Here is a 61,175-nt window from a genome sequence, read left to right on the forward strand (position 1 = left end):
AAACATTCCAGCCAGTCTCGATACACCTACACAGTAGGTTGAATGGATTGACGCCTATCATAAAACAACTACTCCCTTGGCTAATAACTTGAAGGGCGTTGGATTATATCCGACAAGCGTCAGTGCAGGAATCTTCACAGAAAATTTCTTGCATATGCAATTGGCAATACAACTGAAAAAGTCGACCTTCAATTTTGAAACGAACACACTTGCAAACCGGTTTCGGGCTCATTAGCCACTTGTCAGTGCAAGATAGTGACCATCATCAACCTAAAGTCAATGATATTCCATAATTGAAAATCGGAATTCTTTCAGAGTATTTCATTCCTCTTCCGAAGTTGGAGCGAACATCAAAAAATGTCACTCCATCTTGTGGACGAGGTACTAACCAACTGCATATCCGTAATTTTCCCGAACTTTAAAAAGGTCTTCAACGAAGTGGTAACCTTATTGCATCTAATGTCATTGTTGTGTGAAGTAATTTCATTTTTCAATTTCATGATATCTTATTTGTCTTTCAAACTAGGAAGTTTCTTGATAGTCTTCATATTTCTGAAAGATAATTTCACATGCTCAAATTCACTGAATTTTTATGAGTTGATGGAGAATCTCATGAAGAGTTATGTATGAACGAAAGATGTAGTATAGCCCTTTTAAAAAGATAATTCTGCAAGTTTTTCTTGAATTTTGTACATGAAGATTACTATGAGTGGTGCACATCATTAGATCAGGTTTATTTTTTGTTTTTTTTTAATGGAAGGAATCTTAATGTATCCACCAAATGATCCTAGTGATCTATACCACATAGTTATTGAAGAATTACCCTTTCGTCTCTAAAAAGGGAATTCTTCTGTGAGATTCATCTTCTTCAATATTGAAGTGTATCACTTCATCGTGATTGTTGAAAACTTGCAGAATTTAATCAATTTCATTATGTGGAATACTAAGAATAATGTCATCTACATATTTTTGTAAAAAGGGAATTCAAAAAGGTAATTTATCGATGCAAGCTCCTACCAGATCATCTCTACATTCTGTGCTGTTACGGGCGGAATTAGGCTGCCCATAGGCATGCCTTAGATTTGTTTTTATTTTTTTTGGAAAAGGAAAATACCGTCGAGTCATCTAAGAACTCTACAGCTTGAGTGTAAGAGTTGATTTTCAACACTGGGAAATATAATTCCAATGTTTAGTTATACCATTGATGGAAGTGGTGCAAGAAATGTTTTTGAAGAGAGCTCTCGCATCAAGACTGATAATTATATAGTTTGGAAGTAACTGAAATTCATAAATTAGATTACAAAATTGAAAAGAATGCTACGGATGAAATATCTGTAATCAAAGTGATGAGGTAGGTTCATGGATTTTTGGGTGTACTTACATAAAATTTGTTAGATATTCCATTATTATTTTTATAGGCTACATCTTCATTAAAAGTCAATTTGTTATTATTTCATTATTTACTCAATTGGAAATGAATTTGTTGGGTTTTTGCTGAATTGTATTCAAGAAGTTACTTTTGAGTTACTACTTCAAATAATCACTATCATTGAGAATATCGTTCGCCGAAGAATTATATTGAGTAGTTGTCATCATTGTAGTGACATTCATTGATGACAACTGGAATAATTTTTTCTGCTAATGAGTCTATGCGATCATCCAGATCTCACATCTCTGATTCGATTCTGATTGTTTTGTGGATACATTTTTCCCAAGCTTTTTGGTCGACTGTTTTAGAGCACTGTATAGGTATTTCATCACTCCATGCAGCTTGAAGGACTTATTATTCCTTGCAATGAATCCTTTAACTTGAGCCCAAACCAACTCTATTGGATTCAATTCGCAGTGATAAGGCGGCAACCGAAGAACCGATATTCCTTCAGTCTTCGCCATCTCATCGGTGTCATACCTGACGAATTTTGACTTATGACGTTTAGCCAAGTTGAGGAGCTTTTAACATAGTCTATTCAAAAGGAATAGCTTTCATTTGTAACCACTCAGTAATATCTGCTTTCTTTTAACACGACGTCGGCAGCTTCTCGACTCGTCTACTGTGCTAACTTGCGTTATCCATTACTATTACGGACCCCTCCGGAAGTTTTACAAGTATGTTTAAAACCATTCTTCGAATACTATGGCATCCATTTCTTGACGATAATCCTCATTTTTCTTCGATTCAAACACCATGAATCCATATTTCACGAATCCTTCACTGCTGCCTATGTGAGTGATGATGAGACGACGACCTTTTCCAACTGGAATATTCAAACTAGTGGACCAACCTTCCATAAAGGCTCGTCTTCCACTTTTGATATTCTGACCTTGCCAAACCTTCGAGACGGTATGACCCTCATTGACCCATATTTTATCCAAATAAAAAATAGATAAATAGATTTTTCTCCATTCTACAATCTCTGATTTTTTATTAACATGCTCTTTCTATCTTGCTTTCCAAAAGTGAAATTCAGCTCATGTAATATCTTCCATAATCGAGTTCTCCTGATATCAGAAAAAAACTGTCTTCACGAGTATCTGACAAAACTTTACTTAATGTGGATATTTCCTTTTTTATATAAAAAGAGTGTACTGTTCTCCTAATAGAATTCTTGACTTCTTCATCTATAACCAAACACTTTCTACTTTCGGTTCTAAAAAGTTGTTGTTTTCCTTGAGTTCCTTGAGAATTCAGAAAATTGTCGATCTATTGGCACCGGTTATACTCGCGCATTTTTGCACTACTTTCTCCTTACTTTTTATTTCGGACGGATATTGTATTCTTGAAGAATTATATACATTCATAATTATTTTTTCATTTATACTTGACAATTGATGAATTCGACGCTTCACGATTTCCGAACAACTAGCTTCCATGTTGTATAGCTGTTTATTGAACGCGCTCTCGAAGTAAACTGGAGAATCTCACGAATAACCCCGCTGAAAAGCCAAGTCGGTCTTATTGATGGGTGCGATGTGTCTGTTGACAGTATAATGTGTTGAAGAATGTCTTGGTTACTACTGGACATATTTTCACATTTGTCATAGTAGATTTGTTATTTTTTTTGTAATGAATGATATTTTTCAAGAATAAATATTGTATTTTCGTCATAGAAATTCATTTTTTCAGTTCGTTGAGAGTAAATAATTTGAATGCAGTACGCCTATGGCACTATGAAATATATATATATATATATATATATATATATATATATATATATATATATATATATATATATATATATATATATATATATATATATTTCAATATTAAATCCTACAAAAAGGATTTGAAGCTTTATATCTTCTATTCATTATCTGCGAGCGCTTTCGACAGTTGGTAGTACTGTCATCATCTGGCACTCATCAAACTGAACTGGTCATCTTGTTGTCTGTCTCTTTATACGGTCAGAGCGTCTCAACTCAGGTATTTCATGTACTTTAGGTAAATTTGCCTGTATCTGTTCTCCATCCGGTACTCTTCTTCGTGTTAGATCTTCTCTAGGAATGTGTATGGTTTTGTTTAATATATTGAATGTGAGATCTTGTTGTGTTTTGATTTGTACTTGTTTCTCGATAAGTGATTTATGACTGTTGAATTTATGGATGTTCAAGTTTTCCCAAATGTCCATGCGGTTTCCCTTGTTGATTTGTTTTATTAGTTTTATGTTCTTTGGTGGGGGGAAATTATGTTTGTTTTGTATGGCGTGTGTTGCAAGGTTTCATTTATATACTGTTGGATTTATGTATGCCTTTTTGTGCTCATTGTACCTTTGGATCAGTTTTTTTCTTTGTTTGGCCAATATAGAATTTGTTGCAGTCCGAGCATTGTATACTGTATATCCCGTTTTGGTCTTTGTCTTCTTCTTTTTCATAGTTGTTAATTTTTTGTGTTATCTTCGTGTTCGGCTTGTATGTGATGTTGATGTTCAGTGGTTTGAAGATGTTTATTAGTTTTTTGGTTTGGTGTTGTACGTACGTAAATGCTGTCCATCGTTGTGTTGTTTTGTCTGTTGGGGTAGCTTGATCCTTGTTCTGTATTTTTCGTTTGATTCTGTTTTCTAGTTTATCTTTTGTCTTTTGGGTGTATCCGTTTTCATTCGCTATTTGGTATATGATTTTCCGTTCTTCATATACCAAATAGCGAACGAAAACTGATACACCCAAAAGACAATAGATTCAATAGGATTAATGTATTTTGAATTGCATCGTTCATTCATTCCTTGTTCTAACATTTTTGTTATCTCATGTTGTACCTGATTTCTGTATTTATAAGGAATAGGGTATGTTTTAGATTTGAAATTTTATATTCCTTTAACCTCTATTTTATGAATATATTTATCTGTTACCCTATTTTCACTGTTAATTAAATTTGGATGTTCATTCAATAATGTCAATACTTTATCTTTCATTGATTCCGCACATTCAATATCTAACATAGGTTGAATTGAAGGGGTTATATTTTTAGGTTATATTTCCAAGTATTGCATCGTAAAGTAAATTGCCTATTATCAAAAATTGTCTAGCAAATTCTTTGTTATTGTTTCGTTCTTTCAGTCACTCCATGTAACTTTTTACTATTTGCACCTACCAATACAGTTTTTGGCATACTGTAACATAAATGTTCCAAATTTAATTCCCTAATAATTTTTGAATTCAATAATGAAATTTCAGATCCTGTAGGTATCTATTAATAATTCAATATCTTTATTATGAAAATTTTCTATTATTTTTATAAGTCCCCTAACATTTTCTGATTTAAAAGTTTTTCAATTTCTATAAATTCCCTAGGATGTTGATAAATTCCAGCATAGTGTATTTTGTTGAAATTTGCTGTTGGTATGTTGCTTACTGAAAACTTTGTGAAATGTCATTTGAGTTTTCTACCTCATTCTGTATTTGTGGTGTCTCTATTCTGTTATCTGTTTGTCGTATACTATTTATATGTCGAATTTCCTCTGTACCTCGATTTCTCCTATCCTGTTTATACCTACTGTCTTATCTATTTGTATTTTGAGGCCTATAGTCTCTGTCATTATTTCTGTCATTACTTCTACTTCGTCGTCCAAATGTATTATTGTTATTATAGTATCTGTTATTATTGTGAAAAAAAGTTTTTTGCTTTCTACTACTCCATCTGTTATAATTATTATTGTACCTATTTTGTCCATATCTGTTACAATTATTGTTATTTTCTCTGTTGTAATTATTTCTATTTTCATTATTATTATTATCATTATTATTATTCATATATTGTATCTATCATTATTTTGTGTTCAATTATTGTAATATCTGTCATTTATATAATTATTATTATCATTTTTGTTATTATTCTGTCTCCTATATGATTGGTTGTATTGATTCCGATTATTATAATTATTTATACTTTCTTTATTAGCATGTTCTTGTCTATTATTATTTTGATTAACCCTATTTTGAAAATTATTGTAATTGATTCTCCTTCTTTCCTGTATCATTAAAAATTGACATTGACTATCCATATCTTTAAAATTGTACAACATCATAATCTCCTCTAAATTATTATCAAAATGTCAATCTTTAACCCTCTATTGCATTATGTCCCCAAATGGGCACACATACTTTAAATTCTAAATACTGTTTCTTGTGTAAAATTTTGTAACTTGTATGCATGCTGTTCCCTTCTAGGAACATGTCTCAGACAATATGCCTGCATTTTTGTAAGTTTGGTTGCATACCCATCTGCCTGTTCATGAGAAATTGACAGACGCCGGGCAACAAATAAGTTATGTCGGTACACCGCACGTGCACTGTGTTGTTTTCGGCTTTTTAAAAGTAAAAAAAGGTGAGTTTAATTTTAAAAAATTGTAGTGTTTTGTTGTAGGCATTTAGAAATGAGAATACATAGTTGAAATATTTGATTCCAGTAAAATAAGGATAGTTTTGGCGTAATTGAAAAATGTTACCGCTTGAGAACACCATTCATACCCAGAACAAAATTTTTAGATAGTCCTTTTTTACAGGTAATGGATCCCAAAATATTTTATGGGTTCTCAAGGGCCGCTAATGTCAAATTGCGAGACATACCTTCTGATAGTGAGGACAGTGAACTTTCAGACGATGAATCTCCTAATGAAAAAATACTCTTGAACAAAGATCATTTATCTGAAAATGAACCTGATGCCATTGAAAATGATGAGTTCTCCGAAGAGGACAACATTCCCATTTAGACAACTCTTCCCTCAAAGAACTTCACAGAATAAAGAACAGAAAAAGAAAAATAAACTACTTCAAAAATGGAAAAATCTGCAACAGAAAGAAATGATGATAATGTAAAATTTGAAGGAAGTGAACTACTTCCAGATGAAATTTTGAAACTAAATTCTCCATACAAACTTTTTAAATACTTTTTCTCTGAAGATTTTCTTACAAAAATTGCAAAAGAAACTTGTATTTATAGCGTTCAAAAAAAAAAGCCAAGCAGGCCTCTATGTACAAGTGTAGAAGAAATTCAACATTTCTTTGGTGTAATATTCTGGATGTCACTTATCAAGCAGCCTTCAACTCGACGTTACTGGTCTCCCAACGCAAGTTGCAGATGTCATGACAGTGAACCGTTTTGAACTGCTCAAAAGTTTTTTGCACTTCAGTGACAACACTGAATCCACGAGCAGCTTGAATAAAATAATGCCTGTTATAGAACAAGTCCGAAATACCTGTTTATCTGTTCCTTTGGAAGAAAATCTCTCGTGTGATGAGCAAATAATTCCCTTCAAAGGCAGAATAAGTCTAAAAACTTACAACCCTAAGAAACCACACAAATGGGGCTATAAAATGTGGGTTATCTCTGGAGTGACTGGGTTTTCATATAATTTTGAGCTCTTCGCTAGAAAACGAGGTTTTACAGTGGATGATAATGATCCAGATTTTGGATCTGCCGGTAATGACCAAATTCAACGCCAGAACCACAGTGAACAATGACTGCATGAATATTATATATAATAGTGGTCTGCTAGGTTGAAATGTTCATCTATTTCGAACCTTCCAAAGAGTTTCTTGCTTCCGTTAGAGGTTGAGTCTTGTTTGAAAATCATCAGTGTTATTATCAGATTGACTGGAGCCTCAGCTATACTTGTTTCCTTATAACAGTCAGTTAGTTTGGCGCATGTTTGACAATACAGTCGATCATCACCTGTTAAAAATTCCATAATTGTCTCCAGAACAAAATGTACAACTCACAATTAACAAAATCCATTACTTAACTCACATCAACAGCATATAATATCATGAAATCTTCTGTTTGCGACCCTTCTGCTATACAAAAATAGGCTGGACCCGGTAAAGTATTTCAAACCAGCCTATATAGACTGTGCATTCATAATGAACATCATGAAACAGATTATATGTTTGTGGGACCTTTTGGTGGGTACTTGGTAAACGAAGCTGTTGCTCTGTAGCAAATCAACAGTTGAAACTGAAGAATTTATGGGTCGACCTGCATTCACTATTCCACTCTCGACTACGCCAATTAGGGTGTCACGAAACAAAACTGAATTTTGTTGCCGTGATGTTTCAGAAAATTAGATTCTACAATAGAAATAGTTTTCATTACAAAATCTTTGGAAAAATTATGTCATTACTACATAGTATGAAACAAAGTCGTTTGCTGCTGTCTGTCCCTATGTATGCTTAGATCTTTAAAACTATGCAACGGATTTTCATCCGGTTTTTTGAATAGATAGATGGTTTATCTGTATATGACATGCATGGCAAATATAAATTAGAGAAACACTGATAATTTAGAGGTTTCTAATGTGATATCGTAAATGCGTTACATTGCAAACGCTGGCTGAACCCTACAAGATAATAATGTAAGATAATATTGTACACCTCTGAAAGGTCTAGAAAAAAGTCCGCGATGGTATATGTCGCGGGTCGCTAGTTCATTGATATCGTTTAAATTCAGAAACAGATTTCTTCAAGTTGTTGCTGTCTTCTTATGATATGTAAATTGATAATCAGAAGTGTCTAGAAATCATTGATGTGCATTGAAAGTGCATTATGCGGATTCCATTCAGCTTTTTGTTTCTTTCGAAAGTGTAGTAAAACACTCAATGACGGAAACTGTAGGGAAAAAGGACGTCGGAAATTGAAGCGATCATTGGTCTGACGGAAGCTGTAATGAAGTTTTCCGGAAAGTTTGCAATAATTATAATCGAAAGTGTAGTGAAAGCCAACTTACCCTTTATTTCGGAAAAGTGTAGGGAATTTGGGAAATTCGATTGATATATTTCACATATATAATTATTTTCAATTTTGAGATTTGAAGATCTCTAGTCAATAGATACATGGGATTTCAAATTATTCTTGAAGTTTTCCAAAGACAGCATATTCAAAATTAATAATGTATTAATCATTTTAGGGCCGGATTAAGTGAGGCTTTTATGTCCTACAGTTTTATTCATACGCGGAACAGTGGAGTAGTTTTTACTCTTCGTCCAATCTATAGAAAGTTCTTGATGTTTGAAAATATAATTTGCGGTTATTTCACTAGGAAGCTTCTCGAACAAATTTCTGCGGAATCATTCTGAAGGATCGTTTCTGTAGATTTTCTAGTGGAAGAAGGTGAGTTTTCAGAACTCCACTCCATCCAATGTGTTACCGTAATGTAAGAGGAGGATTATCAAACTTTTGTAAATGGTAATTTAGTCTTTGTATTGAAGAAAGTTTCGGGTACGGTGAAAAAAGTGTATTGTTAATTCCTTTTTTTTTTTCAGAACTTAGCTGTGCATCCCATTTCAGGTGACTCTTGATGTATAGACCTATATATTGTACGGTTTAGGCTGATTCAAAGTAAATTACTCCATTCGCCCCCTTCATTTTGCTTAATTTTATATGGTATATAATCGGTTCTATATGAACTGAAAGGCATGAATAAGTTTTCTCAGAATTTAACGTGAGTAACTCAATACCGAACCACTTTGCTCTTTAAATAAATTCTTCGTTCACTTTCACAATCAAGAAATTCGTTCCACTGTAGCAAATAACTGTGTCGTAGAAATATGTTATTTAGATACGAAGTCCTACGATCCTTCCTTGCCATACAGCGTATTGTATATTTCTAGGTTTACTGAACATACAGTCATTGTTCACATATTGTGTGCGACTTTCTGAATAATTTTCATATAATTCAACTGAAAGACCTCAAACGCCAATGTCTTCCAACTTTCTGATGATAAATAGAAAGCTAACGGTGTCGAGAGCTTCCCTTAGTTCTAGGAATATTACTAGAGCCGGCTTTTGGTTATCCAAATTTTGATGAATGGTTTTGAACAAAACGGCCATCTGAACCTGAATTGATTCGTCTTTCTGGAAACCGTATTGCTTTTTTGAATGATGAGGTTTTTGTTGAGCTAGGTTGAAAGTCTCTTTTCAATAATTTTCTCAAATATTTTTAATCAGCCAGATGGGTCAAAAACAGTAGCTATTTTTAGATTCAGTAAGTCTTTTCTCATCTCAACTTTATATATGCAACAAAATAGAAATAATGCTGAATTAGTTTTCAGACCCTTAGAGATATTTATCTGTACTGATGTTTGCAGATAGTTTCAATGAACGTATTGTTGAATGATTTTATATATCTTACGCATCTATTATTTTTTTCCATACTGGTTTTTTATCAAAGATATTTTAGAAACATCTGCAGATTTTGGCTGTATCATATTTACTGCACAGCAGAGAGTTTTTTCAAAAAAAATTACGTTTTTTTCATTCTGATTTGAGATCGATTATATTGAATGAATTTGTAGCTCCTTCTTTATTATCGCAATCGTAGATAGATTGCCCATTTAATTCTCTCAGATTCACTTTCAATTGTTTTTAAATAACGTAGGATAAGTGTTTAGATTCATAGTTTGCATTAATGCACACAAATGACAATTTAGATCGCTGCAACATCAACAATCCATTATGCCAGCAGTAATAATTAGTGGAAAGGTAGTATCCAAATCAGTTTTCATGTTCAGAAAAATATCATCCAAACATAACTTTGCATTCCATTGCATAGGTGTATTATTATTGATCATGAACACAAAACAAGTTGGTTGACCAATTCAAGGCAAATTCGTAATTACCGAGATTGTCAAAATTCATATCTCTGACAAGAATCTAATAGTCGAATTATCTACCGATTTCTGTACTGAAATATAGAATGTTTTTTTGTGAATGTAGGGGAAGGTCAGGAAAGTTGACGATGTTAAAGAAAAAAATAAATTCAGCTCGATATTGATTTTTTTCAATTGTTTATTCTCATACAATAATAAACATCTATAGTACAATTCCTTGATAGTAGGCACTATATTCACAGACATATTTTTGCATTAAAACGAAGACATTGTTAACAAGGTTGTGATCCTATATATTTTATCACAATTTTTTACTCATATGTTTGGCATAATTTCCGTACACCAGTCCAAAAGACAGATTAAGGCGAAAACATCAGTCATTTCTGAGAAGTCAGTGCCTACTATTTTGGAATTATAACTCAATGTTCAATAAAAGGTAATGAAACGATCCTGCGGAGAGTATCTCACCCTTAGGGGCGGAACATGTCAAAAGGGCACTAAGTTGTATATTTGCTAATATTATTCGTCACGTGCAATACGCCTAATGGATGGAAAATGAATACAGAATGAATCGACAATTTGGACCTCGATTTGGCCCTCGATTGGTCTTCAAATTGATCATAGATTTGCTCATCGATTATCATTTACGGTCTCTCGACGCGCGTTTTGCTAAATTCCCTGCTTTGTCGTATGATGGTTCATTTTGTGAATTTTCGAAATTCCGAGCAGAACTTTTCGTGGAACACCCAACAAGAGGTAGATGAGTCTGTGAGAGTTATACGGTGCAATATATATGTGTATATGAGAGAGAAGGTGTTTCAACGCGTCACATTTTTACGTCAAGTTTTCACTTGGACTTGGAGAAAAAACAATGACCCCCTGTCATTTGTCATTTATTATCTATCGACGCACGTTTAGTCAGTTAGCGTTATCAGAGAATGAGTAAGATTGAAAAATCCCAGATGTGTGTAAACATAACAGAAAAAATTTTACGAGGTGTATTAAAACGAATCGTTTGAGAAAAAATAGATGAAAAATAGTGTAACGATGGAGTGGTTTAACGTTTCAACGCGCGATCTCAATTAGGAACGTATACCGAGTGTGTGAAATTCCAATTGGGAACGTATAGAGGATATCTCGAAATACATCGTTCAAGAAAAACATGATCGCGTGTGTTGTGTCATTGAGAAATATATATACATATACATACAGAGTGTATAAATTTATTTATCATCATGAGAAAAAACTTGAAGTTTGTCGGTTGTCATTTATTGGGTCATCATTTATCGTGGGTGACCAATATATGAATTAACGAAGTTTTGGGTCTATACAACTCATCGAAAAATAAACACTTGTGATTTATGAATATTGAGATAGAAGAAAAGTAATGATGAATTCTGTTTGCCCACATCGAGGAGAGTTCATAGACATTTCCAGTTATCACTTCCAGTCGTGCAATTTCGATTATTTTGACATTAATGGATTCTTGATAACAAGAGATACAATTGAGCATTTTCAAAAGTTTTCAAGACATAGTACACTAACTTTTTCGTTATTGAAGATGGAAGGGATGCGAGTACTCTAACCTTACAATTTCTATCGGAGAACATAAAAATGAAAGTCATAGGTGAGTAGCATGCATTTCCGTAATTTTCGTAGTATATTATAAAATCATATATACAAGTATCGTATTGAGAGTTTTATGTTTTTTGGAAAACGGGACGTGTCGTTGATATATACCAACTCACAAATATTACTGGAGGACACGAAAATAAAAATCTTAGGACTTTTTTGGAATGATGCATTCAGAACGGTATGTCTTTGTAAAATTATGGAACAGTCCACCATGAAACTTCAAAGTCTTCCAAATTCACAACTGTTGTGTATTCATTGATTAGGTGCAGGCTGTCATCCAGAAAGACTTTCTTCTGATGACCACACACATAAATAATGTTGACATCATATAGATTTTCTATCAGAATGGTGTCTAGTAGATGCTATTCCACAAAGCCTAAAAAAGATTTCGAACCATATTTTTTTTCCACATAGGCCACGCTTTTTCTATCGTCTCTGCTTAAGGAGGGGAATGGTTTCGGCGGCATAACCAGGAAATCATTACATAGTTTACCAATCTTCATGGCAATCAATTTGGGGTGGAACTGTTATTCAACAAGGAATCCTTGGCCATCATCGAATGCTAGTTCCATGATGTGCAACCGTCAACTGATAAAAAAAACTTTGACTTAGTTCCACTTTTCAATGAATTCGCTGAGTGGGAGGTGCTCAATGATAGTGTCGTGCACAATGATGCAATAGGCTGTAGTATTTTGTAGAAATCCTCCAGATGCTTCGATTTCAAGCTTCACATCAACACTGGAACTTTTGGTGTTTTCGACCCTTCTGGAACAATCGATAACAAAGAGACATTTTTCTGTGAAGTTGGTGAAATCGGGAAGGGTGTTATGCTGATTAGTGATTTTGTAGCTATGACCGAATTGTGAGTGGTTGAAATAGGCTTGCGATTGGTTTCGGTGTAATCATGATCTTTTTGGAAACAATCACATAGCTAGGGCTTTCGAGAAAGCCTCTGACAGTACTAGCAATTCCAATTTCACGAACCGCTTCCAATTCTTTACCACTCTGCTCATGGGTAGCAGATTGAAACATGAAAGCGACAGCATTGTTCACGAAAGTCACTTGACCATCTACTTTAGTCCTCTCCACTTTTTCGCTGATAAATACCAGGCTGTAGTACAAAGTAATGAATCGAAGAGGTTTTTGTATTAAAGTGTATAATTTTCAAAATTCTTGCAACACACTTTCGAATTTCGTCATCATCAGTGCTCACCTGAAAGGAAGTGATCTAGTTGAAAAGGGAATTTAGTGATAATTGAAGTTGCAAAATTTTTTTAAGGTTAAGAAATTTGGAAACAATTGTTTGAGATCACTTACTTGTCAGGTATCAAATTAAGTAAATTGCACATTTGTAATATTTGACTTATATAAAACAAAATAGGCTTATAGCCAAGAAAATACATTTTTGGCCATGTGGTTCAGTCAAAGTATCATATGAAGAAGGACAACTTGAGACAGAATGTGTCAAGTGTCATGTTAAAATAATGGTAGCAACTTGAGGAGTGATCCATTATGGATTTGATTGAATATGTAGAGGAAAAATATTGAATAAGTTATATTAAGAGAATGTGATTAATCAATAATTTATAATCCTCTTATGAAGGGGAAGGAAATCTCTGTTTAAGTTTACTTGAGTATTCAAACAATGATCATTGTTGGAAAGTTCTTTAGAAATCTCCAACTCTTCAAACAAGTCAAGTCTAAGGAAATTTTTATTATCTATTTTATGTAATATTTTGAAATTTCTATTGGGACTGAAGTTGTGATTGTGAAATTTTATGTGGTGGCCAAAAGCAGATTTGTCGGTTTTTTTCAAATGTTCATTAATACGAGTAAAAAGTTACCAGCTATGAAAACCAAGCAGTCATCAACATATCTCAGCCAACTGAGAATCTTATTAATTTTAATAATTATGAAGGAATTTTCTGAATTTTCCATGAAAATGTCAGCCAGGAAAGGTGAAAGAGGATTACCCATTGCTAGGCCTTCAGGTTGACTGTAAAATGTATTATTAAAGACAAAAAAATCTTGGGAAATGCAAAATTTAAGTGAAGTTAATATATCTATTTTGGTAGAGTCAAAAGTTAAGTGTTGAGAAAGCAAGTTAGAAACTGAAGGTAGGGTTTTAGATTTTGGAACAGAAGTGAACAAGTTGCTAACATCAAAGGATATCATGAGGGTGTTAGAATTAGGTTGAACGTTTTTGGTTTTATTAATTGAATCTGAAGTGTTACTTACTGAATTGGCAGGTTTGTAGTTGGTTACATTTTTTATCACTTTTAAGACAAATGTTGACAAGATAGAGACAGGAATATTGTAAAAGTTTACCACTGGTCTGATTGGAGTACCATCTTTGTGTATCTTCGGGAGACCGTATAATCTTGGAATTTGTGGATTGCTAGGGATTAAATTGTGAGTTTTATTGAATTCAAAGGAAAGGTTTTCACAAATTTTTATATAGCTTCGAGTTTTTGAAATAAATTTGTTAAGGAAATGAAATTGTTGGAGCTTAAAAAGTCTTCAACTTTTTTAACATAGTCGATTTTATCAAGAATTACAAGGCAATTGCCTTTGTCTGCATCTGTTGAAATGAGATTAAGTAATTTATGTAAAGAAATATTCAAATTCCTATGACTAGACTTATTCAAGTATGAAGGAGTTTCCTCGAGAGAAAGTTGATATTTTGTAATAGTAAGACATCTAATTCAATGGAAAAGGAAGTGAGTTCTTTCTCAGACCTGTCTGAATTCAAGGAGAATTTAAGACCTAAAGATAGAAGAGCTATTTCGTCATCATTGAAAGAAGCACTTGAAAGAGTCTTAATACGTTCGTGAAATTTAAATTCAGAAAACTTTTCAACTGAAAGTTGAGAGTTAAGTTGGTTCCTAGTGAGAATAAGGGAGTTGAGTTTCTTGCTTACTTTTTTAAATTTTAAATTACTTTGATAAGCCACTTGGTCTGCAATATCATTGAATAAATTTTGTAACAATGGAGAATTGTTAGAGATAAGATTGTCATAACAAATTTTCAAGTCCACATTAGTACGGTCTAGTTTGGCATAGTGTTTGCAAACAGCACTCCTGATGATTTTTCTCTCAGTGGAGTGTTTCAATTGAGATGCTATATTGATTGGCATTGTGGTTCTGGAAAACTTCGGAATGACATCTTCTCTCAAACAATTATTCAAAAATCATATGCCAATTTGTAATAGACTTCTTCGAATTGATAACTTCCTATAGATATCAGCTGGGACTACTATTTTGTAGATCAATAAAAAGATTTAGACGAAAGTCGAAAGCGCTTTCCAAGAATTTTAAAAGTTATACACTTCAATACAAAAACCTCTTCGACTCATTAATTCAAATAAGTGTATTCAGCTTTTCCAAATCTCAGAAGTTGAGAAACTTGTGCGAGCTAAGGACTAACGAGGTCTTACCTTTGAACGTGCGATTCCTAACACGGTGTATGGATTCATCGTTTTGTGATTTTCGAAAAACACTTGATTGGACAACATGATAACCCAGAGATTCCAAAAACAATGTATTCTCCGTTGACAGTAGTTGCCGCTGGTTGGTGAAGACTGACGGAGGGTATGTTGATGAGTTATTCTTGAAGATATCTAACACCATACTTCCGCTTCAATTCCGAATGAACTATTATGTCTTCGTTCCGAAATTCAATGAGCCTAGAATTTTGATCAAGCACCCGCAATGTTATGTTGTTTATTTCGTTTGTATGAAAAATGGGTGGATAAATAAGATAAATAAGACCGTACTTGGATACCCATCTTGAAGAAAACTTTGGATAGTGGCGAAATGACAACAAACTGATATCGGAGAGTACCTTGTATTACATCGAATGTTTCAGTTGTCAATCAACAACATTGACAAAATTTCATATTTCAAAACTTCTTTGACATCTGTCGAAGAAGTAAAGAAATAAGCTATCAAAAAAGGAATAAGTGCGTATATATTAGAATTTTTTATTTTTTATCCATTTCTGAAGACGGAGGCAGATTTTGGCCTCCGAAACGTAAAAGATAAGTGTTATTTCTTAATAATTTTTTTGATAGGCAAAATTGTTAAATATGTCAAGTAACTGATAAATAGAAGATTTTTCTTTGTGAAAAATACTTTGATTTTTACGCAGTAACTTATCGGAGTGAACTAAAAAGTTTGCCCTTCTACACTTGTATAAAGTTCTCCATTATAATTTTTATATTTTTTTCAAATTGTGGAAGGTAACAATTACCCAAGAAAGGTCGATAGAAAAACTAATTTTTCCTCCACAAAAAATGACTTTCGTTGAATATGATTTGGCGTTTCGTTAATTGCATAACCGGGATCAACATCAACAGTATATCGTATGAAACGGTGTGTCGAAGAAGAAGGCTCCAAACGTAATGTTGGCTTTATGTGTATAATGCGTACTTTAATGATATCCACAGGTAGATACGATGCATAATGTAAGTTTGGTTTGAGAAAAGCAGACGAAAACTCTAGAATGTGGAGTAAACTATTTGCATGTCGGTAGTATTCGAGTGTATCGAACAAAATATTTTGATTTTCAGCGTATTATGAATGAAACATGGTGAAAGGATCTGCGAAGCGAATCGATGATAATTGTCCTTTGGTAACATTTGCCACACATCCAATAATTCCCAGGGTCTTGCATGTCTCATCAAATAGTCGATTGTGAAAGTTTCCAGTTCAGCATCAGTGAAGTCTATCAGGAAGTCAGCTCGAAGTATTTTGTTTTCAGTCGCAGACATTATGGAGTAGAAACTTCAGGCAGAGATGTCCACAGTTCTAATTGGAATTTTGATACTGATCATTCTTATATATAATTGTTATACCTCTTCCAAAATATTGTACCAATTCCATTAGAGATTTGAGATTGCTGAAGCTGTCGAAATATTGAATTGTATTGTACAGCATCATAATTTTGATTATAAGCAACCTAATGAGTACCTGCATTCAACTGAGAAATCAAATTCAATACAGCACATTCTCGCAGCCAAGGACCACAAATTGGCAACGCGTCTCGCATAATGACCCCACAAAAGTGTAGTATTTCATTTCAAGTAGAGACATCGTCCTCTGCGTTGATGTTGTTTTGTCAGAAATACCCCAAATCTTCGAGGTGGTTTTCGCAGATACAGACCTAAACCCAAATACTCCATAGATTTATTATGTCTTTCATCTTCTTCAATTTTCTTTTTAGCATTTTTGTATTTATGAAAGTTTTTCCGATGGCACTCGCTCCACCTGTCAACGAACCTAAAGCTGCAACCATAGGTATGAGTTCCATACGTATACGTATTTTCTTACGTCCTCCAGCTTCATTGACGGTAATTTTTGCCACCTTCAGAGCTGCTGCCGTGGATTCCTTCACGTCATTCGTCGTGGGTTTCCAGTTCTGATTGTATTTTTCAAAATGCTGCGTTGAAATGATTTCACACTCATTCCTAATTTGCGTTTGAATTTCATCACTCCAGTAACGAATAAGGCGCTCGCTTTCTCTCCAAGTGTTGCATCTTTAGATTTTACTCTCTTCCTGGCCTTCTCTTCAAAAACTTTAGCAGCTTGATCTCTAGTTTCAAGAGACGTATTCTGTGAATATGCCAAGCCGTGCTGTTTACAAGCAAAGTCTAAGGAATCTATACCAGGATCACCCCGTGTAAGACGTTTTTTTAGTTTTGTACCAGGATCGCAATATTAATTCGAATAGTTGTTTGTTGATTAGCGTATTGACGACACCTTCAACATTAGGAATGATGTATGACATCAATGTAAACGCTATGCATATTAAAGTGATCAAAACATGGAGCTCGTTTCGCGAGACAACACATTACCCATAGACAACTTGGACTATTTGGATGATGGTATCAAGTATCGAAATAAACACGGAAAATTGCTACCCAATTCTTTTCGCGCCATCATATGTGGTCCATCATGGTGTGGAAACACCAACACAACATCATCGATATAATTTCATCCGAATTTAGCTAAATTTGAAAATGTCTACGTGTACTCAAAGTCGCCGTATCAACCTAAGTATCAGCTGCTTCGAGAGATATTGGAAAAAAAACAAAGGAGTCGGTTATTTCCCATTTCGAATCAACGAAGAAATTCTGAGTCCAGGGGTGACTAAACAAAATTCCATATTCATATTTGACGATGTATAGCCTACGATGGACAACAGAAAATTCGTGAATATTATTCCATGTGCCCACATAAAGACATTGATGCCATATATCTATGTCAGACACATTCAAAGATAATCAGATAACTGATACGCGACAATTACAACATTATTGTATTGTTCAAGCAAGACGAAATGATTTTGAAACATATATTCGATGAACATGTATCGCCAGATGTATAATTCGAAGTCATATATGTACAGAATTTTGGCGCGACAAGTATAGAACTTTCATCATTATCAAGGAATGTGATTTGAATGCGGAGTGATATCGAAAAGGTTTCAACAATTACGTAAATGTGTGTGAATAGAGATGGAAACATTATTTGTTAATATGAAACCTCTCAGTTGAGATGTCGATGTTGTGTTGTGTTGACGCAATTTCAATAAGTATAAGAAAAAAGTATCTAACTTCGAAATTAGGAAAGTCTGAAGAGGTTGAGTTCTTGCAAAATGTGTTTCAACCTATATCAAGACCACTGAAGCATATAGCCGAAATCCCAAAAAAATCAGTAGACCATCTGAAACGTGATGTCAAGAAGAAGGAAAAAAAGAAGAAGGAGGGAATATAGACGGTACCATTTGATCAATCTCGAGCATTTGAAAAAACATAATTTTCAACACTTGGATATGTTGAAATAGGCAAAGATGCTGATTATGATGAGATATTCCACGAGTCACCATCACCACCACCATCAATAGAAAATATTCCAGAGGAGAATATGATGAAGTATCTGGAACCCAGACGGTAATGCTGGTCCCACCCGTCATCGCTCGCTGAGTTACGATCTCAACGGCTTAAGTAGCGTGAAGTTGCTTTCGGGCTTGCTTTTTGTTGCTGTGCCAGTGTTTCTGGTTCCTAGGGAGGGAATATAAGAGAAAATGCAGGATGGCGCTCATAGGGCCATAATACTCCGGAGGTAAAAAGCTTGTCAATCGGATCTTTGGGTGGGAGCTGAATCAAGGGCATCATCCTGCTGAAGTTATTCGAAAACCATTATTTCTGATAGTCAGGAGGTTCTTCCTAACCTCAGTCCACAGGGAAATAGCACGGTAACTGCAGTTGCTAAGAGGCGCACTAGCAGCTTCAAAATCGTTTTCTGCAACATCAGGGGACTCAACTCAAATTCAAACTCAGTGCACCAACAACTGCAATCAAATACTCCTCATATTCTTGCACTCACAGAAACCAAAGTCGGTGTTTCAACAAACCCCGTCAATTTTCTATATCCCGACTGTGATTTCTACTCCCGATTCAGACGTAACTTTAGAATATCTCTTTTCATCAGAAGCGATCTCTCCTGTCAACGAGAGAAAATGCTAGAACCCCGAAACATTGATGTTATGTGGTTGAAAATAATATCACAGAAGATTACCAAATTCATATGTTGCGTTTATCGATCACCTAGCGATACATTATAAATGAACCAGGATTCCTGACCGTGATGGAGAACATGCTAGTCTTCTGGATTCATAACCAAAAACCAATAAAGATATTTACACAGTCACCGTAAGGTCTCCATTGGGATCTTCTGACCATGAACTCCTTCAGTGTTGAGTGAATTACAGATAAATGTTGGGAAAAAATCTGAGATGCTCAAAGTTTCGCGTTACAGATCAGCTGAATGGGAGGATCTTCAACACCATTTCCAAAATTTCCCCTGGCTAGATGTTTGTTTCACCCCTAAAGATACATCGACTTGTGCTTCTAACGTCACGAAAGTTTTTCTATCATCCATGTATGCATATATTCCTTCTTCAATGAAACGACTTTTTAACAGCAAACCTTGGTCCAACAAAAACTGCGAGCAAACTGTCGCCTCCAAGAATCCCTCCTACCGACAATAACGCAAAAATCCCAGTGCCAAAAACCGAACTAGGTTTGTTAATGCTCACAACAGCTGCAAACTTAGAATAAATAAAAGCAAAGAACTTCACACTCAGAGAATTAGGGATAAACTGCTTGCCAATCGCAACGGGTTTAGATCCCTCTGGTCTGTTAATCAGAACTTAACAAAATCCACAATTCCACCACTAACACAAACGAATGGTACAATTGCAACAACAGCCATAATGCCATAATGCCGGAAATTACTTTTCGGCAGCGTCTAGTCAGGCGAATTTTGAAACAACTCAATATCAACAAGGTGGCTGGTCCTGATGAAGTGCCCATCATCGTACTTAAAAAGTGCGCAAATAAACTCGCACCAAAACTTTGCAGACTTTTTAACCTGTTTTACAAGAAAGTGGTTTTTCCTTCTTGATGGAAAATTGCTTGCGTTCAGTCTATCTCCAAAAAAGGCAAGAAAACTCTTCCAAATGACTATAGATCAGTCGCTATGCTATCAGTGGTATCAAAAATCATGGAGAAAGCCGTGAATCACCGTACCCTCAAATATTCGGAAGGCTTCAACATCTTGAGCGATCATCAATACGGCTTTCGGAATCAAAGATTAACAAGCGACCTTCTATCGTACCTCACTCATATTTGATATATGGAATCGGGAAACATGGAGAGTCAAGAGCTGTTACGCTTGATATTTCTAAGGCCTTTGACCGCGTGTGGCATGAGAGTTTGCTGGTCAAACTTCGATGATATGGCTTATCGGATAATTTTTGTGTATTGTTTTTCAGCTTCCTGAAAGAAAAGAACGTTTACTGCAAGGATCTTCCTGTAGTGCTTATGTTTTGTCTCAGAAAAGAGTATCCACCCATATCACACAAATATGTCATGAAACACTGGGCTGAAGACAGTAGATGAACAAGGCGGGAACGAGCACACTTCAAGGTCGTGCGTCGCTGGTAAGTATTTCAGAGAGAAACTTTAGTGTGTGGAAGATAGAAACGTGTGACGTCATCGACGCAGGATGGAATGAGTATCGTAGCGATTCAATTGTGGAACTCGGCCTCATTTTTATTCAGAAGAGATTTATTGTAGATTGTTACAAAACTGTCAAGTTCAAATAGCTCCATATCTTTTAATTGATGTGTACTGGTATAGCAAATAATGTGGAACAATAACAAATTGAGAAATAAACAATATTCTAATTAGAACACTTAATACGTGCCAGGACAGCTCTTTTCGATGTATGCCGATCTTATGTTATTAAAACATTATGTAACATTGAGATAGGGAAGGATTACGACGAGGATCATGTAATTGAAACAAGGTAGATCACTTTGAGTTATTCTGAATAGAGGAAGTTTTTCTACGAAGTCGTTTCATTCCGTTCCTTATAAATGAACCTGAAGTGAGTTTATTACATGGCGATCCTGCCAGGATGATTCCAGGATTACCCCGTATGTTATTAACGGGTAGATACTGAGAAATAGAGACGAGTTGCATTTGACATCTTCCAACATGGGATCCACAGAGAGTAAAGAAGAAGTAATCATAAGCCAAGCCGGGAACAGTGGTGGAGTTTCAGCTAGCAATGGGTTCTCCGTTTCCGAAGTACTAGGCATAGTAGCTTTCGCCTGTTTCATTTTGGCACTCGGCGCATTTTTAATAAAGAGGTGCCAGAAATCATTAGAAAAGAAGATAAGAAGAGAGATAACGAGGAGTCAGGAGTTGGTATAGGCGTAAGGAGTGAGAAGAAAACGAATTTCATGGGTGGTTCACGCATTCCAAAGTGAAAACCAACAACAAGTAGAGTGGAAATTGGATGACACATGGAAAGACATTTTAAGGTCGTATTTATTTAGTATAAGTTTGTGTATCAATATATCGATTTATTTTCGTCTTTAGCGTAGCAAATGAGCATCATAGACTTATTTAGATACTCGTTTGAAGAACTCAAAGTTTTTAATAGGAATTTAAATAAAGATAGCAAAGAGAGGCGAGTCGATCTAAAAGCTATAAATCGCAAGTTTGAAGAATTAAATAGGATTGAATCAGAGTTAAATGAAGTGAAAAATAAATTCAATGCGGGCCCTAAAGATGCAGATATAATTCAAAAAGTTAAGTTATATGTTGAATCTTCAAACAAATTATTAGTCGATATTCGAAATACCTTAGAGACTAGATTAGCTAATATTACAGAAATTACTAGAAGTTTTACAATAATGGGTGAAAAATTTGATCTCAGAATAGCGTCAAGCTTATTGCCTATAACCGACAATTCGGAGGAATCTGTAAAACAGTTAATAGATGCCATTGAATTATACGATAGTCTTTTAGACGATAATGGAAAAATAACACTAACAAACTATGTCCTTAAAACTAGATTGTCACAAAGTGCAAAGATGAGATTAGAGTCGTCATATCCGTCTAATACTGATTTAATTAAAGACATCAAAACACACTTGTTGACAAAGCATTCTGCCGCAAGTTTATCAGTTGAATTACATAACGCAAAACAAAAACATAAATCAGTGAATGAATTTGGTAAATCAATCGAGGAATTACTGGTCGATTTGACAATAGCGCAAGCCGATGGAAATGTCGAGGCAATGAAAATTCTTAAAGTTGCGAACGAAAAACTGGCAATTCATGCTTTCGCGAACGGACTGCGAAGTCACGATCTGGGAACTGTCATAAAAGCTAGGAACTATAGCGCTTTGAAAGATGCTATAACGGGAGCTGTAGATGAGGAATGTACGGGAGGTGCAACCTCTTCTTCGCAGGTGTTTCACATGCGAGGGAACTCAAAACTTAATAATTTCAACCGTACGAGTCGAGGATTTCAGCAGAATAATAGGGGAAGACCAAATTTCAGTACCGGACAATTCAATAACTCACAATCGAATAAGATCAGAGGAAGTAGTTTGCATAGTAAAAATAATTTTAGGGGTCGAAACCAGGGACATTTTCGCGGAAATTTTAGAGGGCGTTGGAATAATCACAACAACCAAACTTTCAGTCCATCTCGAAGAGGGTTTTTTATGGAAAACGCTCAGGATGCTGAATTAAACAACCCTTCCCCGCAAGCTAATCAGTTTTTTCGGTCGAGTCAGTGAGAATGTAGGTGATTATAAGGTTTTAAGTATGAATGGTCTTAATTATGTATGTATGAAAAACGGAAAAAGTGAGTTGAAATTTTTATTGGATACGGGTGCTTCGGTAAGCGTAATTTTTACATCATGTATAAATAAAAATCAGTTTGTTGATACGACAAATAGAATCAAAATAAACGGCATAGCGGGTTTTGTCTTCACGCAAGGCTCGGCTAATATTACATTAGAACTATCTGACGTTAAGATAGGTCACGAATTTCATGTGGTGAATGACTTTGGTAGTGATATGAATGGTGTTATTGGGTCAGATTTCTTTGTCAAGCACTCTGCAATATTAAACTACGAATTATGCACATTCTCTATATATATAAACAATCGGAAACTGTCGATTCCACTGCAATCCAAGTATGAAAATTATATAACGATTCCACCAAGGTGCGAAATTATTAAATATTTGCAAGTACATAACTCAGATGATTGTATTATCATACCAGAAGAAATTTCAGAAGGTGTTTATACTGCGGGAATTATCGCAAAGCCTCACAACCACATTATACCTGTTAAAATTCTGAATATTACGGATAAAGAGGTACACTTGAAAAATTTTAGGCCCAAAACTGAAAATATTTCAGAATTTGATGTTCATACTTTTGGAAACACACACTTTTCAGTTGAGCGTATAGATAAGTTACTCAACTCCATAAATACCAAAGGTCTTAATAAGCAGGAAAAAATAGCTATTGATAAAATCTGTGCAAAATATGCGGACGTATTTCGCTTTGAAAATGACCCACTGACGGTGACAAATGTCTGTAAACAGACCATACATTTAAAAAAGGATGCCATTCCGGTATACGTAAAACCATACCGGTTACCGCATTCGCAGAAAGCGGAAATAAATAAACAAATTGACAACATGCTGTCAGAAGGAATTATAGAGGAAACAAGGTCCGAATGGTCGGCACCATTGTTAATAGTACCGAAAAAAGAGGATAGTAAGGGTAATAAACAATGGAGGATAGTTATCGATTACCGTCTGTTGAATAAACGCATTGAGGATGACAAATTTCCATTACCTTGCATAGATGAAATTTTAGACTCACTCTCCGGAGCGATGTACTTCTCACATCTTGACTTATCTCAGGGCTATTATCAGGTTGAATTGGATGCAACATCTAGAGCTTACACAAGTTTCACAACCGATAAAGGTCAGTATCAAATGACGAGATTACCGATGGGGTTGAAACTGAGTCCAAGTGCTTTCTCTCGAGCGATGACCATAGCAATGTCAGGGTTAAATTATGAGAGATGTTTCATTTATTTGGACGATTTGATAGTTTTCGGGAATAATTTGGAAGTTCATAATCGGAAATTGGTAAAAACTTTGCAGCGATTGAGACAGGTCAATTTAAAACTAAATCCTTACAAATGCGAATTCTTGAAAAAACAGATATTGTATCTGGGTCACGTGATTTCATCTGAAGGAATATCTCCAGATTTTGAAAAAATACGTGTTATACAGCAATTTCCGGTTCCAAAAGACTCGAATGAAACTAAACGGTTTGTAGCATTTGCGAACTATTATAGGAAGTTCATTCAGAATTTCGCGGATATCGCAGCACCGCTTAACAGATTGTCAAAAAAGGGTGTAGTATTCGCTTGGAGCGAAGAATGTCAAAAAGCATTCGAAACGCTAAAGCAGGCGCTGGTACAACCACCAATTCTCGCATATCCTGATTTTTCGGAATCAAACGTTTTTAAATTACGTACCGATGCCTCAAATTTGGCTATCGGAGCAGTTCTGTCAAATTCAGATGATAAGCCGGTGGCGTTCGCCAGCAGATCGCTGAATAAAGCTGAAGTCAACTATTGTGTGATAGAGAAAGAATTACTTGCTATTTGTTGGAGTGTGAAAAAATTTCGTCCTTATCTTTACGGGAAAAAGTTCATTATCCTTACAGACCATAAACCATTATTATATCTTTTCGGTATGACGAATCCTTCAAGTAGACTAACGAAATTTAGGTTAACACTAGAAGAATATGATTTTACAATAAGTTATGTTAAAGGAAAAGATAATGTAACGGCTGATGCATTAAGTCGTATAAAAATTGACTCCGACGAACTGAAAGAAATGTCAGTTAATTCCTGTCAAGTCATGAATGTCGTGACAAGGGCACAAACGAAGAAATTGGGCAACAATTCACGGGAAAAGTCCAATATCTCTTTCGATAACAGGCCTGATCATCCTGGTGTCGTAGAATTATTGAAACCACCTAAAGAATTTGTTCAGTTGTATCCTTTGTCGAAAGTTGAGTTTCAAAGAAAAAAACGTTCTGAGTGTAAAATAAAAGGGAATATATTATATGATGAAAAGGCAAATACTATTTATATGAATCAGGATGAATCTCGATCAGCGACTGCATTCGGTGCATCGTTGAGAGACCTGAAGGAAATTTGCCAAGAATATGGAATTCCAGAATTAGTTATAGTAAAAGAAGATAGATGCGCATCGTTATTAAAAAACATTTTGGAAATTCCCAATGAAATTCGAAAGGCAGGTATAAAAATAAATATAATAAAAGCTCAGCAACACATAACTAGGAAGGAAACCCAGCAATTAATTTTGAACGATTACCACATGTTACCAACGGGAGGGCATGCTGGAATTAATCGCATGTATAACAATATTAGAAAACTTTACTTTTGGTCTGGTCTCCGAAAGGATATCGAAAATTTTGTAAAACGTTGTGATGACTGTCAGAGATATAAGTACTCAAGACCGCATCGGCAACCAATGAAAATAACCACAACGGCTACCTCAGCGTTTCAGAAAGTTTTTCTTGACTTGGTGGGCCCTTTAGACCAAGACAGGGAAAATAACCGATACATTTTGACGTTGCAATGTGAGTTAACAAAATTCGTAGAAGGGTATCCATTAGAAAATAAAGAGGCAGTAACAGTCGCGAAATCATTCGTAGAAAATTTTATTTTACGATTTGGTATTCCAGAACAAGTTGTGACAGACAGAGGCACTGAATTTCTAGCGTCGACCTTCAAAGAGTCGTGCAAACTGCTAAAAATCGAACAGCTGAATTCAACGGCGTATCATCACGAAACCATTGGAGCATTGGAAAACACACATAAAAATCTAGGTGATTATTTACGCATACATGCATCAGAGCATCCAGACACCTGGAGCTCATGGATACCATATTGGTGTTTTGCATATAATAATACAGTGCATACGGAAACTCGGTATAGTCCATACGAATTGGTTTTCGGCAAAATGAGTCGAGTACCATCGAGCATTGCTACACAAGTCGACCCTGTATATAATTTCGATGATTACCCAATTCAGTTAAAATTTAGATTGCAAACAGCTTGGAATGACGCGAGAAATAATTTAATGGTATCAAAATCGTTACGAAAACAAAAACTAGATATTAAAATTAATCCTGTTAATGTTAGGATAGGTGATAAGATATTAGTAAGGAACACATCTTCAAATAAGTATGATCCTATCTTCAAAGGTCCTTATATTATAGTAGAAGATAAAGATCCAAATGTTGTAGTTAGAATAGATAATAAGCTGGTAGAAATACACAAAAATAGGACAAAATTGTTTATTGAATGAAAAAAAAATATTGTTTAAAATTTTTTTTTTTTCGTCATCGGGGGAGATGTACTGGTATAGCAAATAATGTGGAACAATAACAAATTGAGAAATAAACAATATTCTAATTAGAACACTTAATACGTGCCAGGACAGCTCTTTTCGATGTATGCCGATCTTATGTTATTAAAACATTATGTAACATTGAGATAGGGAAGGATTACGACGAGGATCATGTAATTGAAACAAGGTAGATCACTTTGAGTTATTCTGAATAGAGGAAGTTTTTCTACGAAGTCGTTTCATTCCGTTCCTTATAAATGAACCTGAAGTGAGTTTATTACAGATGAGTGAAAACTGTGCAATCAACCGACATAAATTGTAGTTATGAAAAGTATTTTGTGTGAATCACAAATTTGGTTGGTAATAGCAAGAATGTTAAAGTATAAAAAAGTAAAAATAGATGAAGAATTTTTTTGTTTGAATTTCACATTAAGAATGGGAAATAACATTAGTTTCATACTTCAATAACTATCTCGTATTTTTATTTGATCGAATCTTGACATCTGTTGCGATTGTGCCTCTATATAAAATTCATTTCCTTTCAATTTTGCTTCCTTGTTTCCACTTCTAGCAAGACTAGGATGGGGAACGAGAATATTCCTTCTTCCCAGTTCCTCTGGTTAGAGGTCTTCAGATATATTTGGTGTGGTTAGATGATACTTTTCATCTATTCAGTCGGGAATGAAATGCAATCAAAATTGGGCGATATTTTCTAGCGGGACACCTAGAATTTCCCTAATAGTTTTTTCTATTTCATTCCATTAAAAATTGAGATGGAATTTTGCATCAAAGGTATTTAATTTTTATGACATTACTTTATTTTTGACTTATATTTCTTTCTCTTCCTCTTTCAGTTCTCTAACTGAATTATTTCGAGTGCTGATCAAGGTTTTCAATTCATGACTGACACTGTCAAATTTTTCACAAAGTGTTAATTTTTTTCATAAAACTATACAAATATTCAACTATAATTGTTTGCTACGTCTCTTTGATACTATTTATGTGTTAGGAATCACCAGTTAAAAGGTATGACCTCGTTAATCCTTAGCTCGCACAAGCTTCTCAACTTCTGAGAGTTGTCGTTCGTATGGGGGCGACAGCTGATTAACGGAAAAACAGATTTCAAACAGATAAAAGAACCCGCAAGTGAATTTTTATCCGATATCTGGATACTTCGTATCGTTGATTATATTTTATGGGCTACAGTTTTTGTGATTTTATCAGCTCACAATATTCGATAAGAGATTCAATGTGATTATGTGAATTCAAAGAAAAAATAAACTCATTTCTCTTATACGGTTGGGTAGAGGATTCCTTCCTGATGGATTACAGGGCGGCCATCAAGCCTTTCACGCCCGGAGTGCAGCGAATACCTGCCAAATTACGATGTTTCCATCACATTTTGAGTTGAGGCGTGCTGCTGACCACCAAACAGAATAGCCTGGTTAGAATACATACGCTAGTGGCTGCTAAGAAGTCACTAGTGAGGGGAGCAAGAAGTATCATGGAAAACTTTAGGTTCCGCCAGAAAGCTTGTCGCTTATTCCAAAAGCCTTCACGTGTTGTGGATAATTTTTTGACCGCTGATTAAGTAGAATCTTTCTGAAAAAACATCTATGAATACCCGCAGCCACTCAACTTAGACACTGCATCCCTTGCGAACTTCGAAGCTTTCAGCAGAGAACTTCCACAGCCTGAGCCTCAATACAGTGCGCAAAAGACAGAACTGGGAAGTGATTTTCCATAAGAATCTCAGCACCCTCTTGGAGGTTGGCGACTTTGTCCGCCATTTTGAACTCACTGAGGTTGGCTTGATATACAGTGTCACCATTAAAGTGCGCACCATATGGGAAACCTTTTTTTCGAAAAGTTTCAATGAAGTTTAACTTCGGCACTTGTTTGTGCTTTAAATTTAACTTAAAATGATGCGGCCAACTGCGACCCACTGACGTTCAGTGTTTGTCAAATTCAACGTTTTTTTTGAAAAAAATTGAAAAAGTGCATTTCTAGATCGAATTTAACAAAAAGTTACTTGAAAAAGTTGTGTCTACGGCAATTTTATATCCATATGCCAAATTTTATGCAACTAGGATAAAGTTAACGTTTTGCTTATTTTTGACAGATATCCCCTTTTAAAAAACAAGTTCGGTCAATTGTCATCAATTCATGTATACATAACAAACTCATCATGGAGTTTAACTTTTCTGATAAATTTTTACTTATACGGTTATTTTTAGAGAGAAATTAAAAATTTACTATAAAAATTTCAACATGACTGGTGCAAAGTTTCAATCACTTGGCTATTTTTTCTTAAACAAACCTTTGATTTCGAAAAATCAGAGGCAACTAAAAAAAAAATGCAAATAATTTCGATAGAACTATTATTATTATTATTATAAATTTCAAACAACAATAATATTATAGAAAATACAAATGGATACAAAAAATTACTTATTGATCTGAATGAGGTTGTCAAACACTTATGGCCTAAATTTCAGTATGTCGTCCTTCACGTTCAATACAAATTATGGTCCTTCTACTGACATCTGTAACTGCATTTTTAATGAATCGGGGATTTATATTTGCACAGCACTCGCGAATGGTATTTTCCAGATGTATGTCTACTTCGGTACACTTTTTATTTCAGGTAACCCCACAAGAAAAAGTCTAAAGGCGTCAAGTCGGGTGATCTAGGTGGCCTTTAATACTCCCAGTTACGTCAATTAACTTTACCTCTGAACATTTTGGTGCGCCATCAAGCTGATACCATAGGTCGTATTGTAGCGTAACTTCCCTACCGCTCGTGATTTCATAAAGTAATATGTTTTCGTTTTTAGTTTGTCCTCGTTTGTCATTTATACTCACTGTATCATGTTTGTTTACTTCTTTTCGTTATCGACGTTAACCTATTTTTCATTTCATCCCGGTGTAAATGCTAGGGATTAGGGATCTGTATTGACAGAATTATCAACATAGTTTGGCTTGGCCTATTCGCGCGGAGATGGCGCTGTCAGTAGCTTTCTCGGTATAATTAGAACTCGTTTTTCTTACACATTTCTTTATTTGAAAAAGTATTGTGGTAAAAAGTTGAGGAACGTTGGATCCATCTGCAAGTGGACTCGTTCTAGTTGATTTCGTGTATTGGAACTGCAAATAAGTTTTTCTGGAACCTTAGCGGTATTTGGAAAGGGTGGGAAAAATAAGTTCGTACAACAAGCAGAATAATTCGGGTTAAAAAGGTTTTATTCCCAGTTGTATGACAGATTGCGTTGAAAATACGACTGGCGCTCAACGAAAGGCCAAGCAGTAAAGGGAAATGGGTTTGGATCATTCCCCATATAACTTGAGAAAACGTGACCACGGTATAACGGGCGAAAATCAAGCTCCTCAGATGACCACGAATAGAACTTCTGGGTCAGATGAAGTAACTGGAGATCTACTAAATCCCGATCAAGGTAGGACAAATCTTTTATTCAATTCAGCCCAGAATCTTCCTGCACCAGTCAATGCAAATGTCCCACATATAGAAACACCCAAGAGCAGTCTTCGGCCACACGAAGTGAGGGCGAACATGAGCTTTAACCTGCCTCCTCCCCCTGTGGGTTTGAGACCTATTAATCCTCCATCAGTGCCTCCCATGTTAGATGCAGATGATGTATCTCGAATAGCAGCAGAAGTCGTTCATTTGCAACCGATCAACTGGGAATAAAACCTTTTTAACCCGAATTATTCTGCTTGGTGTACGAACTTATTTTTCCCACCCCACTTCAGTATTTAATATTTAAAGGCATATTATCTAAAACTTCACTTACCTCATTATTTAAAAGGTTGAGATAACCGACTGATGATAAATTTTCCCTAAAGAAAAATGGCCCAATTATTTGGTCGTTAAGTATCCCATACCATACATTAGTTTTGAAGGAATACTGATCACCACATTCAACTGTGAAATTGGGATTTTCTTGGGCCCACCATCGACAATTTTGAGAACTTACCGTTCCATTTGAAGAGAACGTTGCCTCATCTGTACATAAAATTTTATACGGAAACTTTACATTTTCTCCTCTCTCTCCTTGAAACCAGAATGAAAACCCCAAACGGACATCAAAATCTCGTTCTTTCAATGTGGTAATACATTTTGGCTTGTAAGGCCAAAATTTATTCATTAATGAAATTTTTCTAACACTCTTGTAATAGGTATTTTTTATAATATCGGTTATGCTCGTTTGCCTGTGTTCAATAACTTCTGAACAATTATTAAGTTAGGCCTCCTCATGATATTTACTTGTAGTGTGCTTTTTCTTAAATTGATTTGCTACGGATCCTGTTTCTCTGAATTTCGACATTATCCTTGACACAGTAGTATGTTGAACATTTTTTCCTGGATGCCGTTCATTAAAAATGTTAGCTACTTGCCGGTATGGTGTATTCTCACCACATATTAAAACTATTTCTATTCTTTCTTGAAGAGACAATATTATTGCAACAATAACTGTTAAAAATTTGACAAGTGAATCAACAACTTGACACTACCATAGCATGCATTTTGTTTGTCAAGACCTACTTAAAAATTTTATTCAACGTGATTAAGCATCATTACCGCCCTAGTTAGTGTTTTAAAATAATCTGTAAATACTGAATATTAAAATTTTAATGTAATTTCAACTCTAGTAATTTTATTAATACTTATTGCAGTTTTTGAGTTGTGTCTGCTTTTCCAAAATTGAAGGTACTGAAGTTTGTTTAAGAAAATAGCCAAGTGATTGAAACTTTGCACCAGTCATGTTAAAATTTTTATAGCACATTTTTAATTTCTCTCTAAAAATGTCCGTATAAGTAAAAATTCATCAGAAAAGTTAAACTCCATGATGAGTTTGTTATCTGACCCTGACCTGTTAGGTCAGGGTTCTGCGCCTTCAGCCGACCCAACACCCCCTCCTTTTCACCGGATGTCGTCTTGTGGACATCCTCCGGGATCCAGAGCGAGGCTTTGGTAAGCTTTGGGAGCTTATCCACACTGATAACCGCAAGTGATGCCTCCTCCCACGGCTTAAAATTTATTGTGGCTTTATTCAGCCTCTCTAGCGTCACGTCGTCGTCGCAGACTACTCTGATGATTTCACCGGAGTGTGTCCACGACTTGAACGTGGGCGGTTTGTTGTTGCTGCTGGAGGCGAAGAAGATGATCTTGTCCAGCTCCTCCGACAGTTGTTTTTTCATGAGACTCTCTCGTTCTGCGGTAACCTTACCGTACAGGTTAGTCTCATCTATGATGGCAACCTTGGCCTCCATGAATGTTATGGAAGGTGAAGCGATATTACTGTCGCTGCGCGGCTTCTTCAACCTTCTTGGTGTTCCCTCCGTGTTCCCTCCCTTTCCTGCAGGGGCAGCCAGTTCCTTGCCTTTTTTTTTAAGGCTGAGCTCGTGGCGCCCGCCACAGGAGGTGCCCTTATTGTTGGAGATGGAGTGGAAGAGGAGGAGGGTGCACTTATAGTTGCTGCCATTCCTACCTCTTTTGCTCTCTTTCTCCTTTTTGGCCTCGGCGCTGCGAATGCGCTCACGCCTTGACCTTTGTGTTGCGTCACAAGGTGATCTGATATGTCCAGCCCCATTCTGAGTGGTAGATTGGGGTGGACATTTCTGTTCATCCCCAGCCACCACCATAAATTGAGGTGAGCATTTATGTCCAGCCTCGGAATTGGTTGTTTTTTTTATTTATTGTATTCACATGTGTTCCCACGAGTAGCAAGGGAAGAGTTGGTCACCTCCCCGGATATACTGACAACAAGTGCATTAGTGTCTCAGGCGCCTTGCGGCAGTCTCTGTACCTTGTGTAGACTAATATGTTGCCAGGATTATGTTTTCAATATATTAGTCTACCGTAGTCGCTTGATGGGTATAGAGGTTCCAGACACAAGGTACAGAGCCTACCGCAAGGCGCATGAGAAACTAATGCACTTGCCGTCAGCATATCCAGCATAAGCAGTCTCAGTTCTTCTTCAAATACTACAATTTTAATAGTTATTTTCCCGATACTATTCAGTAACTTACTCTTCGACGAATCAATGACACTTTTCAATTATGTGTTTTGTCACGAAGAAATGATGGAAGATGATTGAATGTTTTAATATTGGGTAGATTTTGATTTTCGTTAACATGTGATGTATACAATTTATTGAATATGTTGTCTTATACCTTCAAATAATTTCGATATAAATTGATGAATGTAGCCGTTTCTACGTGGTGAGAGATCATCATGAAAAATGAGAAAGGAAACTTCTTAAATTTCTAAACCACTTGTATTTTAAACTGACGTTACTGCAGTCTCGTCCTATGAGGACATTTTCAAATCAATACAATATTGTATGAATTTGGAAAGTTGACTACACTTATTGTAATGAATGAATGGAAGAATTTTTTATAGAAGTGTATAACTGTAAAGTTTTATCGCAAAGCGCTTTCGACTTCCGTCATCATCAATGCTCACGTAGAGGTGAATACTCTAATTGAAAATAACGTTTTGTGAAAATTGAAATTTGAATTTTGAGGTTATGAAGTTTGGAAAATTGTTGATGAGTACTTACTCATCAGGTATAAGTATGAAGACATAGTACATTTGTAAAATTTGATTTGTATAAAATTAATTAGCCTAAAGTCGATATGTGATGCTCTGATTGTTCAGCATCTTACATTGGTAGAACTTGTAGACCTCTCATTACTCGTATTAATGAATATTTGAAAATACCTTATGAATCTGAATCAGGCAATCATCTAAAAATTCACAACCACAACTTTAGATCTAATAGAAATTCCAAAATTTCACATAAAATTGACAAGAAAAATTTTCTCAAAGTGGACTTGTTCGAAGAGTTAGATATATCCAAAAAACTTTTTATCATTGATCACTGCTTGAATACTCAAGTATTGACCTAGTCACTTGTCTTAATCTGCAACATGTATTTGCGCGATTGCACATTATTCATTCATAAATCATAACACCTAATCGATTAGTCATTTAGTGAGATTCAGTAAATGCTTTACTGAAAATTTGTCAAAATCTATGAAAGAATAAACTTTCACTTCCACCAAAATCTGGTAAAGTAGCCCAATATTTTAAAATAATTGAACTCGGAACATTTCAAATCAAACCCAACTTGGTATTTGTACTCAAATGTCCTCTGACTCAACCGCCAGTTTACACCTTATACCAATCATACCCTAACCCAATGATTGATAATAGAACAGAGAGAACTACATTGAAATATAGTTGACTACGATTAACCACTCAACAGTTGAACTTTGATTTAAAATATTGTATAATTTCTGTAATAAAACCTGTTTTACCATTTCAAATAAATTTTATAAAAAGTAATTTTTTGAAACTGAATTATAACATGAAGATGCTTAAAAAATAAATTGGCAGATAATCCAATCACTTAACAAAGTTGTTTAGTAGATACATTACCATATTTACATTATTTAACAGGTTATGATCATGAACAATATGAAAATGGCAATGATAATAATAATAAGTTGCTATAACAACTGAACAACAGTAACTACAAACTTGGCATTCAACTCATTTCAGAAATGTACGAATCATTTATAAAAACGACCTCAACGTACTCCATCATATCTTTAATAGATGAAAAAATATCAGTTTGTTTCTGGGCAAATCAAGAGGGCGCTATCGTGTAATATCAATAAATTGAAAATTATAAAAACAATAGTTTTAACCGGAATATTTTAACAATAGTTTTTACATGAATTTTAATTACTTCCGGAAAAAATTAAATGATAGTTTCCTTAAAAATTTTCAACCCATAAGCAGTTAAATCCATCATAAAAAATGATTTTGTTATTCTGTTAGAAAATGTCAAGTATGACTCTTGAAGGATGAATAATCATTCAAACAATAGAAAAATAAAAAAACAATTATAAAAAATTAAATAATGTTTTTGAAATCATAATTTCCAGATACTATACTCGATGTTTACAAAAGATTTGTTAACAAATCACATGCAAAATTTATCCAACGTTTATTACTGGACTCGTTTCGGTATTAATATATTTGTTGAAAGAATATTTTTCAACATCATTTTTTTATTCTTGTAATAATTTTCAATTTTGAAGAATAATCAAAGGAAGAATATTTTTTACTTTTACATGAAGATTTCAATGTTTCGATGAGAATTTTCGACCGGACCAGCCTAAATCTCTGTTTTTCTTTTATATTTTTTTTGCGTCATCCTAATGAATTTTTTCCTTGCATGAACTAGTTATCTCTCTGAAATCACAGTAATGTCATCAAGAATGCAGAACCCAAAATCTAAAAAAAATCGCTCAACATAAACGGGAGTGATTCTGATAGATCTTATGGTCTTCGTTTGGGCCAGTCTATTATTCAAAATTTTATGTTGCCATTTGTAAAAACAGAAGGAAAAAAACTTCGAAAACCTTTCGAAAAATCAAAATGAATACTTTTCTCCAACAGGACTGTATTCTTTGAAGTTTTCAAATTTTTAAATTGATTTTCATTACTATACAAAATATCTTCGGCGTTTGATTCTATTGAGATTATATCTATTGAACACGTATTTCAACTTGTGAGCTACACTATTGCCCTTTGAAATTATATTCCTGTACACTTTGATAAAATTTAAATTATCAATAATTATTGTCTATGTACATTTTTATAGATAATTTTTGACGTTCTTATTTTTTTCGATTATGGAATGTGAAATACGTCTCGCACAGGGTTTGGCATATTAAAGCTAAAAAGTTCATTTCAATTTATAAGTACCTAAGTAGAAATTAGTGAAATCAGAGAGTATGGATATTTGTGTCACATAAGGTAGGAATAGTCAAAAGTAGTTTCATCATTTATTGAGACTTGATCTTGAATTAAAGTTCCTAATTGACTCTAAATTAAGTTAGTTGTGCAAAAGAACACAAATGTTTCGATTCAATCCTCGATCATATGAGGAGGTATAACTAGATTGAAGGAGAAAATTACAATCAATTACTTTTTGTTTCAAATTTTCAGATTCTAAATCGTTCAACTTTTCGAAATTCCTCTTCTTAGCCTCACCACCATAAATCACTTTCAACATTTAGATTCATATTTGATGTTAGTTTTCATATTAAAAACTACTGAAATACACCTATCAGAATCCATAATATAATAAAATTATTCTCAAGTACCTACAATACTTTGAATATCAAATATACAAAAACGAACATATGAAATACATCGAAATAAAACAGTCTTCTAATACAAAAATTAGGTCCAGGTACTTCATCTGAGACATGAATTCCATACATTTGATTGGGAGAGTTAATCTTCTATATCTTCTTGTTTTTCCTCATCAGTTTCACCTTTAAGCTGCAAAGAATGCAAACGTCTCTGGTGAGCCTTCAAGCTTCTCAAGTGAATATATGCCTTATCACACACGGTGCAAGCATACGGCTTTTCCTTTTCGATAACGTTCTTTTCGTCTTCTACATCTTCTTGTTCTTCCTCATCCGTGTCTTCTTTGAGCTGTACAAAATGCAAACGTCTCTGGTGAGCCTTCAAGCTTCTCAAGTGAATATATGCCTTATCACACATGGTACAAGCAAACGGCTTTTCCTTTTCGATAACGTTCTTTCCGTCTTCATGAGCTCGCTTCATGTGGCCCGTCAAGTTTTCCTTCAGAGAAAATTTCTTGGAGCACAGCTCGCAAGATAATTTGTCCCTGTGGACGCCTTGGTGTCTCGTCAACTGACGTTGGCGAAAAAACTTTTTCGGGCAGTATGGACAAGCAATTTCTTTTACTTCCGAATGAATTTGCTCATGCTCAACAAGATGGTCATGGCGAAGGAATATTTTTAAGCATACTTTGCATTCGAACTTAATTTTTTTCGCTGGGGTCTGATGGGTTAATAAGTGCCTCTTCAGATTGAATTTCATACGGAAAGTCTTTGTGCAAATGTCACAAGTGAATGTATTGTTGTTACGTTTGTTGGTGCGGGCTTCAGACATTTTGGTAGTAGATACTTGGCAATTCTGAAAAATGAATGGATTCAATTGATAATACATACTTTACTAACCAAATTTGAAGGTGGGAGGGGGTTTCTTGGAAAATTTACGAAAAAAAGTCGAAATTAATAAGTTACTTTCTCATTTCTATATCTACAAAATGATTCACAAAATAAATTTCATCTGAACTATTTTTTTAATATTATCATATTTTCATATTATTAGCATAAAATAATGATATTCATCACACGAAACTCATTAGAATATCAAAGATGAAGGCGATTTCCAATGGTATTTTGTTGCGAACTAACGTAAGTAGAAGCCAGCGCCGGTGTCAGGGCAAGGCAACCAGGACAAACAACATGGGCGCATCGATCTAGAGGCACCAAAACTAGTAACTTAGTTTGAAATCTGTTTTAATGTTTTGATTTAATTTTAATTGTTGAATTTTCAACTTTTTGCTCATTTTCATTTTATTTTTATTTCATTTCACGTTATTTTTAGCTATTCATTTTGATTTTATTTGTTTTTTCAGATTTCGAATCATGTTAGAATCATTGGACAATGGAAGTCCGAACTAGTAAAATTCAGTAACTGGAAATTTGGCATTCAACTCGTTTAAAAAATGTATCGATCATTAACTAACCAGGACAACTAAAACGGGCGCAACGATCGAGAGGCACAAAAACTACTGAAAACAACCCTATTAAAGGTGACACAATTGAAAGGCACCTAAAATATTATATATGTATCAGGCTTTTTCAACTCAACTACATCTAGGATGTAGTTTTGTTTCAATTTATTGTCAAAAAGACATTGTAGCTTCTACTTCTTTCAATTTTTCATTTCTCATTTCCATGAATTTTTAACGAGCGCTATTTTTTCGAACTTCTTTTCTCTCGTTTCAATATATATATATATATATATATATATATATATCAATATATATATATATATATATATATATATATATATATATATATATATATATATATATATATATATATATATATATATATATATATATATATATATATATATATATATATACAGTGTCACAACATAAATCAAATGGGTTTTTTTTTGTTCATCTCTTCAAGCAACTTTTGGTATCTCCATTAGGTTGTGCTTTGAAAATGATGCCAAATGACATGCATATGACCGATCAAGTTATTTTTCTTCCCTGTCCAATTTGACATTTTTTCCAAAAAATGTTCAGAAAAGCAGTTATTGCTCGAAATTTCGATAATCGGTAAAGAAAAAAGATGATTGTTTTTTCATTTTTTACCCATATACCAATTTTTAGCTCTCTAGTACAAATTTAGTTTTTTTACAGTTTTTCGAAAATTTGACATTTGCCGATTTCTCAAATTCAGCCAAACCTCAACAAAGTTAGTGCTTTATGCCTAACTTATCTTTCCAACGCATTTTTATTACCAATTCCAATTCTAAATACAACTTATTTCGCAAAAATTTAAAACACCAGAAAAAATTATGCCAAAAATGATGCAAAGTTGATACAGTTTTTAAAAACAGATAAATATTTCACTTTATTTCTACTTTTTGCGAAATAGCTTGATTCATAAGCATAATTAAAAAGCAATATCAATGAAAAGTCAATAATTTATTATTTACTGCACTTTTCAAACAGTTAAACTTTGATTTACTAATTACGAAAAATTACAACGAAATTAAACTGAGGGTACTGTGGAAACAATTGAACTGAACTGAATAAGCAAAATATTTTATTGAATAACTCAAAATAGTGTTTATCAGTTTTAGATTTAAAATAGTTTATTCGTTGTCTAGTGTGTTGTTAAAATTGCTGAATCTTCAAGAGAAAATTGAAATCGTTTTAATATGCGGCGAGAATACCGGTCACCGACAAGTAGATGATATTTTCAATGCCAGACATTCTGCAAGAAATATTCATCAGTCAACAGTTAGTAGGATAATAGCTAAGTTTAAATCTACTGGCTCGGTTGAGAATAATTTTAGAAAAGCACATCAGCCTTCTAGACATACTGAAGAAGTGGAATTTGAAATATGTTTGGATGTCGTAGAACATAAAAAAACAAGTATTCAAGATATTGCAGATAGAACAGATGTTAACCGAGAGAGTGTACGACGTATTTTACACAAAAATAAATTTACGCCTTATAATCCGAAATTCATCAATACATTGAAAGAAAGGGACTTCGATATGCGCTTGTATTTTTCTTTTTGGTTTCAAGGGGAAAAAGAAGAAACTTATCATTTTCCTTATCAAATTTTATGGACAGATGAAGCGACCTTTTATTCAAATGGCGTTGTGAGCTCGCAAAACTGTAGGTGGTGGGCAAAAGAAAACCCACATTCCGTAATCGAATGTCGAGATCAATATTCGTTTAAGACCAATCAAAGACCGATCAAATTATAGGACCAAACTTTTTCAGACATAATTTATATTCTGCGGACTACCTACACTTTGTGAATACCGAACTATCTGAAGTTTTGGATAATATGCCACTTCAAGTAAGAAATGTTGTGTGGTATCAGTGTGAGGGTGCACCTATTCATATATTTAGGGGCAAAGTAATCAGTCACAATATGGAACACTTTTGCCGCCTAGATCTCCTGATATAACCACACTAGATTTCTTCTTGTGGGGTTACTCAAAACAAAAGGTGTATATGCAAAGACCTTTTCGAGATATAAACCATTTAGAGGCAGTTATTGGAGATGGTGTTGTAAGCACAAAACCCCGTAGTATAAAGAATGCAGTTGAAGATGTTTTAAAAAAGACAATTGATTGCATTGAACGTGGTGGAAAGCACACCGAAATGTGACTTTTCATTTTGTATTTCTATTGGTATTTATATGGTTTAGGCATATGTTTCGATATGAATTAGTGTTCTTAATTTAAATTATAACTTTATTTTAACAGATGTTTGTTAGAATTTTTTACGGTTTAGTTTTCTAGGCAACAAAATCTAAATTGATTTCTGAAGTAATTTTGTTAATTCATACCTCATAAAAGATATTTAGTAAATGTGAAATTACTTTCGTATAATTCCTTCCCTTAGTTTAATTTCGTTGTAATTTTTCGTAATTAGTAAATCAAAGTTTAACTGTTTGAAAAGTGAAGTAAAGAATAAATCATTGACTTTTCATTGATATTGTTTTTTAATTATGCTTATGTATCAAGCAATTTCGCAAAAAGTAGAAATAAAGTGAAATATTTATCTGTTTTTAAAAACTGTATCAACTTGGCATAATTTTTTCTGTTGTTTTAAATTTTTGCGAAATAAGTTGTATAATTTATACGTACCTACCTATTTTACTTTAAAAAAGGAAAATTATCTTTATAAATCAACAATTAAGGCAAAATATAAATTATAGATAGAATACCACCTCCACAAGCCACATGAACAACAGTTGTTTTGTTATTTATTTATATAGAGGAAGACAGGTTAGGTGCACAAAAGTTATATGTCACAGAATGTCTCGGAACTTGGAACATAACTGAACAGAACAGCACGCCTCTGAAATATGTCATCTTTGTCTCATACTGGTAACAGATTCATTGTCCTTTATTAGCTATAACCGATGTTTCCAAATGGCCAAATGGCCGAAATTGCCAATGTTGGAAATAGAAAAGAATCCCTTTAAACGTTGAATGCATTATTTCATTTCTCTTTTTTAAGTATGTAAATAATTTTTTATGTTGGAAATATGTGGCATAAAAACAAAGTCATGTATCCAATATATGTTCAATCTTTCACTTTTTTTCACCAGGTGTCACCTTTTTTTTGGGGTGACATCCACCCGGTCTCTCAACTTTAAGAACAATGTACAAACAAACAAAAAATCGCTAGCACAAAAATTTCTTTTTCGGGAATTTCTCCGCTAGCACTAGCTCAGCTCTATGTATAATTCGGGGATTTCCGCAAAAGAGCATGATGCTGTCGTGCAGGATTCCCCGTTCCATAATCCCGATCTTTGACGTCTCAGTTGCAACATTTCTCATTCGCTTAGTGAAGTGTGTTGTGTTTGGTTGGCGTGAATTGTTAAACGTGTATTATTCTATAGTGATAGAAAAAGGAAAATATATATTTTAGAAACTTTAAATGCTGTTTTGTGAAGATTAAAAATATTTATTGATTCATATCGAATATTTTACAGGTAAGATAATTTCATAATTAAATTAATTTCCTAGTACTTCTATGGACGAAACCTATAGGACTATGTAAAAATGGCTAATTTCATATCTGTCATTTTTGCGTGAGTGCGTATGGATTGGCACCATAAATGAATTTACTAATCTTGTTATTCGAATAATTTTACTAATTAGTCTAATTAATTATTTTCTAATTTTTTCAATAAAGTTTTTAGTAAATTCGTTTCATATTGCTTAACTAGTTAATGAGAAAATACTCTCACATTATAGACCATAACAACTAGCTTTTTGTTTTAATGTATGAAACAAACATCAAGTGAAAAATGTCCCGGGGAGTGCATACATCCAAAAGAAATAGTGGATTTCAGCAAAGGAAAGCCAAACAGGCTAGATTGGATGTAGCTTAGAGTATGTCTGGATCGATTTATGTTACAAAAACTGATGACAGCCCAAGCTCATCAAAAGAAACTGATTTTCACTTTGATGCAAATGCAAGAGATGATTTAGATAATATCAGCTCATCTTCAGGAAGCAAAATTGACAGTACAGAATTAATTAACACAAACGAAGAAGATGCTGAAAATAATAGTAGCAGTACTATTATTGCTACCAATGAACCATTTCCTCAATTGAATAATGTGTCAGAATGGAGTAATCCTGTTTCTTACAATGTTCGCATTGAAATAATAAAAAAAAGAAGTGAATACTTCCAAAACAATGAAGGACCATTTGCCACTGTTTCTCGTCACGGAACCAAATTAAAAGGTGACGCTCGTCATCTCTCAAAATATTGGTTTTATGAAATTATGCCTAGTGGTGAAAAAATCCTACGATCAAGGATGGTTTATTCCCTCACCTCTAATAACCTGTTCTGTTTCTGTTGTCGTTTATTTGCTATGGCCAATAATACCAATGCGGGAACATTTACGACTGGATATCAAAAGTGGTGGAAATTAAATCCGAGAGTAGCTGACCACGAATGTTCAAATGAACATCTAGAAAATCTTGAGAAATTGAAAACTTTAGAAATGAGACTAAAATTGAATAAAACAATAGGTGATGCAGCTTTGCAATTGATGAATACAGAAAAACAAGTGCAAGCATCTTTTGACTAGATTATGGGTTTTATCTTCCTCTTGAAGATGATCACTTGGTGATCGAAACACGTGTCGAGGTGTAAAAATAACGATTTGGTGTTGGGAAAAAACTCCAGTAATATTCATTACTACACCAAAGGTTCCAAACAGTACATCACAAGTAGATTACTGGATATAACTTTATTTCTGGCTAAACAAAACTTGGCGTTTCGTGGACATGATGAAGAACAAGACTCTAAAAATGAAAGCAATTTTTTGAAATTAGTAAAACTATTGTCAAAGTATGATGTAGTGTTGAAAGAATACATGATGGAATTGGAGAAAAATAAAACTTCAAAAGTATCATATTTGTCACCAGATATACAGAATGAATTCATTAATGTTCTATCAAACCATGTGAAAACTAAGCTTGTCAACGAAATTAAATCAGCGAAATATTTTGGTATTATGTTTAATAGCACACCTGACATTTTACATATTGACCAAATGTTTGAAGTGATACATTATGTGAAAATTGAAAATAGGAAAGTGGAAGTCAAAGAAGCATTCATTGGATTTTTCCTTTGCAAGGAAAAAAAGCTGTTGATATAAGCGATGAAATTCTTGACAAGCTTCAGACAGACGATTTAGATATCATGTATCGTTCCCAAGGCTATGAAAATGCTGCTGTTATGAGCGGTGTGCACGGAGGAGTACAGTTCATTATTAAAACAATAAAGCAATTTTTATTGGTTGTATTGATTACTCGATTAATTTGTGTGGTCAACATTCATTTGCCCAAAATGTATCATGCGTTACATTTTTTAGAAGGGTAGAGACGATTTTTACTTTTTTTTTTCGCCTCCACTAGCCGTTGGGAAGTGCTTATGAAACAGCAAATTATCTGTTAAAAGACTCTCAACAACGCGTTGGAGTGCTCATTACCGTGCAGTAAAAGCACTTCGTTTCTATATCGAAGAAAAACCGGATCCCATTATGTAAGAGGCAATAGACATTGCAACGAAAAAATCAGAGGACTACGATATTCCAACAGAAAAACGACTTCGGCATAAAAAACGGATGGTTGGCGAGATGGCCAGAGTTGCAGGACTCGCACTGAAAGAGGAACTTCAGAAACATATGTTAGAATGTCTTGACCGATTCAGAGTTGAACTCCAAACAAGATCAAAGTCTCTTCAAGATGTAGCTTCATTTTACGAGATCGTACAAACTAATGCTTTGCTTTTGGCGACTACTGAAGAACTGAAATTAGATACATCTAAATTTACTGATTTTTATGATGAGGTCTCAGAAACCGAATTACTTTTGGAGATACCAAGACTGCGAAGACACTTAAAAGCCGCTGATGTTACGGTTGCTGATTGGGCGTCTCTAGATTCATTGTAGAATGGGATTTTACAGAATCTCTTCTAAATCTTATGATTGCACTGAAATTGTTCATGACGGTTTGCGTGTCCGTAGCTTCATGTGAGATGAGTTTCAGTAAATTAAAATTAATAAAAAATTATTTGCAGGCAACAATGACCCAATCGCGGCTTAGCAATCTTGGTATATTAGCCATCGAACACGAGGCAATACAAAATATAAATTTTGATGAAGTTATTGCTGAGTTTGCAGCTGTCAAAGCTAGAAAGAAGAAATTTTAATTGTATAATAATTCCTTTTTCTGTCTTACTTATTATTGTGTTTTGTTATTTTTTCAATATTATAATATTGAATAATATGATAATAATAAATGATCCATGACCTTCATCATATAAAATGTATTGCTTTTTACTTTCGATGGGGTGACACCACCAACTTCCGCACCGGGTGCCACCCAAGATAGCTACGCCACTGGTAATATTGTTCTCCCTGACGATAAATGGACTCTGCTAGTCAACAAAAATACATTGCAATATAGAGGAGCAAGCCTATCAGCTTGCTCACACAAATCTCGAAATCTAAACATATGCAATTTCCAGAAATTGTCCTTAACGCCAAAAGGTACCGCCATTGGCTCATTGGCATAACTGGATCGATTTTCAAATCTGACGGGAAATTTAGACTGTTTAGACAGGCTAAATGAAGACGAACATCAATTAGAGAATTCATTAAAAAACCAAATATCCCTTACTACATCGTTTATTCAAAAATTTAATGCAACTTAGAGATGAAACGGATATTTGATAACTATCCGGTATCAGACTTATCCGGCCGAATGCCGAATGAAAAAAAAATTTTTTTAGGTAATTAATTGCTTTACTCTGTTAGTATCACTTGAGAAATACAATCAGTAATCACATAATAATTCTACAACTTGGAAAATGAATTAGTACTCATACTGCACTAAGAGAAAATTATGGTGAATGAATATCAATTTATCTGCCTTATGAGGTACTAAGCGGTTTCGCTTGTATTCGTAAATAAGGCCAGCTTCAGAAAAAAGGCTTTCGCTATACACACTGCTGCTAGGAGCTGAAAGATATATATCCAATCGTTCGTGCGCGTCTAGGCAATCGTTCAGAAGCCATCTCTCCTTTCAACGAGAGGAAATTCTGAAACCCCGAAACTTTGGTGTTATGTGGTTCAAAATAATATCACAGAAGATCACCAAATTCATATGCTGCGTTTATCGACCACCTAGCGATACACAATATAGGGCACTACTCTCTCCACTTGCAAACACCATTGACTTTCTGCAAATCAATCATCCCAGTGCCGAAATTTCCATATTCGGTGACTTCAATGTCCACATTATTGAATAGCTCAAATTTTTGAATATCAACGACGGACAAGGTCGCGAAGCTGAGGCTTTTCAATAAGCAGCGGACTTACTCAGATTATAAATAAGCCAACCAGGAGTCCTGACCGTGATGGTCATGATCTATACCTAACAAGCAATCCAGAAATTTACAGTCACCTTAAGGTCTCCATTGTGACCACAAACTCATTTCAGTGAATTATCAATAAATGTTGGGCAACAATCTAGGCCGTGCAAAGTTTGGCATTACAGATCAGCTGAATGAGAGGATATTCAAGACCATTCCGAAATTTCCCTGGCTAGATGTTTGTTTCAGCTCTAAAGATCCATCACCTTGTGCTTCTGAAGTCACGGAAGGTATTCTATCATTCAAGGATGCATATATTCCGTTTTCAATGAGACGACCTTCTAACGGCAAACCTTGGTTCAACGAAAATTGCGAGCAAGCTGAGGCCTTCAAAAATCTCACCTACCGGCAGTGGCGCAAAAATCCCAGTGCCGAAAACCGAACTAGGTTTGTTAATGCTCGCAACAGCTGCAAACTTAGGATAAATGAAAGCAAAGAACTTCACAATCAGATAATTAGGGATACATTGCTTGCTTTATCAGAAATTCGCAACGGACTGTGGCTGCTCATCGTGTTAAGGTTCAACCCAGTACAACTCGAACTTCACTGTTTAAAAACTCTTTCATCCGGAGAACTGCGTTTATGTGGAATACATTTCCTGAGAACATTTTTGTAAATGGATTTAATCTCCAGCGATTCAAATCCAATGTGAATCGCTACGTTCGCACAGGACCGCTCTGAGAGCACCTGAAGGATTTTTCTGTGGTGCTTGTGTTTTGTCCTTAAAAAAATATATGGCGGCCAAATATCCGGCTACAAGATTGGTCGAATATCCGGTTTTCGGTTTAACTGCTATCCATTTAATTTCTAATGAGGACATTAATGTTAGAGAACAGTCAATAATGGACATAAATGATTAGGATAGATCAATATTACAGGAGTTTTTTCCCCAACACCAAATCGTTATTTTCAACACCTCGACACGTGTTTCGATCACAAAATGATCATCTTCAAGAGGAAGATTAATCTTCCTGTTGAAGAGGAACTCCAGTAATATTCATTACTACACCAAAGGTTCCAAACAGTGCATCATAAGTATGAATCAAGTGAAAACAAAACTCATGGGAAGCTTTCTTTCTATACAGATTCAATCACATTGAACATTATTCATTCATTAATCATCTGATCATTTGTGGGTAAAACTTTAATGCACAGAACTCAATTGTGTTACTAAATATTCGCTCACCCGATTAACCAAAATTCAATCTGTGAAGCCCAAATTTTCAGAAGCCCCAAAAGCATTCCAAACAACTGTCAGAGATCTCTAATTTTCAGTCAAAATCAAAAAGTGCATTATATAGAAACGAACTTATGACTTGTAATACTTTCTGAACCTTCATAAGTGACAATTACCAGTCCTGGAAAAATGTTAAAACTGAGTTAATAAACTAAAACTCTAATGACTCTTGAAATTGAGTGTAACACCTTTATTGGAATAACGAAGATTCAAGCAGATTCCAGATTCTCAAAATTATCAAATATATCATATGAATCTTACCCAGTTTTGATACTATACGAGTATTATAACAAAATCCCGGATAAATCCAGCCTTTCAAAGCTGAACAAAAACTTGACACTTATTCCTAAACGGTAGATGATTTAATCAACGAACCATATATAACCAAACACATTTCTTTGATATATCTTTTACTGGATATCTTGAAGATATGTGAAAAAAGATGTCTTGAAGATATCCTCAACAAACATTTGAAAACATTCAGATTTGTATAAGATATGAAAAGAAAAATCTGTTACTATATGGAAACATGTTTACATGAATATCTGTGTCCTGCACCAGAGATAATGCTTATTGCCCTTTTCTGCATCAGAAATACTTTATTAGAATGAGCACTATTATCCCAGAAAGTTGTGAGATATAATAACTGAGAATGAAACAAAATGCATAATGTGATGTTGAAGCATTCAAACTGAGAATGTTTCAGTTTTCTAAGCATGAATAGGTATTTGGAAATTTTTAATCAAATTTGGTCTATATACTTTTCTTCCAGACGAATACCCAACAACTTAGTGCTATCTCTCGGTGATACATTGGTTCCTTTGGAAAAAACAATTATTTTTTTACTAGTTGTTGCCCGCGGCTTCGTCCGCGTATAATTGGGTTTGTCACATTAAATTTCGTGACAGACCATTTTAAACAAATAGTTACAATATTTTTTTATTAACCCAAAACATCAGGTTTTCAACTTCAAACCTGACTAAATTCAATGCAATCTATGAACCCCTATTTTTCCCCTTGGGGGTGGAAATTTCTGATTCCCTTTCTTGATGCTTATTTACGCTATACAAAGAACCTACCTGTATATTTCAAGATTCTTGGTTCAGTAGTTTTTGCTATAAGTTAATATAACGGTGGGCAACAGCTAGTTATTTATATTTATACTTTAAAAATTCGCAAAACTAACACAACCGTCAACGACGTCTGCGGTCACGCGTTCGGGTCGCGCTCTTGGCGATGGGCTTCATTGCTTAGACCGCCCCTCTATCCCCGCGCATCCGGTGAAACCAAGCGATATCACGTGATGTACCATGCTTCCTTTGATTGGCAGTGAAAAATTATTTTACTGTAACATGTGTATTCATGTGCAGTACTGATTGTGTTGTTCGATACCACGTGGTGGTGTGTTGGATAGTTTTCAAGAACGTTTTTTTATATTATATGGTATAATGGCAAGTATGTATCTACATAGTTATTTTCTCTATAGTTGATAATTGTCAGTAATAATTATCACAAGAGTTTTTAGGTGTTTATTGTCTTTTTCTCGTAAACAATTTGTTGGTTTTGTGGCGAAACCACTAGGAAATACGGACTTTTTTTTCAGGTCAGAAAAATCTTTTCTCTATCGAAGAATTAGAACGACTGAATGCTGATGATCTTTTCATAATGATTGAAGAAGTACCGTCAGATGTCGAATCTGAATTAGGGGACGTAAGTGAAAATGAAGAAGAGGTTCCAGTTTTATCTAACAATTCTGATAACTTATTTGATATAATGAATTTGCCAATGGATATAGACAATTCTCATAATGAAAATGTTTGGGACAGTGAGGATGATATACCGCTTTCCATTGTAAGACAAAATGAATTAGCGAAGAGTACAATTTGGACTGCAAATGTTGAAAATTGCCCAGAAATTATCAAAGATTTCACTAGAGAAGTAGGTCCGAATGTCGAGAAAAATTTGGAATCTCCATTGGACATATTTTTAGCAGTTTTTCCTTCAAATTTAATTGAGCATATTGTATTCCACACTAATTTATATGCCCTTCAAAAATATGGAAACACATCAGCCTTTATTCCTACAAATTATAAAGAAATGCAGAAATTTTTTGCGATAAACTTATTGATGGGAATAAAGAAGCTTCCTAGTTACCGTGACTTCTGGTCTTCTAGTATAGTTCTGAGAGATAATTTCATTAGTTCGGTGTTGCCAAGAGATCGTTTTGATTGGTTACTACCGCACTTGCACTTGAACGACAATTCTGTATGCCCCCCCCCATGCCCCCTTCCGGGTTGGGTGTCCTGAAGTAGAAGCTTCCCCCCCAGCTATTTAGCGAGGAGAACCTACTACCCCACCCCATCCACCCCCGCTCTCCGAGCGGTCCTCAACTTACTGATGGGCACTTCAGCAAGATTGACATCTGACCTCTTTTGGTCGAAAGTCAGCCTTTAGGTAACTCCTTACTTCGTAAGTTATACAAACTGAGACCAATGATAGATAAACTTTCTGAAACATTTCAATCCACTTATAAACCATCAATGAATCAGTCCATAGATGAATCTATGATTCGCTTCAAGGGTCGCAGCAGCCTAAAACAATATATGCCTCAGAAACCCATCAAACGTGGTTATAAAGTATGGGTTCGTGCTGATGAGTCTGGATTTGCTTGTCAGTTCCAAATCTATACAGGAAAAGGAGGTAATTCAGCTGAAAAAGATTTAGGCGTTCGAGTCATATACGATTTGACACGAACATTGGTGGAAAAAGGCCATCGAATATTTTTCGACAACTATTTCAATTATGTGCCTCTTCAGAAAAAAATTACAGAGTGAATTCATATATGCTAATGGTACAGTTAGACTAGGAAGAAGAGATTTACCCACTGATATCCGCGAGGCAAACATATGAAACGGGGAGATTCTGAATGGCGAGTTACTAAAGATGGTTTATCTTATCTCAAATGGATGGATCGCAAAAATGTTCGTTTTCTAAGTAACTATTTAGATCCTAGTCAAAATGCTGGAACAAATCGAAAGCAGAAAGATGGTTCCACGCACCGCATTGATTGTCCTTCTATGGAAGTTGAGTACAATAAACATATGGGTTATGTAGACAAGTTGGATATATTGAAATCAATTTATGAATTGGACCGAAAATCCAAGAAATGGTAGCACTGTATTTTTTGATATAATAATAACTATTCTCAGTACAAGACATACTAACCTATCCTAACAAATGGCAGAATTCAGCATCTATACACACACAAAGCATTTGTTTATAACAATTTTCCGAAGAATATCAGATAAAAATTTCAAAAAATCATTTTCATATAGCTTCTAGCCATAAAAAACCGATCTCAAGTTTTTCATTGAATTCTCAAGTTTACTAACATAGGTCAGTTCAATATTTTTTTTTTAATGACTCACTGAATTAGACTCACGCTAGGCTATTATAGCCTGTTTTGTGATGTCTAAATCAGCATGTCATTCGTACAATTGTATGTCTTATGTAATTGTATTCAGATGGCATATGCAGTTCACTTACCTTATTTATGATTATACATATATATACATATCATTTTAAATTTCCAAAATTAGCATTCGAAAGAGACTGGACAATTTGAACATTTCGATTGGGGTATAACCTAACCTCAAACTTGGTGTGGTATTATTGTAAGTTTCCGGTAGTGTATGTGAAGAGCCTAGATACACAATATATAGGAACAATTAAATGTAAGTATTTATTACATTATAAAATTGCAAATTTTTCTGGATGATTATATACATACTTTTTTGCTTCTTTTTTGAATCGTTTGAAGGATGTAATATCTTTTATATTTTTTGGTAAGATGTTAAATATTTTTGGACCATGAAAGAAGAAAGAATTTTGGGTGACTGTTTTGTTGAAGAATTCAATTTTTACGTCCTGGTTCATTTTTGAACGAGTTTCTCTTGAATGTGTCTGCGCAAAATCTGCTCGTTTATAGAACATTCTTATTAGGCAGTGATAAGCGTATAGCGAATGAATATTTAACATGTTGGTTTCTCGATATAACTCTCTTGTTGAAAATAGTTTATTTTTTTTAAAGATGATTTTTAATAGAATGTTTTGGGCAGTTTGTAACGGGCTAATAGCATTTTTGAATGTCTGCGCAAAATCTGCTCGTTTATAGAACATTCTTATTAGGCAGTGATAAGCGTATAGCGAATGAATATTTAACATGTTGGTTTCTCGATATAACTCTCTTGTTGAAAATAGTTTATTTTTTTTAAAGATGATTTTTATTAGAATGTTTTGGGCAGTTTGTAACGGGCTGATAGCATTTTTGAATGTTGCACCCCAAGCAGGAATACAATATTTTATTATAGATTCGACGAGAGAGTTATAGAGTATTATAAGATTTTTTTTTGATAGTATGTCACGTAGTTCATGAAATGTGTGCATTAATACTCTGAGCCTTTTTGTAACAAAGTTGATATGTTCTGTCCATTTTAGGTGCTGATCTAGTATAACTCCGAGGTATTTTATAGATGTAGTATGTTCTATGGTCTGACAGTTACAACTACCTTGATTATCACAGAGCGGTATATGCATTTTCATTTCGTAGTTTTTGGGTTGATCACGACGTGTAGGGGAGAAGGTTAGATACTTTGTCTTATTTACATTCAGTGATAGTTTAGAATTATTCAACCACATGTATATTTTTTGTAAATTTGTTTCTACTGTCTCCCTTATTTCATTCCAAGATGTTCCCGTGAAAATTAGAGCAGTATCATCGGCATAGCATATTATATCACCTTCGAAATTGTTAATTTTTGTTATACTGTTAATGTAAATGAGAAAAAGTATTGGCCCCAAAACTGTCCCCTGTGGTATACCAGTTTGTACAATCAGTTCGTCACTTATTTTATTTCCAATTTTCACTCGTTGGATTCGATTTGATAGGTAGTTCTTCATCAAAGCCAAAGCATTGCTTCGAATACCATAGTTATTCAATTTTTTTAATAATAGTTCGTGATCAACTGTATCGAAGGCCTTGGCCAGGTCCAGGAAAACGGCCAAGCATTTGGTTGGCCTGTCCATGGCCTTCACAGTGGTTTCGAGAAAATCCATTATGGCATTCTCAGTGTTTGAATTTTTCACGAATCCAAATTGGCTGTCAGTTATTATTTGATGTTTATACAGAAAATTTAATAGTCTTTTCTTGACACATTGTTCAAAAATTTTGGCTAGTGTATTTATGACAGATATAGGTCTATAATTGTTAATTTGGGATTTATTTCCTGCTTTGAAAATTGGTGTCACATTGCTGATTTTCCATTGCCAAGGTATGTCGCTCGTTGAGAATGTTTGATTGATGATATGGACAAGGGGGACTAAAATGTAGGTATGAATTGATTTCAAAGTCTTCGAATTTATTTTATCGGGTCCTGGTGCGGAGTTATTTTTTAGATTTGCAATTATCATAACAATTTCGTTGTTAGTTGTAGGTTCCAAAAATATTGATTGATTAATTTTCATATCGCATAAAAAGTTTTCGGGTAAGTTTGTCTCTGGTATTTTTTGGCTCATGTTTTTACCTATACCGACAAAGAATTTATTGAATTCGTTCGATTTTGTTGCATTATTACTAATGGTTATGTTGTTTTCTAGTATGATGTCATTGTTTTCAATATTTTTTTTTTATCTTCACCTCGTATATTATTTATTATATTCCAGATTTTTTTAAAGTTGGTACCTGCATCATTTATTTGAGATTTGTAATAATCGTTTTTTGTTTTCTTTAACAGAGTGTTCAATTTATTTCTGTATCTTCTATATTCCGATTCTAAAACTGTTGAAAATTCTTTCAGTAATTTTTTTTTCAAATTATCGCGATACTTTATGGAGTTCACCAGGCCTGTAGTAATCCAGGGTTTGATTTTGATAACTGATATATTTTTTCTCATTATTTGTTCAGATGTAGATGTTCTTATGTGATCTTCAAGTTTACTTATGAATATGTCGTAGCTTTTTTGAGGGTCCGTTTCTGACAAGACACTTTCCCATGTTTCTTTTGAAAGTAAAGTGTTCAGTTTTTTATGGTTTATTGTTTTATTTATTTTATTATGATCGTCTTTATGTCTTTTAGTTTCTGTGAAAGTGAAGCATACAAATGGAGTGAAATGGTCTGTCATATCTGTACAAAATATTATCGGTGAAATAGAAATATTTTCTTCAAAACAACTTTCTCGTCTTATGAAAATATGATCAATAGCGGAATTCGTATCTTCAGTTACTCTAGTTGGTTTGTTTATATAAGAAATAAAATCGTTCAAACTTAAAATGTTTAAGTAGTTTTTCGTATCATTATTGTGAATATTTAATAAATTTATGTTTATGTCACCTAAATATATTTCAATATTTTGTTTGTTTAAGGTGGAAAGGTAGTTTTCCAAGTCGTCAGTATATTGTGAGTTGTTTGTTGCTGGTGGTCTGTAATATGTTGTCAATCCCATTTTGATTGGCTTTGAAAGATGGTTTATGGTGAAAGTAGCTCTTAGGAAACGACTGTCATTTATTTGCACTACTGTTACATCTGCCGATATGTGGTTTTTGATATATATCATGACCCCATCGCATTTATTTATATTTGATTCGTTATAATATTGAGTATAGTTTGGAATTGTGAAGTTACTTACCGATTCAATTGTTCTTGTTTCTGATAAGACAATTATATCCAGTGATTCTTTAGCCATTTGTATATATACAAGTAGCTCATCCATATGCTTTCGTAGATCCCGTATATTAAAATGTATCACTCCCGAAGTGTGAGTTTCATTATCCAATCTCTTTTCGAAGTAATTTTGGAAATTTTCACATATTTCAGTCTCTATGGTTTGGTTATCCAATTCCTTGATTGGATAACCAGAGCATCACTCTATAATACAAATTGGAGAGGCAAGTGAGGCCCCCTAATGAAATATATGTTCAAAACTGAAGAAATTATATACATGAAAACATAAAGATAAAATTCTAATTACGGCGTATCTATTAGATAAAAAAGGAATATATACTATTTGCTTAATATTAAACATTTTGGACTACGAAGTTTATTCTATTTTTTCTAAGTCCATTTTACATCTAATCATTGTGACCCTATCGTTGACGTTCAGATATATTTTTCCGGAATCAGTCCATACTTGCTTCATTCCGAATTTGGAGACTGCTTCGTTGAGAAGTTCAACCCTTGTTTTGGTTAGGTCTTCGCGTATTATTATTCCTGAGCCCTTCAGAAGTTTCTTTTTCGAATAAATTTGTTGCTTTATCTCATCATTAATCACTTTGAGATAGATTCCTCTGTGTTTGCTGTCATTTTTTCTTCCAACTCTATAGCAAATAATTATTTCATTCGTGGTGATGTTCATGTTCATTTCAGAGTTTATCATTTCTATGATTTCATCTCTAGTATTTTCTTTATTTTTCTCACTCATGTTGAATATTCTCAAACAATTAGAGCGACTTGCTTGATCCAATCTATCAACCACCTCCTTCATTTTTGTATTTTCAATTTTTTCCTGTTTTAATAATTTTTCCAATGTTTTGGCTTTATTTTCGTGTTGCTGGTTTGTCTCTTTCAATTCTTCTCTCAGCTCCGCCACTGAACTTTCCAACAAAACCATTTTGCTCTCAAGTGTTTTTATAACGGCAGCGGCTACGTTGTTTGTGATAGTTTTTACGAATGTATCCGATTTCAAGCACTTACTTACAGCTTGAGAAACTGCGTTTTCAATTTCTTCTCGAACTTCACGTGTTATTACCATTATGGAAACTATAGTTACTTATGTAATTTGTGTTGTCTATCCTACTGTCAAATTTTGGAAATTCCAGCGGCTATTTTAACTTAGATATTTAATAATCTTTAGGGAGCTCACTTTGGCACGACTCATACTACGTATGCCATAGGCGTAGTTTATCATTCAAATTTGGAATCAATTTGGGAATTTTTCGATTGTGTACGAGGTGGTATTAATTTTTCAACTAAAAATGGAAGATCAGAATGTTCATCATGCAACTCTTGTAGATAATGAATGTCCACTTCAAACACATACCCATACGGACTATCAGAACTCACATTCATCACATCAAGGTTAAGAATTTCATTAGGTGTCAACCATGTAAATTCACTTGTTGGTAGAGGTTGTGACATGCTATGACCGTATAGATTCGTTGCATCTAAATATGTAATGAATGTGGAAGGTTCATTGGGATTATAATTTGGTAAAAAATTATTATTTGCTATATGTTTCCTCTCACTACACTGACTAATTCCACCTCGTATACCTTTTTGAAAAAAGTGAATCATATCAATGTCAGTTAGTAATTCCAATTCAATATTCGCATACTTCAACATAGCATCCCAAGATAATCCAGGTGCAGTGTAATAATGTGCTGGATCTAAATTATAAACCTCCAAACTTGTAGTGCGAAAGTTTTCAAAAACATCACATAATAGCAATACATCCGACTTCAAATACAAATCAGAGTATTCACCCAAATTCTGACACTCGAATAAATTCCACACATTTCTAGCCCTATCATAATCATTTTCTGATATGTGTTCACAAATGAGTTTGTCATAAAACTGATTTTTTGATGGATAATTCAATTTGTCAATGTCATCAACGAAGCTATATGGAAATACACCTATCTGCCTCTCAATTTGTGGGAAATGTTTATGCATCTCCAAACATTGATCAGAGGTCAAGTTAGCACCCAACTTCTCCAACGAATTAGTCATAAATTTATAACTATCAATAAATCTCATTTTGAGATATTTCTTCTCAACCTTACCATCTTTATCGATATAGGTGTGTGTGAAGAGATGCTTAGTGAAAGATATGTATTTCTCTTTCGTTTGTGAGATGACATCAACTTTCTCTTTATTCCTATACAATTCTTTTATGAATAAATGGCAATCATAGCCGCTCAAATTGTGGAAAATAATAGGTACAAAGTTAGGGATTTTGAAATTCAAATAACATTTGGAATGAGCGGCATGTGATCTTTTCTTTCCTGTAACATGACAATGATCTCTAACTTCGACTTCACCATCAATAAATGGTTTATTACATATACCACAAGTTCCGGCTGCAGCAAATTGTTCCTCTTCTTCGAGGGTTTGTGTATCCATTGGTATAGGGTATCTAAGATGAGTTTCATGTATCTTTTTCAAATCATCTTCAATGCTACTCACAAATTTCTGAGCTGCATCTACACCCCTATATGTAACAAATTTTGACAAATCATCATTATATGAACATTTTATCAGATAAGCAAATGAATATGGAGCATGTTTGAATGTTTTAATCGTGTATGAACTTTCTGGATTTGGCTCATTCACGTGAATCGGTTCAAGTACTGATTAAAAATCAGCATATACTACAAATGGTACCCTCATTTGTCTCTCAAAATTTTCAAACATTAATTTATTTTCCGCAACCATCCGACCATATTTATTGATCTTGAAATTGGTGGTTGGTGTTGTTATACTAACGAGATGACAATCATTCATCTCATGACGTGAAAGCAATCACTCGCTGGAAAAATATATCAAACATCCATCACAAAAATATTTTTTGTGATCATGAGCTGATAGTTGACTAGAAACTAATCTTGAAAGATCTTTGATCCAACAATAGTGACTATTGCCGGAGTCATCAGTTATAAGTAACAAATTGACATGTCTCCGGAGTCTTCTCTGTGAGTATCGCAATGGACCTATCACATCATACTTCACATTACCCTTATCAAATTTACTCTCTAAACCGTAAACATTAATTGAAATATCATTCCTATCTTCATATCTTTCAATACTCTTATTATTAACTTTAACCGGAAAATCCATACCTGTGACATCTAAAACATTGGAAAAATGTGGATATGACGTAACTTCGGACACTCTACCATTTGCAGGATATAATGCTGATGTTATAGCCCAAGCAAAACAGTGTTGATCTTCGTTACGAACATTCACGACAGCTTTCCTCCATTCAATGCATTCAGGCAGCTTCACATATGAACGTCCTCCCAGTGGACTGTATTTATTAATATTGACTTCGAGAAATAGTATTTTTTCACAAGTCCAACCTAAATTACAAAAAAATAAATATTACTACTCGCTCTCGTTGGAATTTACAAAAAAATTAATACCTGAGTCACGTTCCTGGAATTCAGTCGTTTGAGCCACAATTACATCACGGAATCCATCAAAAACAGCATTCAAATCTGAAGATTGGTCCACTACTTTATTTTGGGAATTAAATGACTTCGTGTCCCTCGAATCTTGAGTCTGAAGAATATAAGTCCCAAAAACTTCCATATTCACCTTGATGCTTTTATGGATCCTGGTGGCCGATTCCAGTAATTCAATGACCTTCTGCCTAATCTCATTGAAAAATGACATGTAGTCAGTGGATACAATCGAACTCTCAACCCTGTACGTAGCAATGCGGCAATTGAATGCATTCGTTATAATTTGAACACCTTCAGACAATTGAACACATGCATTATTTTTATGACTCATGGTTCTTCGGTGAGAGTTCACTTGCGTCATAGGAATTGTCACATTACAGCAATTGCAAGTTTACATTGGTGTTGCATTGTCCACTCTCATCCGTTTCACAGCAGGTCCTCCTTGGCAACTCTGGAGCTGATGCCAACGAAGATTATCACTACGAGTGAAAGATTTACCACAGTCACAGGAATACATTTTATATAATAGTTCTCACTAACTCACTTGTTGTAAACTGACATAACCAACACTCGTCCGCTTCTTAAATACACTCTGATACGACCCGTCAAGACGTCATAGCCAACCCCACTTCTCAACTACATGCGCCAAGATTACCTCCCAACTGAATGCGATAACGAAGAGGCAGTGGTCGTTGCGCTCTCGTAGAGGGTAGACGTTAGGCAGACGGTCCTCGGCTGCCGTGGTGTCACCATCGATAGCGGGGCTAGAGCGATGCGTTACGTCACAATCTTCATCGCTTCGGGAGAGGTGAGGGCAGACCGATGAATACGCATTACTCAGCCACACGTCGTGGAGTGAACATCTTGCTCTCTTACCGTTGGACGGATGATGCTGTGACGTCACACCACTACTAACTTGGTGGGCTCACACCGATGGAACATTCATTACTTGAAGGATCTTCGAAGTATGCAGACGTATGTTTGTACATAGACAAGCACATGATGAAACCCTGTACCGTGCATTCTCACCCACACACACACACACACACCAATCAAATGTAATAACGTCACTATGTCACACACACACACACACACACCCAAAAATCTCACATGAAAAAAAAAATATTCTGAACGATCCCTGCATCAGACCCTTCAAGGTCACATCGCCTTGATGTTACTAAACAACAACAAAAAAAAGCAATTAATACGTCATAGTGGTGGGGGGAGGCCCAGAAACGGCTGTAATCTGCTACTTCTTTTCAATGTTAGCGTTTATGTTTCAATTTTTACAAATCGTATTTGTCTAAAAATAGAGTAATGCACATGTCACTATTCATTATAATTTTATTTGAAGGGGTTATTTTTTTGTTTTTAGGAGTGATTAATTTTTGGGAAAGAAAATTTTTGGCTTTCTACTACTCCATCTTGATACAAAAAAAGAAGGATGAGGGAGTCTTCCAAAGAAAGGAAGGAAGTAACTCTATACATGGATGTGTAGATCATGCAAAGAAGTAACTTTCAGATACAAACTGAAAGAAAGTCCTCCTGAAACAGCTAATTTCATATAAACATTGAATTATATGAAAGAAAAAACTCTTTCGAAACAAATACTCCTATATGAACACTAAATTATACAGAAGATACTTTTCTCTACTCAGTTTGTATTTCAAACATTCGTTGTGGAATAAAAATCAGATATCATTCACATGACTTCTACTTTAAATTTGTTATTTCATAAATTTCGAATCATTGTGGAATCACATTAGACGTAAAACATTGTGAACCACTTTCAAAGGAACCATATTTTTTATTGTATTCCAATTTCAGTGTCCTGAAACGGTCTCTATTCGGAAAGTCTGGTAAATTCTGAAAATAGAGTAAAATCATTTTCTAAGAGTATATCTGATTGAGAATCCCGTTACAAGTAAAGATTGTATGGTGAAGTAGGTCTTGTTTCAAAATCAGTTTTAGATATACAGGAAGTATGGATACATTTGCGTCATAGAAAACTATATAAATTTCTCATTTCCTCCTGTCAATAAAAAATTTTCTAACCAGCAAACAATTTGTTTTCAGCTATAATACACCGTTGTTAACTTTCCGAATTTTTTAAATTTCAGAAGTGAAACAGGCTGTAAATAGAATATTGCAATTGAACTGTTTCACGATCTGACGAACATCCATTTGAATACAGGGTGCTTCAAATGAAACTTCAATTTTCGTCAAATTCCGTTGTAGTTCATGCATGCCAATATGTTGTGTTATTTCAAAGCGTTCTTTGATCATTTGCCTTTCCATAATATTTTCAAAAAATCATACAGTTGTGTACATTTCAAATCTAACACAAAACGAAAGTATTCATACTCATTTTCAAAATGTTTTCCACCTTGTTCACCTCTTAGAAGTCTTCATCTTGTTGTTTGTTTATAAGACATAACTCGAGGAAATTCAATGTGATACCTCGAATTCTGTAGTATTCAAGTTATTGCAAGAGAAATTGGTGTGAGACACAGTTGAACGCCCTTGTTATAACGTACAAAAAGATAATAACAAAAATGAAAATCGTGGAATTAGATTTCTTAACCGAGAAATCCTCGAGAAATCCCACTCAGCTGTTACCAGTGTAATATCTACGGGTTTTTATATATCGCTGGATCACCAGTGAAATGATACTTAACTGTCTATCAATCCTTGGTATCTCTCGCGCTATTACCGTGTTTGTTTTATTTAAATAAAATTTGGCAGCTGCTGTAACCAGATGCAGATTTCTCCACATCAAAATTTGGATGTAAGGCAATTCCGAAAAGGCTCTAGGGTTCGAGCCGATCGCACGAAAGCCGGTCTTTTTTGAAACCTGATCATTATATGGTAACAGAATGATGCCAAATATGCTCTTACTGAATTTTATTCTCATTCAAAATGCCTTTCCCTATTCGACATAGATCGACATCGATCTCAATGAATAAAATAATGTTTGAAGGTGGTTGACAATGTTTCGTGGTGTATTTCATCAGTTCGGACTTCCATTGTCTAATATAATTTAAATTGATTTGATAATCCTGAAAGCACTCGGATGACCTATCTCGGACAGATCCCGCGAAGGAATAAGTCCAGTTATCACCCGAAGACGATTGTGAATACTAACAATCGAAACGTTGCGACATAACTTGGTTTGAAATCTTTTAATTTTTATTTTTTCATTTTTTATTGATAATATTTTTAGTTTTTTCAATTTTTTCAGCTTTTTTCAATATTTCAATTTTTCTTTGTTTGGTTGTTGTTGAATGTTATTTCTTTGTAATTTCAGTTTTTGTTTAATAAAATTGTTAATCTTTTTGATTTTTTTTTCAGGGTTATCAAATCAATTTATATTATATCAGACAATGGAAATCCGAACTGATGGAATATGATAATATTTCACGTTAACCATCGCAATGGCAGTTATTACACCACTTCCCCTTCGTAAAAGTTCTGGGCATACAGTGTCATAACTTTTCAGTCAACTAATGCTACATTATTATAACCAAAATGAAAATTCGTAATTGATCCTAATGTTAACTAAAATCCTTTTAGTTTTCGTCGAACAAAGGTTTCGCGTCTGAGCCACGCACTGCACTCATGAACACTTGCGTTTGTGCGTGATTCACTTCTGCAGTCAGCGAGGCTCCCTTGCCTGCTGTAACGTGATGTGGGACGGTATGATGCGGGAAGTTACCTTTTCTACGAGTCCGGGAAGTCCCAGGACTTTCCGCAACTCTGCTATTCTGGAACGCTGCTACTAACGGACTAGAGGATTACCAATCGTAAGCTTCGTAACACTCAGTAAATGGTGCATACGTTAACTCGCACCTAATTCTCGATGAGAGTTCTTTCGCGCACTAGCAACAAAATTTATTCCATCGTAGTATGCCTTAATGTAGCTCGCGATAATTGGTGCAACTATACTAGCACTTTCATAGTGAGGTATGTCGCTGAACAGTTATTCAAGATCTACAAAACATCAACTCTTGATCAACTGACCACCCGTCCAATTACGTCTACTACTACCCTTCAAAATATTTTCTCACATTTTCTCTTGACAATTTCCTATATAGCCCTTTATCTAAAGAAATCAACTATTCAAAGCCACATAGAACTGTTTCGCTGTTAGTTCAAAAGAAGTCTTTCAAACCTATATATACAAATATATAGTCAACTTATTCAATGCACCCTGTATGCGCTACGCAACTCAATAAAATCATATCTCTCTGTGAGACCTATAGGGACACACCCAGTATGTGTCGCTTACAAAAAGTTATTTATCTGTCTATGAATTATCATTTCCTACAAGTATTAACTTTAGACTTCCATCTATCTCAACGAAAAAACTCAGGTTATTCAAAATATTTACCTTCAGTTGCTTGAACCTCCTACTCCGCCATTACTATCCGTCGGCGAATTCTTCCCTAACACCAACTTCAGACAATAAAGTCCCTGTGGCTACTTTAAGTTCTAATTTCTTCAGACTGCCTACACAATGAACATTATTTTCCTCCAGGACTTAGCTATGAATTATATTTTTTCATCCACTTAGCAAAGTGATAAAAACGCATCTACTTCCAAAATTCGAAACTGAAATCCAGAGTGTTAATTAATTAATTTTGCTCATTCACAAAACTACATCGTTCACTATATATTCAATACAGAATCCCAGTTATTTATAAAAAAACAAAAAAAATATATTTCACCTCTTGGTTAACCAATGTGATCAGATTTCTAGACAAAATAATCTATTTATGCACACCACTGTCACCAGTGTAATAACGTACAAAAAGATATAAACAAAAATAGTAACCTTCTGAATGATGGAATTACATTTCTTAACCGAGAAATCCTCGAGAAATCCCACTTAGCTGTCACCAGTATAACACCTACGGGTTTTTATATATCGCTGGATCACTAGTGAAATGATACCTAACTCTCTATCAATCCTTGGTAACCCTCT

The 61,175-nt window shown here is 34.5% G+C and overlaps 1 protein-coding gene across 1 annotated transcript; it reads right to left on the reverse strand.

Moving 5' to 3' along the window:
- Nucleotides 1-35,410: 35,410 nt before the first annotated feature.
- On the reverse strand, nucleotides 35,411-57,237 carry LOC111514881 (uncharacterized). Its single transcript, XM_074186247.1, has 3 exons — nucleotides 56,150-57,237; nucleotides 55,847-56,086; nucleotides 35,411-36,619 (listed from the first exon to the last, which is right to left on the reverse strand). Exons 2-3 carry the CDS (start codon nucleotides 55,853-55,855, stop codon nucleotides 35,909-35,911), a joined length of 720 nt encoding a protein of 239 aa, XP_074042348.1. The 5' UTR covers nucleotides 55,856-56,086; nucleotides 56,150-57,237; the 3' UTR covers nucleotides 35,411-35,908.
- Nucleotides 57,238-61,175: the final 3,938 nt, after the last annotated feature.

The sequence above is a fragment of the Leptinotarsa decemlineata genome, unplaced genomic scaffold, assembly GCF_025532065.1.
Source record: "Leptinotarsa decemlineata unplaced genomic scaffold, Ldec_3_MD MMD2_tig00078422_RagTag_RagTag, whole genome shotgun sequence".
Lineage (NCBI taxonomy): Eukaryota > Metazoa > Arthropoda > Insecta > Coleoptera > Chrysomelidae > Leptinotarsa > Leptinotarsa decemlineata.